Source organism: Arvicola amphibius, chromosome 3 (assembly GCF_903992535.2).
Source record: "Arvicola amphibius chromosome 3, mArvAmp1.2, whole genome shotgun sequence".
NCBI lineage: Eukaryota > Metazoa > Chordata > Mammalia > Rodentia > Cricetidae > Arvicola > Arvicola amphibius.
In genome coordinates, this window is record NC_052049.1 from 83483765 (window position 1) to 83555853 (window position 72089).

Consider the following 72089-nt stretch of genomic DNA (forward strand, 5'->3'; position numbering starts at 1 on the left):
GTATTTTCTGTAAGGCTGGGTTTGTGGCAACGTAGTGTTTAAATCTGTTTTTGTCCTGGAATATCTTATTTTCTCCATCAATATATAAAGAACTCAAGAAACTAGACTTTATTTTTATTATTTATTTATTTATTTATTATGCTTTGTTTCGAGACAAGGTTTTCCCTGTATTTCTAGAGCCTTGTCCTGGGAACTAGCTCTTGTAGACCAGGCTGGCCTAGAACTCAGAGATCCGCCTGCCTCTGCCTAGAAACTAGACTTTAAAAGGCTAATTAACCCAATTAAAAAATGGGGCATTGAACTGAACAGAGAAGAAGTTGGAATGGCCAAAAAACACTTAAGGTCATGCTCAACCTCCTTAGAGATTAGGGAAATGCAAATCAAAACAACTCTAAGATACCATCTTATACCTCTCAGAGGCTAAAATCAAAAACACCAATGAGACCCTATGCTGGAGAGGATGTGGAGTAAGGGGAACATTCATCCGTTGTTGGTGGGAATGCAAACTTGTGCAACCACTTTGGAAATCAGTGTGACAGTTTCTCAGGAAACTGGGAGTCAACCTACCTCAGGACCTAGCAATTCCACTTGTGGAAATTTACCCAAGAGATGCCCAATCATACTACAAAAGCATTTGTTCAACAATGTTCATAGCAGCACTATTTATAATAGCCAAAACCTGGAAACAACCTAGGTGCCCCTCAATAGAAGAATGGATAAAGAAGGTGTGGCACATATACTCTTTAGAGTTCTACTCAGCGGTAAAAAACAATGACATCTTGAATTTTGCATGCAAATGGATGGAAATAGAAAACACTTTACTGAGTGAGGTAACCCAAACCCAAAAAGAGGAATATGGTATGTACTCACTCATAAGTGGATTCTAGCCATAAATAAAGGACATAGAGCTTATAATTCGTGAGCCTAGAGAAGCTAAATAAGAAGGTGAACCCAAAGAAAAATATATTGTTATCATCCTGCATATTGGAAATGGACAAAATTGCAGAGCAGGGGTTGGGAGAAACTGGGGTGGGGGGTGAGGTGGAGATAAGGGGAGATGCGGGGAGAGAAGAAAGAAGGAGAGGATGGGGAGAGCTTGAGGGAATGGATTGGTTGGGATGGAGGAGGAGTGGTTGGGGGAGCAGGGAAGTATATATCTTAATTATGGGAGCCATTTATGGGTTGGCAGAGAGTCTGGACTCTGGATGGGTTTCCCAGGTGTCTAAGGAGATATCCCCAGCTTGTTTATTAAGCAGCAGTGGAAAGGGTGCCTGAACTGGCCTTGTCCCATAGCCACACTGATGATTATCTTGCATATTACCATAGAACCTTCATCTGGTGATGGATGGAGATAGAGACAGAGACCCACATTGGAGAACTGGACTGAGCTCCCAAGGTCCTGATGAGGAGCAGAAGAAGGGAGAACATGAGCAAGAAAGTCAGGACCGTGAGGAGTGTGTTCACACACTGAGACTGTGTGACAGATCTAACGGGAGATCACCAAGACCAGTTGGAATGGGACTGATGGAACATGTGATCAAACCAGACTCTTTGAATGTGTCTGATGGTGGAGGCTGATTGAGAAGCCAAGGACAATGGCGATGAGCTTTGATGCTACAGCATGGATGGACTCTGTGTGAGCCTTGTCAGTTTGGATGCTCACCTTCCTGGACCTGGGGGGAGTTGGGAGGACCTTGGACTTACCATAGTGTAGGGAACCCTGAGGGCTTTTTGGCCTGGAGAGTGAGGGAGTGGGGGTATGGGTGGAGGGGAGGGGAGGGAAGTGGGAGGAGAGGAAGAGATGGAAATTTTTAATAAAAAATAAAAATAAATAAAAAAAGAAGTTGAGGAAAAGACAAGCAAAACTTGGAAGAAATACATACATCCCTTAAAGAAAGCCAAGGAAAGACAACCAAGTGGAGGAAACAGTTCAAGACTTGAAAACTTAAATAGAGGCAATGAAGAAAACACAAACAAGGTAATTCTGGAAATGGAAAATCAGGGTAAATGAACAGGAACTACACATGTAAGCATAAACATTAGAATACAGAAGATGGAAGCAAGAACCTCTATAGGGTAAACGAGTCAACCAAAACAAACAAACAAATGAACAAAACCACTCTGACTCTAAAACCAGAGACATAATCCACACTTTGACCCTAGAACAAGTCAGTGGATGAAATATGCTTTAGCCCTGACAAATAGAGCAAAAATCCTACATAAAAGGGGCCAGTGAAAGAAACACAGTTTGGCCCTAAAAACCAGAGCCAACTCTACTCTGACCAACTGAAACAGGAAACAAAACAATCCCTTGATCAGGAAACCAATCTCTGAGCACCTTGAACATGAACCCAGAGTAAGTAAAAGAAATACATCGTGGATCTGAGACCTGAGCCAGGGGAAGAAACACTTTATCCCTGAAATCCCTGATCACTGAACCAAAGAGAAACACCCTGACTCTGAAGCTAGAGTCAAAGAAACACACCTTGGCCCTAGAACCAGAACCAGTGAAAGAAATATGTCTTAGCCCTGAAAATAAAGCAAAAACTAAAGAAAGGGCAAGTGAAAGAAACACAGTTTGATCCTGAAACCAGAGCCAACTCTACTCCTGACCAGCTAAACTAACAATCTCTGAGCAGGAAAACTAGCCAATCTCTGAGCAGAATTTTTTTCCCCTGGAGAAACTCTGCCCCTAAGAAACCCTATAGAATCTCCTCTGCCTATTCAGTCTGTGATGGTCCTTTCCCACCCTGGCAGAGGCAGCCATTCTCCTGCATTCCTTCCCAAATAAATGCCTTTCTCCAAAGAGTCTTGGGTGAAGCTCTTCCTTTGCCAGAGCAGAACAGAAGGACCTTGCTGAGACATGCCTCAGTAGACTAAGCAGAAAGTCTTTGCTGAGACCTTCCCCTAGGGAGACTGAGCAAGGCGGAGTAGAGAAAAGTAACTACTCACTAGAGCCAGAGGAGATTGCTACATTTCTGACACTGCTTCTGCTTTACCACACTGTATAGGAAGAAGTAATATCTTGAGCCACATCTGTTCCCTTAGGGGAACAGAGCAGAGCTCAGTTTAACTGCTCTATCTAGGACAGGAGCAGGATTTCTATATCCTGCGAGCAGACCTCTCCCACTGCACCCCAGCTTCAGGTATCACCTGAGTTCCTGACAAGTCAGGAAACCTTTTCCTCCAGCCTCCAGAGCTATCCAATTGCAGTTCTACCTCTCCATAGCTGTCCAATTGTGACTCTAGGTGAAGCCTGGCTTCCCCCAAAGTCAGGATATCTTTCCCACCAGAACTGAGCTGTCCCATTGTAGCTCTAGCTTCCACAGCTGTCCTGTTGCAGATCTACCCTCCAGAGATGACCTACAGTGGCTCTACCCTCCAGAGCTGTCCTGCCGTGGCTCTACCCTCAAGAGATGGCCAATAGTGGATCTACCCTCCAGAGCTGTCCTAGTGTGGCTCTACCCTCCAGAGATGTCCTATTGCAGCTCTAGGTACAGGGTGTCTGATGGAGGACTTTCATTGGCTAATAAAGAAACTGCCTTGGCTTTTTGATAGGGCAGGATTTAGATAGGTGGAGTAGACAGAACAGAATGCTGGGAAGAAGGGAAGTTAGTCAATCGCCATGCCTCTCCTCTCTAAGGCAGATGCCATGGAGCCAGCCACCAGGTCAGACATGCTGAATCTTTCCTGGTAAGCCACCACCTTGTGGTGCTACACACATTACTTAAATATGGGTTAAAGCAAGATGTGAGAATTAGCTAATAAGAGGCTGAAAATAATGGGCCAGACAGTATTTAAAAGAATACAGTTTCTGTGTAATTATTTCGGGTGTAAAGCTAGCCATTGGAAATCCAGGAGGGATGAAAAGCAGACCTGCTCGCCTCTTCACTACAGAATGGCACCCATGTGGATAACTGAATCCACAGAAAGCTTGAGAAAGCTTGGGAAAGAATAGAGTAAAGCATGTTTTCTTGGTAGCAGCAATTTTTCGGGTCTGCTCTGCTTGCTAGAGGCAAGCAAGCACTCTCATCTAAGAGAGGCTTCCTGACTCAGCTTTAGCTGCAAAACCCTGCACGAAAAGAGGTCCTGCCACGAAACACTTAAATGTTGTTGATGAAAAGCTGAATGCGTGTTTTTCAGTTTTCAGCCATAGCAGGAAAAAAAGCTGTGCCGTTTTAAAATGCTGGCTTTCTGGGCAGCATTTTGTCCTGCCAGGGCAAACTCTGACTTTTTCAGGCAGGCAGTCCGAATGAGTGTGGTCTGTGAGCAGAATGCTGCAGCTTGCTTGATGGCAAGTACCTTGAAATGCCATAGAGTTGTGGCAATAAAAATGGCTACAGCTGGTACCTCCGCCATGAGGCTGAAAAGCTAAGGAATGGGCTGGATCCAGCCACCAAAGCCACGGTTTTAGTCCTACCGATATTGCTTGGTAAATTAAAGACTCATGTGGTCACCAAAAGAGAGATATACAGTAAAAGAAAGATTCAAAGTCAACAAAAAACTCTAAATGGTTTACAGTGTGTTAAAATATATGCAGGGTGAAGGTTAAAGTTCTTAAAGTAAAAAATAAAAGGGAGAAAAGAAAAAAAAGAGAATAGTTGGGTGTGGTGGTACACACCTTTAATCCCAACACCAGGGAAGCAGAGGTAGATTGACCTCTGAGACTTCAAGATGCAGAGGTAGATTGACCTCTGTGACTTCAAGGTGTGGCAGTACACACCTTTAATCTCAATGCCTGGGAGGCAGAGACAGTTGGACCTCTGAGAGTTCAAGGACAGCCTGGTCTATAGAGTTATTCTAGGACAAAGATATACAGAGAACCTATTTCAAAAAGTAAAAGTAAAAATAAAAGGAATAGAGGTTAAAATAAAGCCCCACAAAAATGGAAAATACACAGAGAATCTTGATACTGTATGCTATTATGCTCTCTTTGAATTGTTTTAATGCTGAGGAATGAGCAACAACTGCTAAAAGATATTTGTTTATAAATGCTGCTGAACTAATCCAACATAGATATTTTGAAAATACCTTGTTTCAGAATTCGGATCTAAGGATATGATACTTTGGAAAAGATATTCTTCTTTTGTTTTCACAGAGGATGAGACCCTGTGGATTGCTTCTATCCCAATATGGTATGATAAACCACGCCCTCCTGAAAGGTTGCTGTGAACATCCTCAAAAAATTACTTCACTCAACTGCCGACTGAGATGAATCTAGCACACAGGTTACACCATGAAAGATCTGATTAATAGCACCCCCATTCAGCATGAAGCATTTTGGAGAGAAATAACTGTGTCCATATTCCAAAATATTGTTTATAAATGTTCTTTTACATTTAAAGGGGGATATGATATAGAATAATTTGCATTGGTCTGGATTTTAAGGTCAATTTTGTTATATGTATATGTATTTCTGCTCTTGATTAAGGTATTGTGATTGTGTAGTCAATTTAAAAATGTAATGAATAATTAGAAATATAGGTTGTTAATGGATAATTGTCAATGATAGTCAAGCTTGTAGTCGTGTTAGTTAGAATTTCTAGATATGTAGAGATATATTTAAGTTAGATAGTCATTCTTAATATCTTTCACAGACTGCAGAATATGACATTTAATGTTTTAATAACTTGGGCTTTTCATGACAATGAGACACGTCTGCACCTGGCAGCACCAATCTTCTTCAAGAGGAAGATAGGCATCGAAGAGGCTCCTTATGGAGTTTGTTAGCCATTTGGGCAAGAAACTGCTCTTGCCTGGACTGTTGCATAAACTGGACACAAAGAACCCGCAGAAAAAAAAAGACTGCTGAACTTGCCTAAAGGTGAGATGGTCTTTCAGGGTTCCTGATTCATGAATGAGTCTGCAAGACATTCTGCAGAACACAGCAGATAGTGACTGAATTGTCTTTCGAATTTCCTGCTTCATGGAAATGTCTGCTGGACACTATGGGCCTGTAGGCCAAAGATGGATGCCCCAACGGTACAGAGGAACTTTGGATGACTGTCCAGGCAGTGAGTTGTCTCTGTTATTTCTAGAGTTTTGTAAGTTGCTTCCTTCTCATTTACTTAGGTAATATTATATCCTTCTGGAGTCTTTGATGGAGTTGAAGAATAGATAGATAGTTATAATTGTTTTCCTTTGATATGATAAAAGATAAAATAGATATAAATATTGTAACTGTAATTCTTACTTGATAACTGTTTTGTTATATGTAATTTTACTATGTTAAAGCCTTTCTTTTTTGTTTAAACAGAAAAGGGGGAAATGATGGAGGACTAAAATTGGTTAATAAAAAACTGCCTTGTCTTTTTGAAAGGGCAGGATTTAGATAGGTGGAGTAGACAGAACAGAATGCTGGGAAGAAGGGAAGTTAGTCAATCGCCATGCCTCTCGTCTCTAAGGCAGATGCCATGGAGCCAGCCACCAGGTCAGACATGCTGAATCTTTCCCAGTAAGACACCACCTCATGGTGCTACACACATTACTAAATATGGGTTAAAGCAAGATGTGAGAATTAGCTAATAAGAGGCTGAAACTAATGGGCCAGGCAGTGTTTAAATGAATACAGTTTGTGTGTTGTTATTTTGGGTTTTAAGCTAGCCATGCGGGAGCCAGGCAGGATGAAAAGCAGGCCTGCTCGCCTCCTCACTACACTTAAGGGCTGTGAGCTTGCTACAACCCGGAGGGGATTAGGAAAGAGCACCAAAAGAGCAAACCAGGAGAGAAGACCAAGAGAGCAGAGGCTTATAGAGACCTCAGAGGTTTTCTGAGACAGACATTGACAGTACAGAACAGACCAAGAAAAACTCCAAGACACTCAGATAGCCACACTGAGGATTGGGCCAAGATACAGAGACACTTCTGGCCTCATTTAAAGGAAGAGATGGGTAGGTGCCAATGCAAGAATTCCACCAACAACCTATAAAGCAACATGGTAACACCAGAACCCAACAGTCATACAACAGGAAGACTTGATCATCCTAACCCAGAAGTAGAAGAAATGACTATAAACATGACTTTATGAAATTGATGGAGACTGTTAAAGAGGAAATGAAAAACTCCCCTAAAAATGGAGGAAAAGACAAATAAAAATTGGAAGAAATTAATAAATCCTTCAAAGAAACCCAAGAAAACCAAGAAAAAACAATCAAACAGGTGAAGCAAACAGTTCAAGACTTGAAGACTGAAATAGGGTAATGAAAAAACACAATCTGAGGGAATTCTGGATTTGAAAAATATGGGTAACCAAGCAGGAACTACAGATACAAGTATAACCAACAGAATACAAGAGATAGAAGAAAGAATCTCAGTTGCTGAAGATACTATAGAGGAAATAGACTCATTGGTCAAAGAAACCATTAAATCCAACAAATTCTTAACACAAAACAAACAGGAAATCTGGGACACCATAAAAAGACAAAACCTAAAAATAATATGGGTAGAAGAAGGAGAAGAACTCCTGCTCAAAGGCACAGAAAACATATTCAGCAAAATCATAGTAGAAAACTTTGCCAACCTAAAGAAGTATATCCCCATGAAGGTGTAAGAAGCTTACAGAACATCAAAAAGACTAGATCAAAAAGAAAATCACCTCGTCATATAAGAATCAAAGCACAAATATACAGAATAAAGAAAGAATAATAAGAGCTTCAAAGGAAAAAAGTCACATAACATATAAAGTTAAACCTATCAGAATGACACACGACTTCTCGATGGAAACCCTGAAAGCCAGAAAGACTTGGATAGATGTGCTGCAGACACTAAGAGACCACGGATGCAAGCCTAGAATACTATACCCAGCAAAGCTTTCAATTACCGTTGATGGAGAAAACAAGATATTACATTTCAAAAACAGATTTAAACAATATGTATCTAAAAACCCAGGTCTACAGAAAGTAGTAGAAGGAAATCCCAACACAAGAAAGCTAACTGCACCTACAAAACATAGACAACTGATTATCCCACAAGAGCATAACCCAAAGAAGGGAAACACACAAACACTACTACTGAAAAATAACTGGAGTTAACAAAAACTTGTCATTAATATCAGTGGAATCAAGTTAGCTATAAAAAGACAAAGATTAAGAGAATGGCTATGAAAACAGGATCCAGCCTTTTGCTGTATGCATGAAACACACCTCAACTACCTCAGAGTAAAGGGTTGGGAAAAGGTTTCCCAATCAAATGGACCTTAGAAACAAGCGGGTGTGGCTATCCTAATACACAACAAAATTGATTTCAAACTAAAATCACCAGAAGAGATGGAAATGAACACTTTATACTCATAACAGAAACTGTCCATCAAGATGTAGTTTCAGTCCTGAATATCTAATGCCCCTAATACAAGAGAACTCACATATGTAAAAGAAACATTATTAAAACTTAAATTGCACATCAAACCCCACACACTAATAGAAGACTTCAATACTCCACTCTCACCAATGGACAGGTCAACCAGACAGAAACTTAATAGAGAAATAAGAGACATAACAGATGTCATGAATCAAATGGACTTAAGAGACATCTACAAAACATTTCACCCAAACACAAAAGAATATACCTTCTTCTCAACACTTCATGGAACCTTCTCTAAAATTGATCAAATACTCGGTAACAAAGCAAAACTCCACAGATAGAAAAAAATTGGAGTAACCTCCTGTGTCTTATCAGATCACCATGGATTAAAGTTAGAATTTAACAACAATACTACTCTCAGAAAGCCTACAAACTCATGGAAATGTAATAGTGAACTACTGAACCACCCCTGGGTCAAGGAAGAAAGAAAGAACGAAATTAAAGACTTTCCTGAATTCAACAAAAATGAGGGCAAAACATATCCAAAGCTATGGGACGCTATAAAAGCAGTGCTAAGAGGAAAGTTCACAGCACTAAGTGTCCACATAAAGAAAACGGAGAAAGTTCCCATTAGTGAGTTAATAGCACACCTTAAATCTCCAGAACAAAAAGAAGCAGATTCACCCAGGAGGCATAGAAGACAGGAAATAACTAAATTGAGAGTTGACATCAACAAAAGAGAAAGAAAACAATACAAAGAATCAATGTAATAAAAAGCTGGTTCTTTGAGACAATCAACAAGATAGACAAACCCTTATCCAAACAAATCCAAAGTTAGAGAGAGAACATCCAAATTAACAAAATCAGAAATGAAAAGTGGGACAAAAGAACAGACACTGAGGAAGTTCAGAGAATCATTAGGTCATACTACAAAAACCTGTATTCCACAAATTGGAAAATGTAAAAGAAATGGACAATTTTGTTTAGATAGATACCATATACCAAAATTAAGTCAAGACCAGGTAAGCAATTTAAATAGACATATAAATACAAGGAAATAGAAGCTTTCATCAAAAACTTCCCCACAAATTAAAAAAAAAAAAAAAACCCATGGCCGGATGGCTTTAGTGCAAAATTCTACCAGAGCTTTCAAGAAGAGCTAATACCCCTACTCCTCAAAGTGTTCCACAGAATAGAAACAGAAAAAGCATTGCCAAAGTCTTTGCATGAGACTACAATTACCCTGATACCAAAACCATATGAAGACTCAAACAAGAAAGAGAATTACAGACCAATCTCACTCATGAACAAGGATACAAAAATACTCAATAAAATATTATCAAACCTAATCTAAGAACACATCAAAAAATCATCCACCATGATCAGGTTGGCTAAATCCCAGAGATGCAAGGCTGGTTAAGCATACAAAATCTATCAATGTAATGCATCATAAAAATAAACTGATAGGTAGTATCAACATTGTAAAAATGGCAGTCCTTCCAAAAGCAATCTATAGATTCAATGCAGTCCTCATCAGAATCCCAACACAATTCTTCACAGACATTGAAAGAACAATAATCAACCTCATATGGAAAAACAAAAAAAATTAGGATTGCTAAAACAGTCCTGTACAATAAAGGAACTTCCAGAGACATCACCATCCCTGACATCAAGCTCTATTACAGAGCTACAGTAATGAAAACAGTTTGATATTGGCATAAAATCTGAGAGGTTGACCAAGGAAATCGAATTGACAACATGGATATTAATTCATATACCTATGAACACCTGATTTTTGACAAAGAAGCTGAAATTATACAATGGAAAAAAGAAAATATCTTCAACAAATGGTGCTGGCATAACTGGATGTCAACATGTAGAAGAATGAAAAGAGAAACATATCTATCCCCATGTATAAAACTGAAGTCGACATGGATTAAAGACCTCAATATAAATCCAATCACACTGAATCTTAAAGAAGAGAAAGTGGAATGTAGTTTCAGTGCATGGGCACAGGAGACCACTCCCAAAGTATAACACCAATAGCACTGAGAGCAACAATAAATAATGGGACCTCCTGAAACTGAGAAGCTTCAGTAAAGCAAGGAACACAGTCAATAAGATAAAAAGGTAGCCTACTGCATGTGAAAAGATCTGCACCAACCCCAAATCAGACAAAGGACTAATCTCCAAAACATATAAAGAACTCAAGAAATTAGACATTAAAGTTCAAAATAAACCAATTAAAAATGGGGTACAGAACTAAACAGAGTAGTCTCAACAGAAAAACCACAAATGGCCAAAAGATACTTAAGGAAATGTTCAACATCCTTAGCCATCAGGGAAATGCAAATCAAAACAACTCTGAGCCACCATCTTAAACCAGTCGGAATGGCTAAGGTCAAAAACAATAATGATAGCTTTTGCTGGAGAGAATGTGGAGTAAGGGAAATATTTATCCATTGCTGGTAGAAATGCACCACTTTTAAAGAACCACTTTGGAAATCAGTATGGTAGTTTCTCAGAAAATTGGGAATCAACCTACCTCACGATACAGCATTACCACTGTTGGGCTTATACCTAAAAGGTGCTCAATCATATTACAAAATCATTTGTTCAACTATGTTCATAGCAGTATTATTTGTAATAGCCAGAACCTGGAAACAGCTTAAATGCCCCTCAACCAAAGAATGGATAAAAAAAAAAAAAAGGTGGCACATTTACACATTAGAGTACCACTCAGCGGTAAAAAACAATGACATCTTGAATTTTGCATACAAATAAATGAAACTAGAAAATATTATCCTGAGTGAGATAATCCAGATCCAAAAAGATGAATACAGTATGTATACATTCATAAGTGTATACTAGCTATAAACAAAGGACATTGAACATATAGTTCATGATCCTAGAGAAGCTAGGTGAATCCCCCAAAATGTATATACAATCATATTTTATAATCTAGTTCTCCTTTGGTATTATCAACATACTTTATCACAATCCTTTTTATGTTCTTTATGGAATAATGGTATAAATGTATATTTTATAGGTATTTGTCTATAAAATAAAATGAATTTTATGAAAAAATATATAGATCCACCTGGAAATTGGAAACAAATAAGATTGCCTGACAAAACTGGGAGCATGGTGGTGGTGGAGAAGGGAGGGTGGAAGGAGAAGAGGAGGAGAGAAGAAGAGGACTGAGGAGAACCTGAGGGAATGGGATAGTCAAGATGGAGGAAAGACAAAGATGAAAGCAAGGAAAGATATCTTGATTGAGGGAGCCATCATAGGATTAGCAGAAACATGGCTCTAGAGAAATTCCCAGGATGCCAAAGGATGACCCCCAACTAAGACCCTAAGCAATAGAGAAGAGGGGGCCTGATCTTTACTTGTGCTGTAGTCAGACTGATGATTATCTTAAATATCACCATGGAACCTTCATCCAACAACTGATTGAAACAGAGGCAGAGATCCACATTGGAGCACCTGGCTGAGCTCCCAAAGTCCAGTTGAAGAGTGGGAGGAGTGGGAATATGATCAAATAGGTCAAAACCATGATGGGTTCACCCATTGAAACAGTCTACCTGAGCTAAAGGAGCTCACCAACTCCAGCCTGCCTAGGAAGGGACAAGCATAGGGCCAAACTAGACCCTCTGAATGTGGTTGACAGTGGCATGGCTGGGGCAGATTGAGAGGCCACTGACAGTGGCAACAGAATTTATCCCTACTGCATGTACTGGCTTTTTGGGAACCTATTCTCTTTGCTCTTGCTCTTGCTCAACCTAGATATGGTAGGGAGGGCCTTGAACCTTCCACAAAGCAATGTGCCTTACCCTCTCTGATGATTATGGATGGGGGTAGAGTGAGAGGAAGTCTGGAGAGAATGGAAGGAGGGAGAGGGAACTTGGATTGGCATTTTTTAACAATCTAATAAATAAAAATAAATAATAAAAATAAAAATTCTTCCTTTCTTAAAAAAAAGAAAAAATAGTTCATTATAAATGAAAATGGGAGCTGTTAACAAACCAATACCTCAGGGGAGGGGTCCCAGAACCATATGAAAAAGAGGTCAGCATGGCAGCAAGTCTTGCTTGTGGGTCACAGACAAACACGAAGTACACCTCCTATGACATCCAGTGGGTCTGGAGGGCTGCATCAGTGTCAGCAGCAACATCAGTTGTCACGGTGGAGGAATTATTCGGTATTTGGAGATCTGAGCCTTCCTGTATGGAGCCCACGCTGTCTCTAAGCTCAGGAGAGGTGCAGCAGCCTGGTGTTCCTGGGGCTGTTGGTACAGCGTGAAAAGATGGTGGCACAGGTCCCACTCCCTGGCCTGGGAAGCTAAAATCTTCCCTTTCCCTCTTGCATGGAGATAATTTGGGGGCCACTATCAAGCTTCTGGTCATAGAAAATGACCTACTAACTCCCCTTTACAACTATACATCCAGTTTCTTGCTTCTGGCACTCCAGAGAGCCCTTTTGATGGTTGACTTCTCTTTTCCACTTGACAGAGTCTCCCAGTCAGGTATCCCAAGTTGGGCTCAAATGCGTTTCATGAGCCAGAGCCGCAACCTTGAACTACTGTTTCTACCTCATCAGACTTTGAATGGCAGGCAAGGAACACCATACCCCGTTTATGCAGCCCTAGGGTTCAAACCCAAGCTCTGTGCAACCGATGCGCATCCTCAGACCACGCTGCAGTTTATTTATTCGCAAACATCTTCGTTTCCCTGTGATACCAATCCATCCCTCTCCCTGTGCAAAGCTGCGCATCTTTATATTCAGTTCAACAAGACATTCTTCTCTTCTCTGTCTTTTCCCTTTACCTCATACTATTTTACACTCTCTGCTAATTTCACAATATTGGGATTTATTAAAACCATTTCCAATATTCTGCCTCCTGCAGTCTTGTGTTTGATTGTTTCCAAACAAAGTGCTTACACTGTTGGGTTTTAGTTGTTGTGGGGTAGCCACCAGGGAAGACCACAGGGACATGGGTTTAAGGAAATAAAAAGTTTTCTTTGGCTGCTAGGCTACTACATCGAGTGTTAAGAATCCCAGGAGAGCCACGAGCCTTTTCTTAGGGTGAGCTTTCAAGCACAAAAAGCATGTTCTGAGTTGACCTACCTCAGTTAACAAGATCTTTTAGCCAAGCACAACTACAGAATTAGTTTATTTGGACACCGTCCAGAATTTATCAAATGTGAAGACTTTGGTCTTTGTTTTCATTTTGATAGGTGGTAATGTCTACTCGCTGAGTTTACAGCCTGACTGGTTCTTCCATCCTAGAGTCAGCTGTGCTAAGATCTGGAAGTTGTTTTATTCTCCACTGCACTTAGTGAATCAAGAGGCTCAAGTCTGAGGATCACTGTGTCTTGATGAGCTGCAGTTGGCCCGAAGCACCACAATCTGTGCTAAACTGAGGCATAATTTGCCATATGGATTAAGATGAGGGCCCCAACGTTAATCCAATCAAGTGAGAATTAGAGGACCAGTTGGCGCCAATAGCACAGCAGTCAAGGGACCAAGAGAACAGAGACTGCTATCAATCACCTGGTTTATGTCTTTATTTTATTTTCTTTTTGAAGTTTTTTTCCATCCATAGCAAAGTGTTTTCTCATTATTCATGATAAATTAGCATAGAAACTACAGGTGTCTCACAATAAAGCCCATTGACCCTTTACTCAGGAGATGTAGGTTTAATTACTCTCCAATTCTGCAGGACCAGTTCAGCAAGGGAATCTAACTGCTATTTTAATTCAGAAGCAGAGACTTCTAATACCTCTCAAGCCTGATCAACCTGTCAACTGAGTTTGGAAAGCATCAGAAGAGGCACTCTTAGTCGGACCTTGTACCTGCCCACCAAGTGGTCTCAGAGGCCTGGGAATATCGCTATTGTTCAGATGAGTTAATGTGCCAGCAGATTTGGGGATTACCTGCTAATCAGGGAAGGACCTAGATTAAAGGCATTGGCTATTAGACAAGTTTCAGCCCATCGAAGCTCCCTAACATGAATTTAGACTGTCCCCACTCACCAGAAGGTTTGTCAGACAATGGGGTGACCCTCTGGTTAGCTCTCATCCATATGGAGTATGGGAGCCTGAGAGATTCAGCATGACCAGCCATCATGGCCAGTGGTTTCTTGAGAGTGTGAGATGCTTCAGACTTAACCGAAATGATACTGTATCTTAAGAAATATGTCTGCTTAAGTCTAACAAAATATAGAATAGTTGACTCATTTTTACAATGAGTCATTCTGTTGGACCCTAAAGCCCCACCAAGGAAAAGTCACCCCAAGAGACACTCTCAGCACGGTTGATGCAACAGCAAGTGGAATTTTTATTCTGCCACCACAGAGGTCGCTGAGCCTCGAGAGGAGAACAACCCCTGCTTTGTCTATTACAGGAAAATTTGAATTTTTTTCTAATTTGAATCCCATTAATCTCCTTTCATTGTCTTATTGCTATTGCCAAAACTTCAAGAACTATGTGAAAGAGATATAGAAAGAGTGGACAGCCTTGTCTTCTTGATTTTAGTGGAAGTGCTTGAGTTTCTCTCCATTTAAATTGATGTTGGCTGTTGGCTTGCTGTATATTGCTTTTATTATTTTTAGATATGTTCCTCATATCCCTGATTTCTCCAAGACCTTTTTCATGAATGGATGTTGGATTTTGTCAACTGCTTTTTTAGCATCTAATGAAAAGATCATATCGGTTTTTCTTTCATTTTATTTATATGATGGATTACATTGATAGATTTCATATGCTGAACCAGACCTGAATCTCTGGGATTTAGCCAACCCAATCATGGTGGATAATTTTTTATGTGTTCTTGAATTCAGTTTTCTAGTATTTTATTGAATATTTTTGTATCCCGGTTTATGAGTGAGATTATTCTGTAATTCTCTTTCTTGGTTGAGTCTTTGTGTAGTTTTGTTATCAGGGGAAACTGTAGCCTCATAAAAAGAGTTTGGCAATGTTCCTTCTGTTTCTATTCTGTGGAACACTTTTGGAAGTTTTGGTAGAATTCTGCACTAAAACTGTAATTATTCAGCCACCCATAAGGCTGCACTTCTGGGTCGCCCATCATCAGCCTGTGATATAGCCACACAAACAAGGTAGAATGAAATAAACCGTTCCTTAAAAAATGTTCTTGTTAGAATATCACAGGAACTTCATCTTGACTGGGTAAAACTTTTGCCTCTGGCCTTACTAAGGCTTAGGGCTCTCCCCAAAGCCCCCTTTTTATCTCGCCCTTTGAACTCATGTATGGGAGGCCAATTTTAACCCCTGGCCTCTTACCTAAATCCTCTCCCCTTCCTGATCACTTGCTTACTCCACTGTTTTCCCATCTACACTCGCTATTATGGGATTTCACTGACCACTCATTACCTCAGTCATGTGTTCATGCCTGCCTACTGCCAATTAAAATAGGGGATCAGGTATTATTTTCTCCCCCAGACCAATGTCCCTCACCCCTTTCTCTTAAATGGCAGGGCCCCTTTAAAGTAATTCTTGTAACTCCCACAGCTGCCAAGCTTGAGGGACTTCCTCATTAGATTTACCTGTTGCATCTTAAACCTTTTACTCTTCCAGCTCAAGATACCCTCTCATATACAGTAGCTCAAACAGGACCCTGTTCCCTTAAGTTCCAGAGGACAGCAGGATCAGCCACTCTTTCTCCAGTTCCAAAAAAATAAAAGTCTCATCCTTATTCACCTCTCTTGTGCCAAAAACTCCATATACTCTCCCTTTTCTTCTTTCTCCGATATGCTTTCAATGTCATACTTAAATTTCCAGTTAACCACTCAGTTGTTATTACAGGAACCATCATTAAACATAGAGCCAGAGGTACAAGGATTGTCAAATCCCAGGCGGTAAGAAACAATAATGAGTCTGTAGCCCCAAACTCCAAAAAACTCACAAAACGAACTTTAACATAACAGGTTTTATCACTCACTGCAGCAGTGTTTCATGGATGTTAAACTCCAGGGAGCCAATTAGACCCACATAAATGGACCAGACTTACCCGGAATAAGTATCATTTAATTCTTTCCTTGTCAATCCTGATCTTGGGAATCGCTGGGGGGGGGGGGGAATCCTCTTTCTTCCATCTTGGGACTCTCCTCTGTTCATCTCTAGGATCTAAACTTTTTCCAAACATAATCCAGCATTTTGCCAGGTCCAAGCTGGTTTGCCAGCCAACCGGTTCCTCAGAGCCTGGAAAATACAGCAGTAATCAGCTACCCCAGGATGTGGCCAAACATCCTAACTCCTCGAGGCCTACAAAGTCAGCATGAAACAGTCGTGAGAGACCTTACCGATGGCCCATTCCCACCCATTAAGATCTTCAACCCCCCAAATTTTCATAATAAACAAAAGGGTGGAATGTAATTATTCAGTCACCCATAAGGCTGCACTTCTGGGTCACCCATCATCAGCCTGCGATGTAGCCTGCATCCTGGCATTCGAGCTTGTGCAGCCACCATGAACGAGCGTGACCCCGCTGCCATTACAGCGCATGCCTGACCAGCTTCCTGGCTTCCTCTGCCGGTACTGAAAACTTGGTTTAGCACTCCTGCTGAGCCATTACGGCCTGCGCTGCGATCGTGGAAGTAAGGCATGAGAAACCAAGCCAGCAAACAGACCGCAGGGCACGTGGCTCGACCCGTGCAATATGGACAAAGCAATGGCCTTTAGCTGAGGAAAAGTTGCAGGCTTTAGAACAGCTGGTACAAGAGCAATTAGATGCTTGACATATAGAAGAATCTACCAGCCCTTGGAATTCTCCTCTATTTGTGGTTAAGAAAAAATCTGGTAAATGAAGAATGGTGACACATCTCAGGACTATCAACAAGGTTATTCAACCTATGGGCTCTCTGCAATCTGGAATTCCTCTGCCCTCTTTATTACCAAAAGGATGGCCTCTCATAGTTACTGATTTAAAGGATTGTTTCTTCACTATATCTTTACAAGAAAAAGACAGAGAAAAGTTTGCCTTCACAGTGTCTACTTATAATAACTCTCAACCTACAAGGAGAAACCAGTGGACCGTCCTCCCACATGACATGTTGAACAGTCCCTCCCTGTGCCAATACTTTGGAAATCAACCATTGCAAATAATACACAAGCAATTTCCCAAGTCTATAATTTATCATTACATGGACGATATTCTGTTATCTGATTCAAACATGGATACCTTAGAAAGACTGTTTGAAGAAGTAAAAATACTTTTACCTAAATGGAGATTGCAGATTGCTCCTGAAAAAATTCAGAGAGGAGATTCTGTTAATTATCTAGGTTATAAAATAGGTTTGCAAAAAATTAAAACACAAAAGGCACAAATTAGGAGAGATCAGCTATGGACTCTCAATGACTTTTAAAGGTTGTTAGGAGACATTTCCAGCTTAAGACCGGCTGTTGGGATAACACCTGATATGATAATTCATTTAAATAAAACCTTGGACGATGAAAAAGACTGAAAAAGTCCCAGAGAATTTACAGCTGAAGCAGAAAAGGAGCTGAGAATGAAGAGACACATGTGGATAGGGTGAATCCAGAGCTCAGTTGTATTCTAGTCATATTGCCTTTCAAAATTTCTCCTACAGGAATTTTAATGCAGAGAGATGATATTATCTTAGAATGGATCTTTTTACCATATAAACAAAGTAAGAAAATAAAAACTTATGTGGAAAAAGTCTCTGAATTAATTATAAAAGGCAAATTGAGACTTCGTCAACTAGCAGGCGTAGACCCAGCCAAGTCAGTTTCTGGGGTGCATGGGGTTTGCTGTGGATGGGCAGGCATATTAAAGCAAGGGCTAGCAAAAGCAACAGCATTGGGCTATTTTGACAAGTCTTAACTTCGGGGATTTTGGATGCATTGAAGCTTCCATTGGGAGGGTCCAGGGTCGCCACTGAATCACCAACCTGAAATGGATGTGAGAGTTCTGGGTGTCTGGGCTGGTAGCCAGTGGCCAGGGGTCTCTACACCTGGCCTTGGAGATCTGGAGGGCCTTCAGATGGACATATAAGTGTTTGGGAAGAACAGCATCAGGATTATGTATCTCAACTGCGTTAGTAAGCGGTGGCAGTTTTTACATAGGGTCTCATAAGGAGTGAGCATAAATCGCCCCGGGGTGTTTCAAACCTGGAACAAAACAAAGGGAGGGAGGGAGGGCTGTCTAGTCATTCCTGCCAATCTCTAAGGCCAATTTTGTCAGGGTCTCTTTTTTTAGGTTTTTTTTTTTTTTTTAGTTTTTAAAATTTATTTATTTAACATTTCTACCTCCTCCCATCATCCCTTTTCTCTCTCACTCCCCCTTCCCCTCGCTCTCCAGTTCTAAGAGAAGTCAGGGTGCCCTGCTTGTGGGAAGTCCAAGGCCCACCCTCCATCCAGGTCTAGGAAGGTGTGGATCTAAACAGACTAGGCTTCCAGAAAGGCAGTACATGCAGTAGAATCAAAATCCAGCATAGTGAAGAGCTGCGGGCAAGCCTGCTTTTTGTCCCGCCTGGCTCCCATATCAAGATTCTCTGTGTATTTTCCATCTTTGTGAGGTTTTATTTTCACCTCTATTTAGTTTATTTTTACTTTTACTTTTTCGAGACAGGTTCTCTGTATATCTTTGTCCTGAAATAACTTGGTAGACCAGACTGTCCTTGAACTCTCAGAGATCCCTGGGTCTCTGCCTCCCAGGCATAGGGATTAAAGGTGTGTGCTACCACACCTTGAAGTCACAGAGGTCAATCTACCTCTGCCTCCCAAGTGTTGGGATTAAAGGTGTGTACCATCACACCCAACTTTAGATCCCGCCCATTCCTTAGCTTTCTGTGATTCCAGTCTTGTGGCTGAGATACTGGCCAGAGCCATGTTCATGGCCACAACTCTACAGCATTTCAAGGTCCCTGCCAGCAAGCAAGCTGCAGCATTCTGCTCACAGGCCACACTCAGTTGGACTGCCTGCCTGAAAGAGTCAGAGTTTGCCCTGGCAGGACGGCCCAGAAAGCCAGCATTTTAAAACGGCACAGCTTTTTTTCCTGCTACGGCTGAAAACCGAAAAACAAGCATTCAGTTCCTCATCAATACCATTGAAGTGTTTCGTGGCAGGACCTCTTAAAAGAGCTGCAGGGTTCTGCAGCTAAAGCTGAGTCAGGAAGCCTCTCTTAGATGAGAGTGCTTGCTTGCTTGTAGCAAGCAAAGCCAAACCTGAAAAATTGCTGCTACACTACTAACTTCCCTTCTTCCCAGCATTCTGTTTTGTCTACTCCACCTACCCAAGGGGCTCGCCTAACAAATGGGCCAAGGCAGTTTCTTAAGTCCACCCTCATTGTCAGACACATTCAGATAGTCCGGTATAACACATGCTCATTCAGACCGAGTCTAGCAGGCCTAGTTTGCTATTTCTAGTTTGCTATTTCACACATTCGCATGCTCCACCTTCAAAGGGAGTTGGGCGGGGCTAGAGGAGGGGTGTGGCCAGCGATAGGTGGGACCCTTAGTGGGTGGGCAAGCACTGAGTACCTCCCATCTTCCTAGGTATAAAAGAGGGCACACTCAGGTGCCAACTTCAAAGCCAGTGGAGTCTCACTGGAGAAAGCTGCTGTCTGGTGCAGCTCTGTCTTCTGCCAAGCCTCCATTCGCTGCTGTGGGGTAAGTCGTCTGTCTCTGTTCATTAGGTTTGGGATTAATCCTCCTGAAGAGACCTCAACATCTCCTCTCTTCCAGATCATCAGAAGAGATCTCTAGGTGAAAGGTCCGGACCAAGATATCCTAGGCAGCTGGCTGAGGTAGGCCTGGGCTGGCCTTCTGCTCTCTAGAGACTCTTCTTGGGGCAAGAGCCCTGACCAGGGTGCTGGGGCCCTGGGTAATTGAGTCAGCAAAGCTTTGTCTTCTCTTCCCTTTTTTCAGCCTTTATTTGGAGGAGAAGGATTTTGCTGCATAGGTCAGAATCTCCTCAGACGTTTGATTCTCCTGAGAGTCGTATTTAATATTTAAAGTGGATCCCTGACTAAAAGGACACTAGAGAATTAAGAAAAAGGGAAGAAGAAAGATAAGAGGGAACGAAAAGACAGTCGTGAGAGTGGAGAAAACGCTCCAGGAAGACAGGGAGACAAGAGAAGACAGTCAGACAGACAGACAGACAGACAATCTGACTGATCCTTTGGCAGAAGCCCAAGATCTTGGCCAGAGTAGCCATGTCTTCTGAACACCGAGGCCCCCAGAGCACAGGCAGCACCATCATGACCTTCTGCCCAACCATGAGCGAATTTTCAGATTTCAACAAGTATATAGCCTACATGGAATCCCAGGGGGCGCACCGAGCTGGACTGGCCAAAGTCATCCCACCCAAGGAGTGGAGAGCCCGGCAATCCTATGAAGACGTCAGGGACATGGTAATAGGCACTCCCCTGCAGCAAGTGGTGTCTGGCAAGGCCGGTGTGTACACACAGTTCCATAAGAAGAAGAAAGCCATGACAGTGGGACAGTACCGTGACTTGGCCAACAGCAAAACCTACCAGACACCGCCACACTTGAATTTTGAAGATCTGGAGAGAAAATACTGGAAGAATCGGTACTTTGGGTCGCCAATTTATGGTGCGGATGTCAGCGGCTCCCTGTTTGACGAGAACACTCAACATTGGAACGTGGGACACCTGGGAAGCCTTTTGGACCTCTTGAAGCAGGAATGCGGCATTGTGACTGAGGGCGTCAACACGCCCTACCTGTACTTTGGCATGTGGAAGACCACCTTCGCGTGGCATACAGAGGACATGGATCTCTATAGTATCAACTACCTGCACTTTGGGCAGCCCAAGACATGGTATGCGGTGCCCCCCGAGCATGGCCGGCGCCTGGAGCACCTGGCCAGACAGCTGTTCCCGGGCAGCTCCCAGGGCTGCCAGGCCTTCATGAGGCACAAGGTGGCACTCATCTCCCCCACTGTGCTCAAGGAGAATGGCATCCCCTTTGGACGCATGACGCAGGAGGCTGGGGAGTTCATGGTCACCTTTCCCTACGGCTATCACGCTGGCTTTAACCACGGCTTCAACTGCGCAGAGGCCATCAATTTCGCCACCCCGAGGTGGATCGACTATGGGAAGGTGGCGACTCAGTGCAGCTGTGGGGAGGCCAGGGTGAGCTTCTCCATGGATGTCTTTATGCGCACCGTGCAGCCTGAGAGCTCTGAGCTGATGAAACAAGAGGAGTGTCATGGAACTATGGACTCCCTGGGGGTCACCTCACGCCACAGGCAGGAACTGACCCTTGGGACCTACACACAGGTTCAGGGGACATCTACTCCGGGCTGGAGGCGATCCCATCTGGGACCGCTCAAGAGTCTGGTAGGCAGAGCCCACAACAGCTGTCCTTACACCAAGGTGCACTCTGTGTACCCGTTCCGTTCAGCGCCTTAATCCATTGTGCCGGTTAGAAGATGGGCCCAACAAGCTCCTGGGGCCTCCGTGATCCCCGAGGATGCTGCTTATGCCAAAGCCGTGGAGCATTCACAGCATTCACAGGCCTGTGGGATCTTGGCTAGGAGCCCCAAATTTCGCTGTCACTCACGAAGATGGACTTGAACTAAGCAGTCCCAAGGACCTGCAAGTGACCCCCAGATGAGCGTGCTGACTGTTGACTAGATTCTGGCCTAGAAGCAGGGAGGGAGGAGAGACAGATGTAGGCTGCTCCCTCCTGGATTTTCCAGGCATTTCCTTGTAATTCTGCCGTTGTCTCATGGTCTCAGGGGCTGCTGGAGGGACTGCAGTGTGGGAGGGTAGCAGAAGGGGAGGGGCTCCATCCCGGGGCTGTGAATGATCTGTTGTCCAGATAAGGTTGACATGGCTCCTTCCTGTTAGTCATCCTTACCTGTGCTCTGTAGGCAGAACCAATAAAGATGTTGGTCCTCCCGACTGAAGTGTGCTGGTTTGTGTTTGGGATGCTATAACGGAGGGTGGAGGTTATGTCTTCCCAGGGCAGGATTTCTTCTTCCCTGCCCCCTCCAGCTCCAGGGTGCTGTGAACCAGCTCTGCCATCACTTGGACCAACACTGGGTGGAGCTGAGGCTCTGAGACTCATTCCCAAGTAACACCTGTGTTGGGGATTTGCTCCTTCTCCCTGTTGGCTCAGCTGGGGAGGGGTGAGGGAGATAGAGTCAACCAGACGAGTTTCCCTGTGAACAGAATCCAGAGACCAGCTTAGGGGTGCAGAGTTGATGGATTGCATATCTTTATTGGTTTACATGCATGTGTTACCCAATCAGCAAAGGTCATATCAGGTTCTGGCCCTGTCAGCCTGAATGACAAAAAATCTGTCTATGTGTACAGGAGAAGACAGCATTCCAGGCAGTGTGCCTGCACCAGAGGGCAGAGCTCAGGCAACACCCTGGGATTTGGCACCGAATTAGAAGGCCTCTACTTAGCTGGGACTCCATTATGAGTTCAGGATCAGACTCATACCAAGATCTATGGTCTTCTTGGACAATGTTTTGTTTTGGTTACACTACCAACCACCCCAGAAATGAATAAAGACAAGAAACTGAGCAATGCCCCCAAAGAGTGAATAACCATACAATAATAATTCTTTAAACTGAAACCACCACAAAATGAATAATTAAAATGACTTTTTGCCAGGTGGTGTGGCTCATGCCTTTCATTTCAGCACTTGGGAGGCAAAAATGGGCAGATCTCTGAGATCAAGGCTAGCATGGTTGACAGGGTGTCTTCCAGGACATCCATAGTTACACAGATAAACCTTGTCTCAAAAAATTCAGAAAAAAAGTTTTTTTCATATGTAGAAAACATTCTCAAATTTTGATCCATACCGAGGCACAACAATTTTAAATGTCAGAGGATCAATATTTAGCACAGTTTTGACCAGAATGAAAAAAGCTGAAAGGTAACATTAAGAATGGTAAAGCGAGCCGGGCGGTGGTGGCGCACGCCTTTAATCCCAGCACTCGGGAGGCAGAGGCAGGCGGATCTCTGTGAGTTCGAGGCCAGCCTGGTCTACAAGAGCTAGGTCCAGGACAGGCTCTAAAAAAGCTGCAGAGAAACCCTGTCTTGAAAAACAAAAAAAAAAAAAAAAAAAAAAAATGGTAAAGCGATCAGGGCTCTGTGTCACACACCTTTAATCCCCACACTCGGAGGCAGAGATTGACTCAGGAGGAGCTCTGTGATTTCAAGGCCACCCGGGGCTGTTACACAGAAATTCTCTTTCTCAAAAAACCAAAGAACAACCAATAATAAAAAGGAGGGGTGGGGAAGTAATCCTATATGGTAGGCCACTTGGTTTCTCTGTTGGGTCAGTTTTGGAAAATTACTTCTGGAAAATGACTGGTAGTTCATAAAATGTATTCCCAGCCTAAAACTATAGAGATCTTTATCCATTGTAGCTTTCTGGACATTGATTTAAGGCATTTTACCCTAACTATGACTTTTCCTCTCTATGCTGGTCCCTACTAGGATTCTGCTGGGATTGTTTCATTTTAATCTTTTGTGTTTTGTTTCCCTAATTTTACTTTGGTATTAATTCACCAAGTTCCTCAAGATGAATGATACTTATATGTTAGTGGTGACTCTGGACACATGTAGAGGCTAGAAGGAACTTAAACTCCTGATGCCCCAGACTCCTCCTCCCAAGTCATTAAGTTTCAACAAAATTCACATTCTTCTTTGTTTTTTATTTTTCTTTTTTGAATTCTTCAAAACAGCATTTCTCTGTGCTGGAATTCTCTCTGTAAAGCAGGTTGGCCAAGAACTCACAGAACCTCTGCCTCTGGAGTGCTTGAATTAAAGATTAAAGGTGTGTGCTACCATGCTCAGCTAAGATTCCATTATTCTCTTTGTTTTGTTTTGTTTTGTTTTTCAAGACAGGGTTTTTTTCTGTGGCTTTGGAGCCTATTCTGGATCAACTAGCTCTTGTAGACCAGGCTGGCTATGAAGTCACAGAGATCCACCTGCCTCTGCCTCTCGAGTGTTGGGATTAAAGGCTTGCACCACCACCATCCAAGATTCCATTATTCTAAAGTGTGCTTTCCCACTAAGGTTCAAATGTCTGTTTCTTTTGACCTATGTTTTGATTTGGCTTTGACTTCTGACATTGACATTGCCAGCCCAAACTTGTTTAGCTTAATTTTATTTCAGTAGTCCCTTTGGAGTTGTAAAACTTTAAGACAATTCTGAGGACAATTCTGAGCCCCATCAGCCTCAGCAGTAGTGCTCCCCTCCCCCCTGGGAACCAAGGACTTACCAGCTACACATGCATGTACTGAGATATTGGGAACTTTCTATCTCCCTGAATAGGGGCAAGATAACCCTCTTTTAGGTGTTGACTCAGTTACTGGTGTTTTGACTCAGGCACTGGGAAAGGGGCAAAGTGACCCTCAGTTGTTTCCCCTATAACTCATCTGATCTGCCAACCACTCTTCAGCCAATTATTGGTAATAGCCCTTCTGAATAAGCCAATCATAATAGTTAAAGAACTACCTCCATTTACCCCACCTTGCTTCTCTGGGTTTTTCCTTTACAAGTAGCTTGTACCAGCTCTTTGGGGTCTTACTGGCCTCTAATGCTGAAAGACCCTGTCACCGAGGAGGCATCGCCCCAAAAGACCATCTCTCACACCACAGCTGATGTAAAAGCATGAGGATTTTATTCATTCTGTCATGACAGGGTCATGTTTTTTTTTTCTTTTTTTTTTTTTGGGTTTTTCGAGACAGGGTTTCTCTGCAGCTTTTTTAGAGCCTGTCCTGGAACTAGCTCTTGTAGACCAGGCTGGCCTCGAACTCACAGAGATCCGCCTGCCTCTGCCTCCCAAGTGCTGGGATTAAAGGCGTGCGCCACCACCGCCCGGCGACAGGGTCATGTTTTAATAAATAATGCTTGTTTAAAGATCAGAAGGGCAAAGCTAAGTCAATAGCAGTCAGGCAGTGGTGGCACAGAGCTTTAATCTCAGGATTTGGGAGACACAGGTAGATCAACCTCTGAGTTTAAGGCCACCCTGGGATATACAAGATCAGTGCAGAAATCATCCAGGTGGTGGTGCCTCACACCTTAAATCCCAGTACTAGGAAGCCATAAACCTTTAAGCCCAACATTAAGGGAGTATGAAATGGGCGGAAGAGAGGCTTATTCTGCATAGTTGACTTAATCTGCATAGTTGGCTTATCCTCCTTAGGTTACAGTCATCCAGCCTTGGTAGAGAGGTAAGACCATAGTGCCTGGCTGCCTTGCTTTCAGGTTTTTGTATTGAACCCCAATTTTTCTCTAGATTTCTTTTATTAATGCATTTGATGCCAAAGTATGGGTTGTAAAATCATGAAAAAGCTTTTCAGCCTCCCACACATGGCAAGGGTTTCATGTGGGGCTTTTAACCAGAGCTCCATTTGGGGTTCCAGCTCCAGCCCACGAGGTTTTCTTTCTTTCTCTTTCTTTTTTTTTCTTTCTTACTTTCAGTTGTTGGACACTAAAAGCCCACCAAGGAGGAGGTCGCCCTAAGAGACATTCTCAGCACAGTTGATGCAATAGCAAGAGGAATTTTTATTTTCCTGCTACAGCAGAGGTCCCTCAGCCTCAAGAGGAGAAGGACTCCTGCTTTGTCTATTACAGGCTCTTTTAAATGAAAAAACCACAGAATCAAAAGGGAGAGTACATAAATCATTTGTCAACTATTTTGACTAGTTCATTTAATGGTCAGCTAACTTTAATTGGTCACTGCTATGGTGGATGCTGGGTTGGTTAAACAGGGAGGAACACTTGCAAGTTATCTGCAGGTCGTCTCACCCCAGTTCCAGGGTCTGGGTCTATTGAAGAAAGACTACAAAAATGATGGAAAGCACTCAAAGCTCCAATGCACACATGGATGGTTACCAGTGTCCTGGTTCCCAGGAGGGTGGGTGCAGTAGTGCTGAGGTGCCCCAGAGTGTTTCATAGTCTCCCTTTCTTCTTTTATCTGTCCCCCTCTCTCTCTATCTGTCTCTCTCTTTCTCGTTCTCCCTTTTTGTCTTTATCTCTCTACCATGTGTTGCAGATACTCCCTTATACCCCTCTCTCAGGCTGCTACCCAACTAGGTAGCTTCCTTGAAATCCAGGCAGGCTCTTACTGTTCTAACAACAGCAATCAAGTCTCACTTCATCACCAGTAGTCGGTGGATTTGATAAGTAAGACAACTGGTAAGTATTAAAAAGAGGAATTAGTTAAAAGAAAGGGTTTCCGACATTAAAAAAATTAGAAAAGCCATTATAATAGAAGGATTTGGGTCTCTGTATGATAATATCTTAGACTGTTTAAATTTGAAAAGAATAATTGAGAGATTATCTAATTTACATGGGAGATATATAAGGTCAGTTGTAAACATTGTCAGCATTATGATTTTTCTCTTATCACTAAAACCGCTGATTACTCTGAGTGCTAACATACAGGCCTTAAAAAATGTGATAAAACAATCCCAGAGAGAGTCGACCCCAGACAGAAGAATTTAATGGAGAGCCAGTTTCTCCTTGCATTATGAGAATAGAGAAGAACAGCCTAAGGCTTTCAGACAACCAATCTTAAAATATCGAGTAATGTTACAGGAATTGCCAAACGGCAGAGGCTTTGTTACAGATAAGTGGACTCCTGTACCATTGCTGGATTTAAAGAGATTCAAGGAAGCAATAGTCTCACATGTCATGCCTTCACTTTTTATGAACCAAATGTTAAACTGGTGGTTAGTTTCTATTAGAATTATTACTAATTCCTGGAAAGAGTTGGTTAGTGGATTTTTAGAGACTGGTACACAAAATCAATGGAGTGCCTGGTTCAGAGAACAGGCTAAGATTTTTGAACAATGGACTAAAGCTAGAAGTAGGGAAATTCCTAACATCTCACCATTGGACAAGGATACTACATATTGTAGAAAAGCAGACTGAAATGATGATCACACATGGATTTGTGCTGTACAGTTGTTTGGATTCTTATGGGAGAATTTGAGAAATAAGAAAGAAAATTGAGTTATTTACTAAAGTTATGAAGAGGCTCAAGGAAGCCTTTAGGAATTTCTTACAAAGACTGACTTCAGCAGTAAATAGAATGATACAAAATTCAGAAGTTAGATAAATAATGGAATCTCTGACTTTTGAGAATGCCAGTTCTCTGGGCAAAAACATAATTAGGCCATTAAAGGTAAGGTCAGCACCTTTGGAAAAACGGATCCGAGATACAATTACTATATAATCTCATGAACATGATGATCCATGGATAGGAGGGGTGATTTCAGAGGTTTGAGGAAAAATCAAAATGTCAAATGTTATATTTGTTGTAAGCACGGTCACTCTAAAAGGGATTATAGGCAGGGTGTTCCTACAAACAACTTTTTTCTAAGAATAATCCATTTGGAAACGCCCCTCACTTTAAGATTATATGGAAGGTGTGGCAAAGGCAGGCATTGGACTAATGAATGAAGGTCAACAGGGAATATTCATGGTAATCATTTGCCATTGGGAAACTCCCTGAGGGGCCTCTTTCAGGCCCTATGCCAAATACAGTTCAGTCATTTCCTGCCATTGTAGAGGTAACTCCTTCCCAGAGCAATTAAAGGACCTGATGCCTATGGTAAGAAACCATACTACTGTAGAGAAGAGAACAGCTACAGAAGAGAGAACAAAAAATTCAGGAGAAACCATAAATGACCAAAGACCAAAATTTAAAATATGAATGAATGACTTTGTCATTGAAGGTGTGGTATACATAGGTGCAGCTGTAACACTAATTTTATCAGAAACTTGGCATCCAAATTGGCCAATCTAGGATGTAAGTGTTCAGTTATTAAGGATTGGAACTCTTTCTCGGGTAAAGCAGATTGTTAGGTAGGTCAAACGTATAGGACCAGTAGGACAGAAAGGGATATAAAACCACATGTGGCTTATATAGCAATGAGTTTGTGGGGACATGATTTGTTACAGCAATGGAATACACAGAATAACATTCCCCCAATCTCAGAAATAAACCATAAATTAGTGTTGCTACTGGGGAAATGGTATAAGGCTTTATAAAGAAGAGTCAGGAACCATTCAGGTTGTACAATAACAGGGCACATCAGTTGCTGATATTTCAAAGACACCAATATCCCTACCTTTAAAATGTGTGACAGATAAACCTGGATGGGTTAAACAATGGGGTCTAACAATAAAGAAGCAGCAGGCTTTAGAACACCTGGCACAAGGACAACTAGTTGCTCAGTGTATCAAAGAATCAACCAACCTTTGAAATGCCTCTGTATTTATTGTTAAATAAATCTGGAAAATGGAGAATGGCAACAGATTTAAGAGCTGTTATCATGGGGATTCAATCACTGGGCTCCCTACAGTCTGGTATTCCTTTGCCTTCTTTATGCTGAAAGGATGGCCTCTTATAGTTATCAATTTAAATGATTGTTTCTTCACTATACTTTACAAGAAAAAGACAGAAAAATTTGCCTTCACAGTGCCTACAGAAAATTCTCAGCCAGCTAAATGATATCAATGGAAGATTCTTTAATGGGGAATGTTAAATAAACCATCCCCGTGTCAATATTTTTGTAATTCAGTTATTAGAAATGATGCATAAGCAATTTCCTGAATCTATACTTTACCATTACATGGTTGACATTTTGCTATCTGAATCAAATGTTGATACTTTAGAAAGAATGTTTGAAGAAGTAAAGAAAATTTTGTCTTGCTAGTGATTACAAATTGCTCTTAAAATACAAAGAAGAGATTTTATTATGTTGGTGATAAAATTGAGTTACAGAAAATGAGAACCCAAAATTATGAGAGATCGATTACAGACTCTTATTGACTTCCAAAGATTGCTAGGAGATGTTTCCTAGCTATGACCCATTGTTGTGATAAAACATGATCAACTGATTAATTTAAACAAAACCTGAGGTGGTGACAAGGGTTTAAATAGTCCCAGGGAACTACCAGCTGAACCTAAGAGAGAATTTGACTTTAATGGAAGAGAAATTACAGAAGACACATGTGGACTGTGTAGATGTGAATCTTAACTGCATTCTGGTAATATTACCCTCCAACATTCCCCTACAGGAATTTTAATGCAGAGGGATAATATGTATATATAATACTCATAAATTAAACTTTTTATAATGATATTAATGGCCATATAGAGTACTAAGTAATTCTAGGAAAAAGTTTCATCTACCTTTTCATACATCATTTCAGATTTGAATCTCTTTGAGTTCTCTGCAGTGAAGCATGAGCACCTGTAATACCAATGTTTGAAGTCTCCATAAGGAGGATGGAGCCCATAACAATGACTCATCTAGAGCTATGATAAGACCACTAACCTGAAAACACCACCTAGTGATTGGCTTTGGACTACAAACTGCACAGAAAAATTTCGAGGTGGCTAGCTGAGATGATCCAGCCTAACATACTACCCTAGTCAGGACTTGAAATGAGCCCTGCACATTCCCATTACACAGACACTAGAAAAAAGTGAAACAGCTACCTCTCCCAGGACTTGACAATTAACACAAAGTTTTCTTTCTAAGGATTCCCTAAAGATACAGTCACCTACAGTGAGCAGGAACTAAATTTAAGATTATAATGCCCACATTAATTATCAAGTGTGAGATGGGTGATTTTTGTTTCTTAAATAGATTATGGATGTGTGTAATTGTTTAGATTCTTGGATGCAAGTTGTAATGGATAATGGCTTGGGAAAAAAAGGGATAATATAGATATGATAATAGAAGATGTAGATTATTGAATCTACTTTTAAAAATTAACTGCTAGTTTTAAATGTTTGACATTGGATTGGATTTTTGTAATATTATATACTAATTTTGTATATTGATTAATTTTTAAATCTATTAATACTCTCATTCAAGGTATTGTACCTATATAACTCATTAAACAGCGTAATGCAAATTTCTAGTCCTTGAAGATTATTATTACCAACTTTTTAGAATAATAAGGAAATACAGGTTAATAGTAAATAACCTAGTATAATTGAACTTGTAGTCACATTAGGTATGTTTTCAAGGTCAAACAAAAATACATTTTAGATAGACATGTCATCTTCAAACATTTCAGAGATCTACAGAATATGGCCTTTTAAGATGTTTTACTACCCTAGGTTCTTCTATTTTTTGAAAATGAGACATGCCTACTCCTGGCAAGACCACTCTATTCAAGAAGATAATGAGCCGGGCGGTGGTGGCGCACGCCTTTAATCCCAGCACTCGGGAGGCAGAGGCAGGCGGATCTCTGTGAGTTTGAGAGCAGCCTGGTCTACAAGAGCTAGTTCCAGAACAGGCTCTAAAGCTGCAGAGAAACCCTGTCTCGAAAAAACAAACAAAAAAACAAAAACAAAAAAAAGAAGATAATGGGCTTCGAAGAAACACAACATGGAGTTTTTCTTTGTAGCAAATGTAAGCTAATGCACAAGTAAACGTTCTTGTCTTGGCTGTTGACAGTATGCTGTCCAAATTGAACAAACAGGACACAAAAGAAAGTGACTGCCAATCATTGCCAAGACAAAGAGGGACAGTGCTTCAGAATGTGCTGCTTCACAGAAAGGTCTATCAGATATGTTAGGCCTGTAGGCCAAAGATGGAGATGCCCCAATGTTGCAGAGGAACTTTGGGTGACTTCTAGCCAGCCAACTGTTTCTGTCATTTCTCACATTTTATAGAAGTTGCTTGCTGGCACTTCCTGTTTTCCACTACTTCCTTTTTGGTTCTCTGAGAGAGTTGAACACTGGATATTTATAGTTTCCCTTGTTTACCAGATGAAGAAAGAAAATTATGATAGAAAGTAAATTAACTACAAGACTACTACCACCAAGAGAGTCTAGATATAGAGTAATTTTTCTGAATTTGTTAAATGCAAATGGGCTAGACATTGTTGACATACTTATTGCCTGTATATATTGTAAATAGTTATTGGACTTACTGTACATAGTTTTCATATATTAGTTATAGCCTTCTTTTTATTTTAGATAAAATAGGAAAAATGTAGTGATATTTATATGTTTTAATAAGTAAAGCTTGCTAAAAGATCAGAAGGGCAAAGCTAAACCACTAGAGGTTGGGCCTTGGTGGCACACACCTTTAATCTCTGGATTTGGGAGACAGAGACAGATGGAGTTCTTTGAGTTCAAGGCCATCCTGGGCTCCATAAGGTCTATGCAGAAACAAATCCAGGTGGTGGTGCCTCACACCTTTAATCCCAGCACTATGGAGCCATAAACCTTTAATCTCAGCACTAATGAGCCATAAACCTTTAATCTCAGAACTAGAGAAAATGTAAAATGAGAGGAGAGAGAGAGTTTTAGTCTGTTTAGTTTTCAGTCACGCAGCCTTGGTAGAGGTAAGACTTCTCTAGTAGTTTGTTTGGTTTCTTATCTGGTTTTCAATTTCTCTCTCTGGGTTTTTATTATTCATGCTGCAGCGATTTGGACCACCATTGGTTGATGTTGAGGTCTATGCTCGTTTCATTCCCAATTTCCAGGGCAGCCTTGAGACCAAGCCACATTCCCTGAGTGAGCCCAGGAGTTACTCCCAGGGCTAGCCTCCACCCTGGCCCACCTCACAGACCCTGAACATCACTGCCCATCTGAACTTTTCATTTGTTGAGGCAGTTGTGACTCAGGGAGAATTTGTGATTACTGTTCTTTTTTTAACTTTTTTTTAAAAAAAGATTTGTTTTTTATTTCTTATGTATACAACGTTCTGCCTCCATGTATGCCCGCATGGTATACATGGCTGATCTAGAAGATCAGCCAGTGCTCTTAACCACTGAGCCATCACTCCAGCCCCCATAATGACTGTTCTTTAATCAACTTTTGCTTTAATATATGTATGTAAAGCAATGAATTGGAATATTGAAGCATGTTTTGAAATTTAAAGTTTGGGGCTGGATATCTGTCCAATATTTAAGAACATTTACTAACTAAACTTTTGTACTTGTTGATGACTCATTTTTAAAATGGAATGTTAAATTTATTTTACCCACCAAGCACAATATCCCCTCCCTTCTCTCCTCTCCTCACTTCCCTCACCATCTCCTTCTGTCTGACCCCCCCCCCCAGCCACTCCTCTTCCATCTCCATTTAGAAGGGTAAGGCATTTAGTAGCATGGCATATGAAGTTGAGGCAGGACCAAGGTCCTCTCCCTTACATCAAGGCCAACCATGGCATCCCAACATAGGGAATGGTTCCAAAAACCAACTCATGTATCAGGGACAAGTCCTGGTCAACCTCCAAGGGGTTGTACAAAGAAACCAAGCTATACAACTGTCACCCACATGCACAGGGTCTAGCTGGTCCCATGCAGGCTCCCTAGCTGTTGGTCTAGAATTTGTGAGCTCCCAGTGTCTGTGGGTTTCTCCATCATCATCTTGACCCCTCTTGTTCATATAAGTCATCCTCCCGCTCTTCAACTGGACTCCTAGAGCCCAACCAGTGCTTAGCTGTGGATCTACGCATTGGCTTTGATCAGTTACTGGATGAAGGTTCTATGATGACAATTAGTGTAGTCACCAATCTGATTACAAGGGAAGGCCAAGGCCAGTTCAGGCACCCTCTCCACTATGGCTAGGAGTCTTAGTTGGGGTCATCCTTGTGGATTCCTAGAAGTTTGCCTGGTACCAGTTTTCTGCCTGACCTCATAATGGGCCCGTCTATCAATATATCTCTTTCATTGCTCTCACTCTTCATCCCTCCCCAAACTCAACCATCCTGATTCTTCATATTCCTATTCCCAATCCCTTATCCTTTACCCCCTCTTTAACCCCTAGTTTCCCTTGATATCTCATCTATTTCCCCTCCCAGGGTGACCCACGCATCCCTCTTAGGGTCCTCCTTCTTTCCTAACTACCCTGGGCCTGTGGACTGTTACCTGGTTATCTTCTGCTTTCTGTCTAATATCCACTTATGAGTACACACCATGTTTGTCTTTCTCAGCCTGGGTTCCCGCACTCAGGATGATTTACTTCTAGTTCTATCCATTTCTCTGCAAATTTCTTGATGCCATTGTCCTTTTGTTTTTTACTGATGTGTAATTCTCCATTGTGTAAATGTACCACATTTTCTTTATCCATTCTTCAACTGAAGGGCATCTAGGTTGTTTCCAGGTTCTCAGTATTATGGAAAATGCTGTCATGAACATAGTTGAGCAAGTGTCCTTGTGGTGTGATTGAGCATCCTCTGGGTATATACCCAAGAGCAGTATCACTGGGTCTTGAGGCAGATTGATTCTGAATTTTCTAAAAAGTTGCCAACTGATTTCCAATGTGGCTGTACAAGTTTGCAGTCCCACCAGCAGTGGAGGAGTGTTCCCCTTACTCTGCATCCTCTCCAACATAGGCTGTCAATAACCTTTTTTATCTTGGCCATCTGACAGGTGCAAGATGGTGTCTCAGAGTCAGTTTGATTTTCATTTCCAGAGAGCTATGATCTTGAACAGTTCTTTAAGTGTATCCGACTTGTCAGGAACTCTGGTGATACCTGAAGTTGTAGTGCAGTGGGAGGGTCTCCCAACAGGATATAGCAATCCTGCCCCTCTCCTAGAGAGAGCAATTACATCTGAGCTCTGCTCTGTTCCCCTAAGGGAACGTCCTAGCAGAGCTATCCCCTTCTGCTGTGGCCCAAGATGTTACTTCTTTCTATACACTCTGGTATAGGGGAAGCAGAGACAGAAATGTAGCAGTCTTCTCTGGTTCTAGTGAATAGATACTCTTTTCTACTCTGCCTTGCTCAGTCCCCCTAAGGGAAGGTCTCAGCAAGGTTTTCCTGCTCAGTCTGCTGAGGCACATATAAGCAAGGATCATATACTCTGCTCTGGCAAAGGAAGAGCTTCACCCAGGGCCCTTTTGAGAAAGAGATTTATTTGGGAAGGAATGCAGGAGATGGCTGCCTCTGCCAGGGTGGGAAAGGACTGTCACAGACTGAACAGGCAGAGGGGATTCTATAGGGTTTCTTAGGGGCAGAGTTTTTCCAAGGGAAAAAAAATTCTGCTCAGAGATTGGCTAGTTTTCCTGCTCAGGGATTGCTTAGTTTAGCTGGTCAGGAGTAGAGTTGGCTCTAATTTCAGAGCCAAACTGTGTTTCTTTCACTTGTCCTTTTTAGTTTTTGCTTTATTTTTAGGGCTAAGACGTATTTCTTTCACTGGTTCTGGTTCTGGTTCTAGGGCCAAGGTGTGTTTCTTTGACTCTGGTTTCAGAATCAGGGTGTTTCTCTTTGGTTCAGTGATCAGGGATTTCAGGGATAAAGTGTTTCTTTCCCTGGCTCAGGTCTCAGATTCACAGTGTGTTTCTTTTACTGGCTCTGGGTTCCAGGACAGAGTGTTCAGAGATTGATTGGTTTCCTGATCAGGAATTGGTTGGACTGCCTGCTCAGGAATTGGTTGGTTTCGTGTCTCAGTAGGTCAGAGTAAAGTTGGCTCTGGTTTTCAGGGCCAAACTGTGTTTCTTTCACTGGCCCCTTTTATTTAGTTTTTTTTTTTCTCTATTTTTCAGGTCTGAGGCATATTTCTTCCATTGACTCTGGTCCTAAAGTCAAAGTGTGGATTATGGTTCTGGTTTGAGAGTCAGGGTGTTTCTCTTTGACTGACTCTTTTACCCTACAGAGTTTCTCTCTTTTATCTCTTGTATTCTGTTGTTTATGCTTGCATCTGTAGTTTCTCTTCATTTACCCAGATTTTCCATTTCCAGAATTCCCTCGTTTGTGTTTCCTTCATTGCCTCTATTTCAGTTTTCAAGTCTTGAACTGTTTCCTTCACTTCTTTGTCTTTCCTTTGATAGAGGAGGATCATCTGTCTATGTGTTACTTTCATTGGTTAATTAGAATTAGTAAAGAAACTGCTTGGCCTGATATGTCAGAAGATAGGTGGGTGGAGTAGACTGAACGGAATTATGGGAAGAAAGCAGTGAGGTCAGTCACCATGACTCTCCTCCCCGAGACAGATGCAGGCTAGAATCTTTCCTGGTAAGCCACCACTCGTGGTGCTACACAGATTATTAGAAATGGGTTAATCAAGATATGAGAATTAGCCAATAAGAGGCTGAAACTAATGGGCCAGGCAGTGTTTAAATGAATACAGTTTCCGTGTAATTATTTTGGGTAAAGCTAGCCGGGTGGTGGGACCCGGCCCGCCATTCCTTCTATATTCCTTGGCTTTCTTTAAGGGATGTGTGGATTTCTCCCATGTTTTGTATTTTTCTCAATTTCTTTAAGGAAACTTTTCCCTTTAAGGACCTCTAACATCTTCATAAAGTTATTTTTAAGATCATTTCTTCTGCATCACCTGTGTTGAGATGTTCTGGTCTTGCTGCTGTAGAACCACTAGTTTCTGATGGTGCCATATTGTTCTTTATGTTGTTGAATATATTCTTACACTGCCATTTACCCATCTGAATTTGGGATAATTATAGGTACAAGTGTTGATTCTTGTGATGTCTTCACTGGATGGGTCTTGGTTCCTTTATTGTTTCCTTTACTGTCTTTTGACCTGAATTGTCAAGGGTTCTGGTGATTGGATGGCTGTTTGGTCAAGTGTGGTGTCTCAGCTGATATTTCCTTGGGTCCCTAGATCCCGTGTATTATTCAGTTCTTCTGGCTGGTGTGGGCTTTACTTTTGTCTATGGAGTCTGTTCTTCCGACTGGTATAGGTTTTGCCTGAGCCTGCTCTTCTGACTGGTGTGGGTTGTGCTTATGCTTATAGGGTCTCCTGATACTGCTAGAGAGGGCTGATCACAGGGAGGAGGATGAGGTGGGCAAGTGGGAATGGGCAGCACAGTGGAACTGTTCTTCCAACTGGGTTAGATGTTACTTGTGCCTAAAGGCTAAAGGAGCTGCTGTTCTTCCAACTGGCATAGGTGCTGTGCCTCTAGGGGCTGTTACATTGCAGGGAAGTTTAGCCAAGGATGGGAGGATGATGGGTTCTGTGGGTTTGGGTGGCCGAGTAGGTCTTGTGGGTTACAGGGTCCAATGGGAGGCAATGGTGGTGGAGAGGCCTACCTGCAGGAGTCTTCCTGTTGGCTGGCTGCTTACTAACTCATCCTTCAGAGAATACAGCCTGGAATCCCATGATCCCAGCACCGACTATGGAAGTTCCACAATGAACACACGCACATAAACCACACACACAATGTTAGGTGTGGTGTTGCACAAGTCTCAGGTTTCAAGGCCAGCATGAAGCCTGGTCTACAGAGGGAGTTTCAGGACAGTCTAAGCACGTACACAGAGAAACCCTGTCTTTAGAAACAAACAAATAAATAAAATCACAATAGACTGTAGCTCCATCTTCTGGGGCATACTCACATGCATATACCCATATCATTATAAAAATAAATATATGATAACTGTAAGGTATATTTATATGCTCCTCTGAAATGTTTTCTTCTAGTAAATGTAAATATAAGCAAATCATAACAATAACACTCAACAAATAAGTAAACAAAGAAATAAATGAAACCTGGATCCAGTGGTTTTTGTTGCATTCGTTACTTGTGTGTGTGTATATATGTCTTTCTGTGTATGTGTAGGTGTGTGTGTGTGTGTGTGTGTAGGTATATCTGTGTGTAGGTGTGTCTGTGTGTGTAGGTGTGTTAGTGTGTGTATCTGTGTGTAGGTGTGTCTGTATGTGTAGGTGTGCATGTGTATGTGTCTGTGTGTAGGTGTGCATGTATAGGTGTATGAGTGTGTATGTGTCTGTGTGTAGGTGTATCTGTGTGTGTAGGTGTGTCTGTGTAGGTGTGTGTGTATGTGTCTCTGTGTGTAGGGGTGTGTGTGTGTGTGTTTTCTGTGGGTCCAAGTTTGGGGAGTCACTTCTGCCTCCACCAGTGTTTCTGAGGATTGATAGTTCTTCAGGCTTGTGAGCAGCTGCTTTTAATGATGGTCCAATTTGTTGACTTCCACAGATGTTCATATCAGACATATGAATGAGAACAAACCTGGACCACATTACCCTGGAAGGCTGCACAGCGCAGGGGCCCTTCTTAGGCCCAACTGTAGAGAAGGACAGGGTGAGAGCACCTAATTCTATCTGCAGAACCAGCGAGGGCCAAAGACCGACATGGACCTTGACCAGTGGTTTCAACCTTCCTCATGCTGTGACCCTTTAATACACTTCCCCAGGTTGTGGAGACCCCAGCCATGAAACCATTTTCTTTGCTACTTCATAACTATAATGAATGCTACTGTTATGATCCAGATTGTAAATATCTGATATGTGACCCCTCTGATAGGGTCATCTGACCCAAAGTTGAGAAACACTGGCTTGGAGATTGTTCTTCTGGGAATAGAGCAAAGCTCATTTGTGCTCAGGCCTAGGAGAAAGAAGCAGAGCACACGGTGGTGTCTTGTGAAATCCACGTGAATTTGCCTCACAATGAAATGAGATGGCACTGGACCAATGAGATGGTTGAGTGGGCAAGGATACTTGCCACCAAGATTTTTTCAACTGAGTGAAATCCCTAGGACCCAGGTGGGACATGGGGAGAACCAACACCAACAACTATCTTCTGACATCCACACTTTTACCCTGGCTCACACACTCCCAGACACACAACACACACTGAACACACAAGCATATGAAAATGTGGATAGCCTTAGGTACAAATGGGAAGTGTGCTGTGTGAGAAACACACAGAACATGTGAACTGCAGAATGACTTATTCTTCCTGACTAGACATGACCATGGCTGTCTGGAAACAGAAAAAGTGTCCTCGTCCCAAAGATCCCACTGCCTGAACTACAATGTTAGAAATCAAGTCTAATTTCAACATTTTAGCTGCTTTGCCTTTATTTGTGAACACTGGGTAAGATACATTCTTAATACACCAACTTTGAGAAGTCATCTGTGACTCTCTAATGGCAGTTGTGTGTGTGTGTGTGTGTGTGTGTGTGTGTGTGAGTGAGTCAGAGAGAGAGAGAGAAAGAGAGAGAGAGAGAGAGAGAGAGAGAGAGAGAGAGAGAGAGACAGGGAGAGAGAGAGAGACTACTACTAATATAGTGGTCAAATGTCTGACATTTTTCAAGAAATGGAAGAGACGGAGGGTAACTTGAATTTTCAGCTTCCTCTACACTTGGCCAAGTGGATGGGAGGTCAATGTTGAGCAGCCTGAGCTGCACTTAGCTCTCAGAAACCGGAAGTGACTGGCTAATGAAACCTCACTGGAAGCCCAGGAGTTACCAGCATCCAGAGGCTTGCTAAGTTCTGGAAAGAGGAAGGTGCACATGAGTTTAGTGTTTAGAACTGACAAACAGCTCTCTCCAGTGTAGCCAGTGTCCTACCAACTCTGTCAGAACTCTGAGGCGTTGGCGTTGGCCAGCTCCCTGAGTGCAGGGCAGTAAGCTGTAAGGCAGGACATCCGTTTAGGGGTCAGAGGTCAATCCACCTTCAGAAGCTGTCACAGGATACGGTGTGGCTGACCTCACAGGTACACGTCAGGCTATCAAAGCTCCATTCTTAGACTGTGTCAGAAGCTCTGTGTCTGCTCTGCCTGCTGGCTGGCGCCTCTTGACTGGAGCCTCATTGGTGGACTCCTGCACTCCTAGTTCCCAATGGCGTCGACCAAGACCACGTCTTCCAGTTGACGTGTAGTGATGAGAAGATGGATACGGGGTAGGTGGTGGAACAGGGGCTCGATCAGGCTTCTGGGCCTCACCAACTGCGGCATCTGACAGTTGCCTGTAGCTGCAAGCAATCTTACTGCCAGTGGCTATAGGCAGAAGAGAGTGTGAGACCTGGCGAAGCCGGAGGTGCCTCTGTCCCTGAGGTTTTCTTGGTGCTTGGGTCACCCGCCTGGTGGTAAGCTCCTGACTGGCAGAACCAGTCTCTGTATGGTCCACAACTGCCTGATCTTGGCCACGTTTCCACAGCTCATATCGGTCAGGCTGCAGGATCCGCACAAAGACATCCATGGAGAAGCTCACCCTGGCCTCCCCACAGCTGCACTGCGTCGCCACCTTCCCATAGTCGATCCACCTCGGGGTGGCAAAATTGATAGCCTCTGCGCAGTTGAAGCCATGGTTGAAGCCAGCGTGATAGCCGTAGGGAAAGGTGACCATGAACTCCCCAGCCTCCTGCGTCATGCGTCCAAAGGGGATGCCATTCTCCTTGAGCACAGTGGGGGAGATGAGTGCCACCTTGTGTCTCATGAAGGCCTGGCAGCCCTGGGAGCTGCCCGGGAACAGCTGTCTGGCCAGGTGCTCCAGGCGCCGGCCATGCTCGGGGGGCACCGCGTACCACGTCTTGGGCTGCCCAAAGTGCAGGTAGTTGATACTATAGAGATCCATGTCCTCTGTATGCCACGCGAAGGTGGTCTTCCACATGCCAAAGTACAGGTAGGGCGTGTTGACGCCCTCAATCACAATGCCACATTCTTGTTCTAACAGGTCCTGAATTGTTCCCAGGTGTCCCACGTTCCAGTTTTGGGTTTTCCCATCAAACAGGGAGCCGCTGACATCTGCACCGTAAATTGGTGACTCATAGAGGCGATTCTTCCAGTATTTTCTCTCCAAATCTTCAAAATTCAGGTGTGGTGGGGTCCGGTATTTTTTGCTGTTAGCCAGGTCACGGTACTGTCCCACTGTCATGGCTTTCTTCTTCTTGTGATATTGGGTGAACACACCTGCCCGGCCAGACACCACTTGCTGCAGGGGAGTGCCGATTACCATGTCACTGACGTCCTCATAGGACTGCCGGGCTCTCCATTCTTTGGGCGGAATGACTTTGGCCAGTCCAGCTCGATGCGCCCCTTGGGACTCCATGTAAGCAATGTATTTGTCAAAATCATTAAACTCTTCTTTGCTTGGACGAAATATCATTATGCTGCAGCTCGGATTCTGAGCACAGTTGGACTTAGACTTCATAGCTTCAATTTAAACACCAAATTCTAATATATGCACAGGATTGAGGGAGCAAACTTCTTTTAAACAATGAATTACTGTGGGTGTGCTGCAGCAGAAACTCCAGCCAGCTTCTGGGACTGTACCTGCCGTCCTTAGGCGTGCTGACACCCTAAGAGCCAGCACTACGGATGGGCGTCAGCTTACTCAAGCCTCTGAGGGGTCGCAACCTCTGCCATGTTCCTCTTGTTATCTATGGGATTGCTGGTGCAGCAGAATGTTGTCTTCGTGGAAGTGACTAAAAGAAACTCTGCAAGAATAAAGTTTGAGATGTTTAGTAAAGGCCCCGGGAAACTGAAAGGAAGCACTCAATTGCCCAGCCATTCAGAAGCTGGCCCTTTGAGCAATGTCAGTACAGTGCAAAAGAAGGTGTGGCTGGGAAGCAGAACATTGGTGATTCTTGTCCCCACCCAGGGAAAGTGATGCAGTCAGTCTAGACATCTGTGACAGTGTTTCTAGAACTGAACATGGGCGTGTGCTATGATCCAATCATACAGTTGCAGAAAATGCTCATGCCTAGACAGTGAGTGCTGGTAATACTGTTTCTGAAGAGCACGTTCTGCAAACAGCAAACTCCCACTAACAGTGGAGTGGAGAGGACATTGTTAGAAGTTTATACAACAGAAGTCACCAAGCGGGAAGATGAGTGTTTTATATGGAACCAATGTTCTAAAGCTGATTTCAGGATGTTCTAATCGAAGAGGATGCCTATTGCATGATCCATCTATGTAAGATTGGGATGAAACAAAGAAATTTATGTTCAAAGTCAGTGTGCATAGTCCACAGAGTGAGAAATAAAGATGGTATTGGATGAGAGCCTAAGATGGGATCTGTGGTTGCCAGTCTGCTCTGACCCCACATGCTGCCTACTGCCTACCAGAATAGCTCATTGTGACCAGTTATACACCTTTGAGATCTTACAAATGTCTCTCTACTCACTAAAATAGTTCAGGAAATAAACACTAAAGCCAAGGAAACAGGGATAATTGGATTAGAAGGAAGAGTGATTTAAAATGAACCAAACATTGAATTGAAAATCTATGGAATTAGAATTTGAAGAGCTTGTTAAGAAAAAGGTAAACTGGACAGTGGTGGCGCACGCCTTTAATCCCAGCACTTGGAAGGCAGAGGCAGGTGGAGCTCTTTGAGTTCAAAACCAGCTTGGTCTGCAAGAACTAGTCCCAAGACAAGCTCCAAAGCTACAGAGAAACCCTGCCTTGAAAAAACAAAAACCAAAAAAGGAAAGAAAAAAAGAAAAAGGAAAAGAAAAGAAAAAAGTAAATACAGGTTATGAATTTCCTTAACTAACATTGTTTGATTTGATGGTCACAAAAATGTTTTGTACACCTGGTTTTCCACAGACCAATGCAGGATGCCAGAGCTATGAGTAAGAGCTGTCCAAATGTCTGAGAAAAGCAAGTGGTGGCGCTCAGGCCAGAGTTTCTCCGTGGTTGATACCAGAGAGAGGGCCAGAGTGTTGGTGTCCACACGGAAGACGAAGCACATCGTAATGACAGATCAGTTCATCTCTTCCATATAAGGAGAAAGTGAGAACATGGGGGCACTCCAGGAGCAGGAGACACTATTTCATTCTCGGGCTACTGCCCCATCAGGTCAAGCATTTCTGCAACAGTCCTGGGAAAGGAGAGGTGCAGAGCATGAGATTCTGAAAATGGTTTCTAAACTAACCCCATTTTAAACCACATCCTTGTTTTGTATCTGTCTTGGGGTCTCCCCTAGTTTTTACTTTGCATTGTTACTGTTTCTTTCCTCTCCCACTCTCACCCCCAAACCCTTCTTCGCTCTTCTCTTCTACCCCTTCCTAACCCCATCTTCCTTCTTTCTCAACAGAATACTCTTCTCCTCTCCTGCAGCTCTCTTTAGGAATTATCACCTTGACCTAAATTGACTGTGACCACTGTTGTAAAAGTTTCATATCCTTCCAGCTCATCGCTGCTCCACAGAGCTGGCTCTGTCAGCATTCCCGCTTTCTGAAAATTGTGATGTGGAGATGCTAAGAAACCCATTAGCTCGTGTCCTCAGTCTCAAGTTCCTTCCATTCCTGTTGTCTTCCACACAGTATACTAGGAGCTTCCCCGTGTGTCGTGCCATTTCCCATGGATCTTAGGAATTTATTGTAGGCCCTTGGAACACTTTTATTAGAGATAGAATTAAACAAGGCCCCTTGGCCCACAGCATCCCACTCCTTCCTCTTGGTTGCAGCCTGTCTCTCCTGCTATCCTCTCAGAAGCGGCTACTCCTTTCCTGAGCTGGTCTCTGCACCTCAACTCCATACCTCAGTAACTCCGGTTCTCAGAACTTCAATCAGTTAAGCAAACACTAACACCTTTCTCCATACTACAATGTTTCAAAACTTCAAAGTTTGCATTCAAGAGTCTGGTTACCAGATGGCGCTCCAGGGGCTACACCTTCTTCAAGTGGGCGTTTTGTGGACTACCTCCCCTTTCTCCTAGTCCTTGACCTCTCGGGCACTATCCCTCTTCTCTGGATTTCCTTTTGCTCCTCGGATTTTCTTTCTCTCCTCTGACCCCTCTCCACACACACACTCGACCACCACGCACCACAAAAGGGCAATCTTCTCTCAAAGCTCAACTCTCATTCTTCTCAACTTTCTGTCGTGCTGTTGGCATTGGCGCTGGTCTGTCTGTCCCTTTTGTGTAACTCATTGCCACAGGCCCTTTACTAGTCACGCTCTCACCTTGCTTCTCCATGTTGAACCTTCCACTGAGGCCCTGAGAGTCAACTGCACAGGACAGGCGAGTCACTTCCCCTGATACTCATTCTGGTGGACGTTTACACCAGAGGTAACACGGCTGTGCTGTCACCACTGACTATTCCATCTCATTTTCCAGATGTCAAAGACATCAACAGAGTCTACTGTGAGACCGAGGCCAGCTTCACCCTCAAGAAGTCTTTTGTGCTCTTACCCTGCCCACAAGGACGCTCAGGATGCCGCCTACTTTGCTCTCCTGCTGACAGCACTCCGCAAGTCAGTTCAACCAGCCTTGACGGTTAACTACCACCCATACTCCATGCATGCATCATGTGACAACATGTGACAATCTCCCTCCTACTACCCCTACTCCATGCATGCATCATGTGACAACATGTGACAATCTCCCACCTACTACCCATACTCCAGGCATCATGTGACGATCTCCCACCTACTACCAATACTCCATGCATGCATCTACCACCCATACTTCAGGCATCATGTGACAACATGTGACAATCTCCCATCTACTACCCATACTCCATGCATGCATCTACCACCCATACTCCATGCATGCATCATGTGACATGTGATAATCTCCCATCTACTACCCATACTCCATGCATGCATCATATGACATGTGACAATCTCCCATCTTACTCCAAAGATTTCATCTTAAAAGTCATCTATGGGACTAGAGATTGTTCCGTGGGTAAAGTCCTTGCAGTACAAACATAAGGACCAGAGTCCTGATCCTCCATACCCATGCACAAGTCAGATATGGTGCTTTGTCTGCAACCCTAGAGCTAAGGAGGGGCAGAGACACACAGGTGGGGGGAGGGCTAGTCTAATCTAAACGACCAACTCTGGGTCAGTGAAAGACTCTCTCTCAAAAAACAAGATGGAGAGATGCTTGAGATGAACTTCTGACCTTCCACATAGGCACATAAGAACAAGTGCACACTCATATGCGTGTGCTCACATGTGTCACACCCAGACATTCAACAGACACACTTGCACGTGCACACACACAATTCAAAGATTTTATAAATAACTTTGCTATATATATATATATATATACACACATATATATATACATATATATATACACACACACAATCAGTTTTAAATTTATAGGCAAATATTTCATTAGTCTGAAAACATGATCTGAAAAGGTGAGGTAATTTGAAAGGAGACTTAAATACCACACTGAGGATCTTTTCTCTAAGATATAATAAAAATGCTTGCTAGTAACATGAGTACCAATTTCTAACTGAATTTTGAATTGAATATGCTTTAAGCTAGGCTTGTAGAGTTTTCTAAACTACATTTGTAAGGGTTCTAGAAAGAGTAAGGCAATGTGTCCCTGTACATAGTCTTAAAATTCTTAAAATTGCAATAATCTGTTTTTGCAAGTTTAGTCTATGCTCACGAAAGAATTGCCTAGAATCTGCCAACGATAGTTACAGCAATCCTTCAGTACCAAATCTAAAGTGATCCCCTTTACAGTGAGTCTGGCCTCTGGCTTCTCAGAAGTAGAGCCCCTAGGACCAGGAGAGAACACCTGTCACAGCAGACCGTCTGGTCCATGCAGTCACGGTTACACAGTCTTCCCCAAAGAGACGGGACGGTTCTGACACCTGAGGGAAAGTATTTGATCTCACCCGTGTTAAAAACATAATTGATGTCTTAACTTTAGGGTTTCTGGAAATTAGAAAGTCATTGCTCCACATCTTTTAAAACAATGCCTGCAGTCAGCCAGATTGCTCAGAGGGCAAGGCACCTGTTGCACAGACCTGGGCTCCATCTCCAGGACCCACCTGGAAAAGGAGAAAGCCCAAAGTTGTCCCCTAGTCTCCACACATGCACTATGGCACATCTTCCCTGGAACAGAATAAGCTTAAGTAAAAAACAATGATGTGTGTGTGTGTGTGTGTGTGTGTGTGTGTGTGTGTGTGTTAAAGGAGAGAAGATAGAAAATGAAGTATTGATAACCTGTTCTGCTACAGTCATAGCACAGATTGTAGGAGGAAAACCTTTGTCTTTCATGTTCTTTACATGTTCCACATCCATTCCTTTAAATGGGATTACTGGATTGCTGGTACTATGCCTCAGATATTAGTCACCGTTTCTTTAGACAGCATCACCTTTCTTGACCATTTACTTATTCCATAGCTGAAAACGTTCTGTAGAAATGAATGACTCCTCTCTTCTCTCCCTGGAGAGTTATTTGTCCACAAGTACACAGCTATTACCCAGCTATTACCAATCACATGCAAACATTTACCTCAGTTCCAAGCACCTGAAACAGCACATCCAGTAAAATACCGAAGTTCCTCAGAGCACATACTTGTCAATGAAACGACATCCTTGTAGCATTATTTTGAAGATTTTTAGCACATAGTACCAAAGCTTTCTGTAACAAATCATCATTCCCCAATGTTGCAAATTTATTTTTTAAGTCTTTTACTACTTGGTGAAATGTAACAAGTTCCAATTGACATTTCTTGGATCACCCTGGAGATAAAAGCTTTTCACTAATGTAGACCTTTGGATCTCATCTTATTACCTCATTCTTTTGTCCATTTTTTGCTAACAGTGATATTAGCAGACCTATTTATATGAACATTTTACATATAACTTAAACATGGTCACTTTACAGCCTTTGTTAGATGTATTAACAGTTCTGCCTATTTGGCATATTTCTTATATTTCTTTAATTTCAATGAAGTTAAAATAATTAGTGTATATTTAATATTTTATATTGTATATACTGCCCCATGTAAACACATGGACACATTGCCTTATTTTTTTCTTTTTATCTGATAATACTTTCTATACTGGGGCTTAATCTTTAAGACTGTTGTGTGGGTCCTGTTATAGCTGACTCCGTGTTCTTTATGGATGAGCTATCTGTGCTGCTGTGGTGGTTTCATTTAGTCTGGCTCTCCCCTTTGCCCCAGAGGAGATTCTCTCCCAATGTCCTTAAACTTGAATAGCCTGACAACCCAGGTTATTTTAATGAAGTTTTCGAGTTTCTTCTCTGATGACTTCGCCTGCTTTCCTCTTCTGGGCATCGTCTGTTAACTGTCGCCAGAATGCTTGTGTTATGAGCCCTGAGATATCTTTTTATTTCTCCCAGTTCTCTAGTTTTCTTTAATTGCTATACTGCATCTTCTGAGATTTTTTTCTTATCTTCTTATAGTTTTCTTTTGTTGAACTTTTGATTTGCAATAGGTTATTCCTATTGTCTTGGTTTTTAATGCTCCTGTGGATTCCCCCCCCCCTTTTTTTTTTTTCGAGACAGGGTTTCCCTGTAGTTTCTATGTAGTTTCTAGAGCCTGTCCTGGAACTAGCTCTTGTAGACCAGGCTGGCCTCGAACTCAGAGATCCGCCTGCCTCTGCCTCCCGAGTACTGGGATTAAAGGCGTGCGCCACCACCGCCCGGCCTGGATTCCCCTTTTCATATTGATCTTGCTTTGCAGACACATTTATCTCTTTAAAAATGCTAAAATATCATGGTTTTTAGAGTTTTGTTCCTTGATACAGTCTCTTTGAAGAGGGTGCTTGTATCTTGGTTTTGTATCTTGTATCTTGGTTTACATGCATATTTAAATCGTTCTCAAGGCTGATCTCCAAAATATACAAAGAACAAAATAACAAAGAAACTAGATATCCAAATAGCAAATAATCCAATTTAAAAATGGGGTACAGATCTAAAAAGAGAATTCTCAACAGAGGAATCTCTAATGGACGAAAGGCACTTAAGAAACTGCTCAACATCCTTAGCCATCAGGGAAATGCAAATCAAAATGACTTTGAGATACCCTCTTACACCAGTCAGAATGGCTAAGATCAAAAACACTAATAATAGCTTATGCTGGAGAGGATGCAGAGTAAGGGGAACACTCCTCCATTGCTGGTGGGAGTGCAAACTTTTACAGCCACTTTGGAAATCAGTATGGCAGTTTCTCAAAAAACTGGGAGTTAATCTACATCAAGACCCAGCAATACCACTCTTGAGCATACACACAAAGGATGCAGATTCATACCACAAGGACATTTGCTCAACTATGTTCATAGCAGCATTATTCGTAATAGCCAGAACCTGGAAACAACCTAGATGCCCCACAACCAAAGAATGGATAAAGAAAATGTGGTACATTGGTACAATGGAGTACTACTCAGCAATTAAAAAAAAAAACCAATGACATCTTGAAACTTGCAGGCAAATGGATGCTAGAAAAAAAGCATCCTGAGTGAGGTAACCCAGATACAGAATGACAAACATGATATGTTCTCACTCATAAGTGGATATTAGACATAAAACAAATGAAACCCAGCCTATAGTTCACAGCCCCAGAGAAGTTAGGTAACAAAGAGAACCCTAAGGGAGACATACATGGCTTCCCCCCTGCAAGGAAAAGTAAACAAGATCTCCTTAGTAAATTGACAGTATGAAGGAGAGGGAGGGGGTAGAAGGTGGGGGGAGGTGAAGGGGAGTGGGAGGAGAACATTTAGGTTTTAGAAGACCAAGTTGGGAAAAGGACAGAGAGGGAGAGCAAAGGAAGAGATACCTTGAAAGAGAACCATGGTGGGGTTAGCGAGAAACCAGGCACTAGGAAAACTCCCAGGAAACCACAAGGATGACCCAGCTAAGAATCTCAGCAATAGTGGAGAAGGCACCTTAACTGCCCTTCCCCTGCAATCAGATTGATGACTACCTTATCACCATAGAACATTCAACAAGCAGATGCAGATGGAAGCAGACTGAGAGATTCATAGCTAAGCACTGGCCAAACTTCTGGAATCCAGTTATAGAGGGAGGAACGATATGAGCAAAGGGGCCAAAACCATGATGGGGATAGCCACAGAAACAGCTGACTTGAGCTAGTGGAAGCTCACTGACCCCGACTGACATCAGGGAAACCAGTATAAGACCAAACTAGGCCCTCTGAATGTGGGTGACAGTTGTGTGGCATGGGTAGTTTTGGGGGCCACTAGCAATGGAACCAGTATTTACCCTATGTGCATGATATGGCTCTTTGGTGCCTATTTTCTATGGAAGGCTACCTTGCTCAGTCTAGATATAGGGAAGAGGGCCTTGGTACTGCCTCAAGTGATGTGACAGACTTTGTTGACTCCCCATGGGAGGCCTCATTCTCTCTGAGAAGTGGATGGGGGTGGGGTGAGGAGAATGTGGGTGAAGCAGGAGGACTGGAGGGAGAGGGAACTGGGATTGGTATGGAAAATAAGATTGTTTTAAACAAAGTATTATGAAAAAAATCATCCTCAAACACCTCACAGTTAGTCTTTGGTTAGTTCCAGAGCAGGAAAGCTGCCTGGAAACTTGGGGCACGTGGGCTCATTCCCAACAGTTCTTGCCTGCTTGTTTCCTCTAGGCTGGCCATATTCAGCAATGAAGGGTCTCCCAACTTCTCTCCTGGAGGCAACAGGTCTAGCAGAGGGAAAAGAGCAGTTCAAACTTCCATTATCTGACTTGTAGAAACTCCCCTAACTTTGCACAATTCAACTAGCTATTCTCCTGCTGTAGAACATAAGCTGTAGCCTTCTGCTCTATCTGACTGACATTGTCCTAGATCTCAGAGAAAAAGTCTCATTTCTAGAGGTGCCTTCTACAATGGCATAGTAATGCCCTCGGGTCCTGTAGAGAAAGATGTGTTGCTTGGTTTTCCTGATAATCGAGGTGAGGACTCTTCTGTAGGATTTTACAAATCGGCATGTATTTCTCCATCTCATTTCAAATTTCCGCATGGTGTCACTATCTGCTATCTCAGTTCCTTTGTAAGTCTGTCGAAATACAAACCCTGTTATTGTCACTTCAAGGCAGTTTGGGAAAATAAAAAAAATAAATAAATGATGGCACTTAAATTCCTGTCTTCATGGCTCCCTCACCCAGATGCACGGATATATGTGTCTCTGTCTGAGTCACTGGTTCATGTCAAATACTCCTGGCTATCATCCCTGACTCCATGGTCTCTTCCTCTCACACTTCACTTCTTTCTCCCTTCCCCAAAGTCTCAAGTCCTGCATTCCAAGCCAAACTAATACTCTGCTGCATGAAATATTTTTCTGCTAGTCCAAGGTCTGGGTGAAGTTCTGTCCTCCATAATCCATGGTTACTACTTAGCAGGTGCCTACTAATCACTGAAATGGAAACTCCCAGAAGGCAGTCTGCTTGGCAGGCAGCGTTCACCTCCAGTGGTGACAGAAGGCAAGTAATGCATCAATTCTAGAGATGTGATTGTTTGTTGAAGGCACAGGGCCTGTCTCGGTCCATAAACCTTGGTGATCCGTCCCTCATAAGCTGCCAGGGAAAGGGAAAGAGAAAAGGTGGCTGGCTCTTCCTGTGTGCTTGTGCCCATGAACGCCACTATTCTCTGTGGTCATTCAAGTCAAGAGTGTACAGGAAGTATGGGTATAAAGACATATACATAGTGGGAAGAATCAGTAGATGTTATATCCTGAAGACAAGGAATTGGCCTTAACTTCAGCGATGTGTCACATTATGACTTCAGTGCAGCCTATGATAAGCTGGGCATGGTATTAATAACTTCATCTTAGTTACTTTCTGGGGCATGCAAACTGGGGTGGTAACAGTTGTACCAACTACAAAGATCCCTCCTTACAAAGATACACCACTCAATGAAGAAATTACTTTGAATTATAAATTTTAGATACATTCCCCGAATGAGTCTGCAAATCTTATACATGACTCAACACTGTAACACAATCTCCCTTTACCTTAAACTACAGTGAATTTCACAGCATCCAACTGAGATAACCCTCATCCACACATATCCTCTCCTTCATTCCTGTTCCCTGAAGCCAGTTTCTGTGTAGTTTAGCTATTTCTTCTGTTTTTCATGTGCTTTTCGACTTTTCAATTTTAGTTATCATGAATACATACAATAAAAGCTGTAAGATCTATTTTGTGATGTCTCTTCCCAACTCAGATTATTCCTGCCCCCTCTTAGCTCTATCAAATTTTCAGGTTAAAGCACTGAATCTTCAGCACATAAAATTAGCCACAGCTGATTTGTGCATTGAACAATGACATCATCTCTGCTTGTTTATAAAACTTTAATGTTTTCTCTTTTCTTTGTTTTATACACACTCATTCTGATTCACTTCTAGAAATTTAAATCAAAATGCACAACGAAAACTGGTTATTGAAGCAAATTTCTCTTTTCCTGGAGGCCCATGTTTGCTTGAAGCTGACACTTCCATCCTCTGCATCCAGGAATTACCACTCCATTATGACAGATCCCTCAGGCTCCTTGTGTGCACACTTGCTTCAGCAGGGATCATCCACTGGGGCATGGCCTGAGAGACTCATTAGAGATAAAGGATCTCCATAAGGGGTTTGAAACCTGCATCCGGGAAGAATACCCAACAATCTGTACTGGGTATTTATAAATTCTTTTCTTACCAAAGGCACTAAAGATGCTGAGCAAAAGTCATTTCCCACTAGAATTCATGTCGTCATTGCCTCTGCAAACTTATCCCATCTATCACAAAGATACATGGCAAAATGCATCTAGACGGTCTTGCTAAGTCAATATCTACCATCTTTGCTGCAAGAGATGCCATGTAAAGAATTCCAGATTCAGCTCTAGTAAGGCAGGGATCATGTCAAAAGTTTCTTAACTATTAAACAAGAACTTTAAAGTTATTGGGTGGCTATAAATAACACACCTGTTTGCTAGAGTTTGGATATGTAAAAATATCTTTGCTCTATGCTCTTGCTTTCCTTTCAGAATCCTGAAGGCATTTTATTGACTTCTCAAAATACAAAACCAACCGGTTTGCTAATCCTTTTATAAATTCTGTTCCAATCCTGTGCTCACTTTTAGAATATTCCTCTGGTCATTTTCTGCAGTTTTGTTAAGATATGCATGATAAGTCTGATCAGCCATTGCTCTAGGCATGCCTTACACAAATTATGTAATTATTATTATGTTCTGCTTTGCCGTGAAACAAAAGCCTTGTCATTTCTTTCATGTGTTCTCTTCCACTCCATTTCTCCTTTCCATCTTCGCCTAAGCCATCATTTGAACCACACCTCATGACCGAGCCCCTAATTTTACTACCTGTCTCTCTTCAACATCTTGTTCTTTTGTTATTAGCCAATCTCCTATCATTTTCCAGTTCCGGAAACCACTGTTGTTGTGTGAATGCTCACTGTAGATAATTGCTGCAGACTTTCTCTTTCTCTTCTCTTTGAGAGGATTGGTTTGCTTTTGGGTTTCATTTGTTCTCTGCACTGAATTTTTTCTCTGGTTTCCCTGTATCAAGTTAAACATATTTAAGAAGCAGGCACCAACTAAGTAACTGCTGTGTTTGCTCTGAGTGCTCTAGTAAAACCTAGTCATTTCCTTTAGAGATGGGGACACTGGAAATATCTAAAGGTGAGTCTAATTAAAAAGACTTGAAATTTATACTTTTTTTAAGACAGGGCAGGGTCTGTTTACATAGCCCTGGCTGACCTAGAACTCAGAGATCCACACACCTCTGCCTCCTAAGTACTGGGATTAAAGGTGTGCCACCATGCCCAGCTATACATTCTTAAATTAGTAACTGGAGCCAGGAATTTGTGGTATCCAAGAGTTTTTTTGTTTGGAGTTTTTGTTTTGTTTTCTTTCAAAACAAGGTTTCTCTGGATGTCCTGGAACTTGCTCTGTAGATGAGGTTGGTCTCTAACTCAAGAGATCCACCTGCTTCTGCCTCCCAAGTGTTGGGAATAAAAGCATGTGCCACCATGTCCAGCTACACATAACTGGAGCACAGGAGTTTGAGGTGTCTGAGGGCCTTTTTGTTTGTCTTGTTTTGTTTTGGAGACAGGATTTCTCTGTGTAGCCCTGGCTGTCCTGGAATTTTCTCTGTACACAAGGCTGGCTTCAAACCCAGAGATCCACCTGCCTCTGCCTCCTGAGTGCTGGGTTTAGAGGCATGCACCATCATACACAGATTTTTTAATGGAGATACACACACACACACACACATACACATACACACACGTAGTAGTTGAGGTTATAATCTTAACATTCCAAAAGAGGCAAGAGGACCATGATATTGAGGGTAGCTCAGGCTAAGTGGTGAGTTCCAGGACAGGCAGGGCTACACTGTGGAGCCTTCTCTGAAACAAACAAATAGAAATCAGATAATCTATTACAAAATCCTACAATCCAGCTTGTAAGAATTGATAACTTCACCTTTTGCATTTGCTTCAGGCATTTTTTTATATTGAGATAGAATTTACACATTTAAAATACACCGACGTGGGCAGCCGACGTATTTTTACATGTAGTGCTGTACAATAACCCCTGTAAATTAATTGTAAGGCATGTCTATCTCCCAAAAAAGTACCTGTTTCCATCTTCAGTAATTGCCCATTCCCACCCACACCAAAGCAACTCTTCTCAATTTGCCTCCTCCTGATACTTAATGTAAGCAAAATCTAGAATATGTGGTCTTTTGTGCCTGGCTTCTCCCACACAGAAAATTCTTGAATTTGTGTTGCATTACATACCAATATTTTGCTTCTTTTTATGACCAAATAATGTTTTGCAGTGTACAGATAGTTATCCATTTACAGTTGACATAAATCTGGGTTGTTCTCACTCTGAGGCTATTAACAATGCTGTTATGAACATTCATGGACAATTCTGTCCTGAGACCTAAAATTGTTGGACGAATCAACAGCTCTATTTAACATTTTGAAAAGTTGTTACACTGTTTTCCAGAAACTGTATTTTTTCTTCCACCAATTATGAGGGTGTCAATTGTGCAGACAGCCTCTCCAAGAGTTACTGTCTTCTCTTTCAGAGAAATTCCAGGAATGATCATCCTGGTTTTAACAGTCACTCAATAGTGACTACTGAGGATCTTATCAAAAGCTTACAGACCATTCTGCATGCTTTTGGAGAAATATCTGTTCAAACCTTTTGCTTTATTTTATTCCTGAACTGAAAGAGGTCTATTGTGAGATTTTTCTTGAAGTACACACGTTTGGGTATTTTCATTTGAGTTGGTGTTTTGAGACAGGGCCTGGCAATGTGGCTCAGTCTGCCAGTTGCTGGGAATACAGGAATGTGCTACAATGACCAGCACAATCTGACAATTTGACCAAGTCCAATCTACCAATGTTCTGTATTGTGGCCTGCCGTTGGTGCTGTGTCTGAGGCACTCATTACTGCCCAGTATGCGGTTATGAAGCATCTGCTGTACTGTCTACTAAGGTTTTGTTTTGGTTGATCTTTTAAAGTCTATGGTCTCAATTGAAATTGATTTCTGTTCAGAGAGACTGCTCCTTGGACTGGAGAGGGAGGGGGAGGGAAAGTGGGGGGAAGAAAAGGGAAATGGGAGGCGGTGAGGTGAAAATTTGTAAAAATTTTATAATTTAATAAAAAAAGAAATTGATTTCTGTGTAGGAATCCAAATTCATTCTTTTGTACTTGGATATCCGGTTGTTCTGGCACCATTTTGTTTTTTTAAGATTATTGGTTTTTCTCCTTGAATTGTCCTGACAGTTTTGTTGGCAGTCTGAGTGTAAGGGCTTTTTGGGACCTGTGTTCCACTACATCTCTGCACACCTGTGTCACTGTCGTCTATTGGTGGCCATCCTAAAAACACACCAACAGAACAGGTCATTTTGCTTTCTCCTTTCCTCCAGGTGCACTTGCTAGGCAGCTTCTTGGATTGTTGACAATTAGATTGATTCACCTCATTATTGTTGACTTACTAATATTTCCAAGTTTCAGTTCTGTGAATTATGACAGCTTTTTTTAAGTCAGTTGTCCAGTAGCAAACACCTTACTTCTAAGCCACAAACTCCATTTAAATTATAAGCAACACATATTTTGAAAACAATTAAATGCAATTAAATTTCTTTTCCATTATTACTCCCTTTTATGTCTTGTTTAAGAGGTCTGTCTTCTTGAGACCACAAAAGTAGCTTTTTATTTATTTATTTTTCCCAGTGAAAATCAGAAAAGAAAATACAGCTAGAAGTAAATTTGGACAGCAATAGCAAATAGAAGAAAATCCAGAATTTGAAATTCTCTATACATGGTCAGATGCTAATACAATTAATTGTAACTTTAAGGTTTTAAATATAGCATAAATGACTGAGAGTTCATTAAAAAACACTTTTCTGCTGTAAAAAATTGTTGCTTCTTTCATGAGCTTCTTTCTAGTTTTCTGATGTCTCTATTCTTCAGCTCCTATGTAGATATACAGAAATAAAAAATCTGAAGCTAATATCCACAAATGAGAACATGTAGTGTTTGCCTTTCTGAACCTGGGACTCTTCACTTCTTATTTTTCAGTTCTAATCATTTTCCTGCCGATTACTTAACTTCATTTTTCTTTATGGTTGAAATTCCATTGTACATATGTCCCACATTCTTATTCATTCATCTATTGATGAACATGTAGACTGATTTATTTTCCTAGCAATTCCTTTTACTAGCAGTCATGAACAAGATGAGCAATTATCTTTTTAGTAGGATATTAAATCTTTTTGGTGTCTAGAAATGGAATAGCTGTCATGTGGAAGCTCTATTTTTACGTATCTGAGGGAAAAATCATGCTGATTTCCAGAGTAACTGTATCAGTTTGTCCTCCCATCAATAGTGAATGAGGCCCCTCTTTCTCCAAATGCTCTCCAGCATCTGTTGTCATTTTCTTGAGAGCGACCGTGACAGGGGTAAAATGAAATCCGAGTGGCTTTAATTTGCATTTCCCAGATGACTAAGTACTTCTGTTGTGTGCTCTGGCAAAAATTTGCTCCCATTCTGGATGCTGTTCACTAATTTTGCTGTACAGGGAACCCTTTCAGTTTCTCAAGTCCCATTTGCTGCTAATTGCCCCTATTTCCTGAGCTACTGTTTCCTATTCAGAAACTCGTTACCTATTATTACTGATTTTTTTCTAGTCTCCTTAGATTCTGGGGTCTTACACTATGGATTGAAATCCACTTACAGTTGATTTCTATGGAAGATGAGATATAAGGGTTTATTTCACTCTTCTGCGTGTGGAAACCAGTTTTCCCAGCACTTTGTTAAAGATACTGCCTTTTCTCTAATGACTAGTTCAGCACTTTAGTCAAAAAATCAGGGGGCTTAGCAGTATGGATTTAGGTCAAAAGTTTTTGTTTTGTTTTTTTCCTGGATCCACTGATCTATGTTTCCATTTTTGTGTTGGCATTTTCTTTTCCTTTCTCCTTCCCCCATCCACGTAACACACTGTGTTTAGGGAGAACAAATCTGCATTTTGGGTTGTAATATTTTCTTTTGCTTTGTTTTTATAGGTACCATTTCTAAATTTTCCACCCACTCCTTCATTTGTACATACCTATGTGACTACCCTGTTTTAACTTCTATACCACTCAACATTGATAGTTGGCATGCAAAAATCTCACCTTCCATACTTATCCACTTCGTAGAATTTGACTCCATTTATAGTTACACTTGAGCATTCTTTCCAGAGTAAATTCCTATTCATGCAAACTAGGATTACACCAAAATAATCAAATAAACTGCAGCCAGACTTCATATTCTTTAACTGAGCATTCTTGCCTATTACACAATCTTGACGTACAGCAATCCTATTTTAAGCATGAAGATAATATATCTGTTTCCTTACATTCTATAATGCCTTGTGTGTGTGTGTGTGTGTGTGTGTGTGTGTGTGTGTAATAGAAACTTTTCTCATTATTTCTTGATTTTACCTTCCTTCTTAAATATATTTATTAGTTGTTTTGATTGTTCACTGAGTCTGGAATATTTCATATAGATCACCATATTTATATTGCTCATAGTTATTATTCTCCTTTGCTTTGGAACTTGACACAAACCAAATTTTTGACAACTAGACACATCCTTTAGTAAAATGCTGTGTTGCCTGACTTATTAAAAATTCTATACTCATTGCAGATTATAATAAGAGTTGCTTTAGACTTTAATACTATTGTATCCCATCATTTATCACCTAATCTAAGGCCCTTTTAAATACAAAGGGACCCAGAGATGACAGTATAAGCCAGAATCTTCCTGATATATCAAGTTAAAAAGCAACAGAAACACAGAACTGTACTTTCCCAAACTGCAAACTACATTTTTCAAGTACTAAAAATACTTTAAAAAAACTGACCATAGAGTATGGCTGTAAGTTTTTACAAGTGGCAAAAATTAAAAATATCCAAAATACATTCTATAAGCACAAAATAATGAAGTCAGATATTAATGACAAAAACACTGGAAATTCTCAAATTCATAAAATTGAAAATATTTTTAAATTAACCCTTAATAAGAATGAACTAAAAAGTTAAATAAGGAAATCCATTTTACATAAATGAGAATAAAAATACCACCTTTCAAATCTGTGGTATGCTAACAAGTAATATCCAAGAACATGTGAAAATCTTAAATAGTTAAAGCAGGAGGCTGGAAAATTATATGAACTACATAGGCAACTATCTGGAAATAAATTTTCCAAAAAAATTTTTAAGGAACTAAAAATAATACCAGGAATTGATGAAATACAAAACCAATAAATAACAGAGTACAGAGAAACTCAAGCTTTTGAGAATTTTTATATACTTAAAAAAAATCTCCAGTGAGAATGATGAAGAACAAAAATAAAAGACACAGACCACTAGCTCTAGTAAGATGGAGGCCAGCACTGTGAGAGACGTGACAGCAAAACAAAGAAGAAGCAAAATAAAACAAGAGTATGGACAATTTCACACTAATACAGTTTTCAAATTAAGGGGACAGATTGCTAGAAAAATATTAACAGATACAAGAAAAGAGAAAATTAACTATATTCATAACCATCAAAGAAATTGAAGTATCAGCCAAACTCTTAGAAACTTCCAAACTCAAGACAGCTTTTGGGGAATTTTACCAACCATTTAAAAAATGCAATTCCAATCTTGAGCAAATTTTTCCAGAGAACAGAAAGTATGCTTCCTAATTTGTATTATGATACAAATTCTGAGGACATTAGGAGGAAGGAAAACAGTTAATATTCCTTTTGGACACTGACACAAAAATCCTAAATAAAGTATGAACTCGCTGACCCTAAGACTATGTGCACTGTGGTCCAGATGGCTTAGTCCATAAATAAATGATTAGGTAAAACCTAAAATAAATATGTTGAACACAGTAACATATTAAAAGGATATCTCAAACGCAGAAGTATTTAGTAAAACTCATCATTCTAAACACGGTGTTTACACTTATAGACTAGTGTCGCTGTCAGGCTTTCACAAGAGGAGCTTCTTTCTGAAGCATCCAGTGGTAACTGTAGAGACTTGTGACTAGTCAAAGTGTTGAGATTAAATGTCTGTTCAACACTCAGCCCTAACTGGGACACCTCTATCACCCCCTTAAGGTTCAGAGAACATGGTGGAAGTAGCAGGGAGAACAGAAATGCCTAAAGAAGGGGCAGTGTTGGAGAATAATCTTCAGGCATGACCATGGCCTTTGTATTCTTGATCTCAAAAGCTCTGGCCTTGCCTGTGCTTGACCTACACAAGGCTGGGTTTGTCAACATCCTGCTGGAGAAGAGGGAGGAACTAATAAGACCCCACCATTTTCTGAAGATCTGTAGTAATTAATGACTTCCAGGGTGAGGAAGAACTTTCTTCAGTGGTACAGCCACTGGTAAGATGCCCATACTCCTGTAAGCAACCCTATGGAAACTCACTGGATCACAAAATAAAACAAGGAAATAAGTAGATGTAAAAGTAGAAAAGGGATTAGTTGGGAAGAGGAAGTGGGATCAGTAGGAGGGAAAGAGATATGAATATGATCAAAATATATGCACATATGAAAATGTCATAATAAAAAATCAGGTGTAATATATAAGACATTTTTAAATGTATTATTTTTTCAGCAATCTCAAATAGTAAGAAAATCCCATAAAAATATATCATTGCAAACCTTCAGCAAAACTGTACATAATAGTAGTAAGTTAAAAGTCTTATCTTGCAGATCAAGAATAAAACAGGGACACCTGGGATCAGAATCTTTATTCAACATTGTCCTGGAAGTTCTAACCAACACAAGGCAAGGGAAAAGAGAAGGCAGAATGGAAAGAGACTGTAAAAGAAGAAACACATTATCATTATTGGCAGATGGTATGTGTGTAAAAATATTCAGAGTAAACCACTTGAATTAACAGAAGAATTTGACAAGTTCTCTAAATTTCAAATAGATATATGCAAAAATCAACTATATTTACATATACCAGTTACAAATGATCCAAATTTAAGAATGATATCATTGACAATAACATTAGATATTAATGACACCTAAAGCCAGCAAGAGCTTATGAGATTTCTGAAGCAGTAATATGAATATACACAGAGAAGCAGTATACTGACATACTCTAGAAAACAAAGATGATCTAAAGAAATGTGAAGATATACTTCGTGCCTAAATCTAAAGACTGAATCATTATAAACACCACATTTTAAATTTGCAAATGCAATGTTATTTCAGTTAAAACTCCAAGTGTATAGAACTTGACATTTGGCCCCTGAATATACAAAGGGCAAAGAGATCTTGGAAGAGAGGAAGAGGTAACAGGAATTGTTCAACTAGATGCCAAGACACCATTATTACATTACAGGCAAAATGAATGCCTGGCTGTCTAAGAAAGGTCTATGAAGCCTTTAGAAGATACTCACAAAGAGTACCAATATGATTTCAAAGCAAAATCATTCTCAACTAAAATATAGCATGCACTTACCAAAAAAAAAATTGATAAGTTGAACTCCCCCCAATGGAAGATTTCCATCTACAAAAGTCAGTATCAAATATTTCCAAATGAGATGTGGGAAGTTATATGTGCAGCTTAAGTAGCAGGAGTTACTACCTCAAGTGTTAAGAACACAGAAATCTGTAAGGAAAAGACAATTCAGTAGAAGAATCCCTCACAAAGAAATCAAAGTAGATAATAAACATGAATTAGACATCAAGGAAACATGGTCAAGATGTCAATGACAGGTCACCACCCGCACTGCCAGGTCTGATGAAATTGAGATGCTGTACAGTATCAGGCATGATGAGATTCCACAAGGAGAGCTCTCCCCCTGCTGATGTGGTTCATAGGAAATGCACATGTGTACTCCTCTGCATGCTTGCAAAAATAGCTGTAGTACTTTTATTTGTAAAGATCACTGTAACAGAAACATAACTGTTAGATTTATAGAGTACATTTTTACAGTCAAATTCCACACAGCTACATACCACATACATTAAGTGGAAGGGCAAAAGAAAAACACAAAAGAAAAGATTTGTTTATATAAACATTTAAATTATACATAAAGTTCAAAGCTGACAAGATTGAATTTCATTTAGAAATTCATGGGCATTTAGTAAAATATATTTGGAGGCTGGAGAGCTGATTCAGTAAGACTGCTTGTTGTACAAACACAGAGACCTAAACCCTAATCCTTGGCTCACTTATAAAAAGGTGGTCACATGCATGAATTTTCTTTCTTACAAAAAAATTTCACCTTTTTTTGAGCTATCAGGTTCATAGATGATGGGTTTCTTAGATGTAAGGGAATGATTCAACTGGTCAAAATAGAGAGATATTTGATAACAATTATAACTGGATTAGGGAGGCTGGCCTAACTAGAATTTTGATGGTATATATAGAGGAGACTGACCATCACGTGAGTTTACATTAAGAGACTATCTCTTGAAAGGAATTGTTTTCTCTGGGTCGTATAAGTCCTAAAATCAAGACTTGGTAAACAGATGAGAAGTGGCCTTTGTCTAGGGATTAGTGCACTAGTAGACTGTCCAATTGTTCCTGTCACATATGCCACAAAAAGACAGACACATATGAAACAGACAACTTTTACACCAGACAGAATTTCTTCCTGGTAAGGTTTATTCATTCATCTGTCCACTCATTTCATTTGGAAAAGTCTCAATGGGAAAACAATAGTGTTAGTCCTTGTTTTAAATGGCTGGTCTATACCACTGAGCATGACCTCATGGAACTTACATTCTACATGTTCTGCATGGAGGTGGAGCAGCAGTTATTTTAACATAACACAGGACCACACACATGCTCTGTAAAAAGAAAAGAAGAGCAGACTATGGGAGACAAGAGTGCAGGACGTTAGAGGAAAGAAAGAACAGCTGCCATCTTAACTGGGATGTCATAGCTGGCTAGTCTCACTTGAGTGAGGAAGACCCTTCACGGATACTAAGAAAAGGCCCTACAGCAGAAGTAACTGCTACTAAGCAAGAAGGTATACAAGCTGGAAAGGCATAAGCAAGAAACTTTGAAGCCCACTGTAGGAATATTTTGGCTTCTCCAGGGAGGGTATTGGGAAGGAAGCCAATGTCCCTCTACTGTCTGTGTGTTCTTTTTCTTCTCAATCTCATTCAAATATTTTTTTAATAAATTGCTGGGATCACGGTATTGTAATGTTATCATTGAAAAATGAGTATTTTGTGTTTCTTTTAAAAAAAGATTTTATTATGTTTTTAATTGTGTACATCTATGTGTGAGTGTGCAAGTGTATGTATGTGTGTGCATGTGTGTGTGTATGCCCACTGAAGCCAGAAAAAGGTGATGAAAGCCCTGGAGCTGGAGGCCCTGCCAGACACTGATGCTGGGAACTGGACTTGGGTACTCTACAAGAGCAGTAACTGCTCTTAACCCCAGAACCACCTCTCCAGCTTTACTTTCTATAGTGACTGGAATCTCTTCTGCAGTTTTTATTCAGTTATTTGTATTTCTTTTTTATATTATGTTTATCAGTCATAGTAGAGCTAAGTATATGTTAAAGACTTTACAAAACTTACTTTCTAATCTGACATTCAGTTACTGACTTCATTTACATCTCCTAATTACTTATGTAGTCCTGGCTCTCCTGGAACTAACTATGTAGACCAGACTGACCTCAAATTTCAAGATCCTTCAGCCTCTGCTTCCACGGTGCTGGAATTAAAACACATGTGTTATCCAGGCCTAGCTCATGACAAAAAAAAATGTTTAGACAGGGTTCTTGACTCAGCCTCAGATGTACTACGATCACAGGTATGGGTCACCATACCCAGCTTAAATTTAAAATCAAAGTGATTTTTAAATTGTTTATTCTAAAGCCATGCAATGTTCTGCCTTCATCAAACTGCCCTCCTAAGCAGCAGGTACTAGACACTCTGAAATGTCCTTCTGAGGTTTGAAAGGTTTCTTTTATCCCTTTGGACACCGTTTTCTGTAACCTTTGAAGCTGGAATTCATACACTGTCTCCTCCATGAAAAGTTAATTTTGTAATCACAAGTATTGCATATAACATGTTACCACACTAAAGCAATACCTTTGTTCTATTAAAAGTGAAGGTGCATATAAACCTGGTGTGATCTAAGAGAGGTGAGATGGGACATGTGTCTCTAAGGTTTGGGAATAGGACTGAGTTCCAGGAACTAGATAGGATCACCTCATCTCTAGTGACACACGAGAAAGTAACCTGTTAGATAAGCCAAGCAAGTAATCTTTCTAGAGAGAATCCTATCTTTCCAAATTCAAAGATCTTCTGTTAGAGGACCTGGAAGATGGTTCTGTTGGTAAAGCGCTTGTTGTACAAGTATGAGGACCCGAGTTTTGATTCGCAACAAAAGCTAGGTGTGGCAGAAAACACCTGTCAGCCCAGGGATGGAAAGGCAAAGACAAGAGGATCTCCAGGGCTTTTGGCTAGTCAGTCTAACCAATCCAACAGCGTGAGGTTAGTGAGAAGCTATTTCAAAAGCAAAGGTGAAGAGCAATAGAGGAAGACACTGACATGAACCTCTTGCCTTCAGACGCACACACATGAACTGCACACTCATAGGATCTTCTACTCTAAACAAAGAGGATGCAGAAGGAGAAGGGAATGTGAAAAATATTGCCAAGGAACAAAGTGAGCAAGCAGGGGATGATAACATGATTGTAGGCAGAATAGGGGGGGATTACTTTTCTGTGGTAATCAATTTGAAATAAAAGCACAGAAGTGGCTGAGGCGGAGAACTGCCATGAGGTTACTAAGCTAAACTGGGCTACACAGTAAGACCCTGCTTGTAAACTAGAGCAGACAAAAAGAGCTTAATAAGTTTATGATCAAATGTGAGGTAAGCTGGCAGGGCCACCTGTAAGGGACTTCCTTGATCATATTGTTTGAAGTAGGATGGAACCGTCTAGTGGTAGTCAGACAAAAGAAGGCCCAGAGGAAAAGTCTTAGGTTTTGCCTGTTTGTCTTCCATCATGGTATCCAGTTATCTCCCTGTTCTCGGGTTGCTGTCCAGTTATCTCCCTGTTCTAGGCTGTTGTCTAGTTAAGCTCCCCTGCTGCTACCATTGCTTGTTGACATCAGAATCCAGCTTCTTCAGTCTTCCAATGTGGACTGAAGACCAGCGGCTCTCAAGGAATGCTTCAGGCATTCAGAACCAGAGTGGGACTGTTTGAGACTGCATGTAGCCTTATGGACTGTACAGCTACTCAGTGTGGATACCTATATTGCATCACGTAAGCCAATCTAGCAAACTCCCTTATCATCCATGTTCATTCACTCTGTTAGCGCTGTTCCTCTGGAGAACCCTGGCTCACACAGACATCTTTCCAACTTCATTTCCTTTTCCTAAGTGTTTTCACTGTTGAATTTAAAAGCTTTATGCTATCATTCATTTTCATAGTATCAGGACCTATAAGTTAATATTTTTTTGGTTTTACCTTTCTTACTAATACTTCCAGACTATTTAAATCAAATGCTTTTAATTTTGTGAACTAATTTTTCTTGTGCTAAACTATAATAAAATCATCAAATGTTTAATTAGCAAATCAAAATTTAAATAGACTTATTGAGAGGTTGATAAAGGCAGCTGAAATATAAAAACTGGGCATTTTCCTCTGTCACCATCTTGTCATTGAAATTTCATTCCTCTAGTTTATAACATGCATGCCATCCATTCATTCAGTCAGTGCTCACTTAGCACCTACTATGTACCTCACATGTTCCATATGCTGAGGCCACCAGTGAATAAGCAGGAGTCCTGCTCTCCTGAAATTTAGATTCTAATACTGTTAGACAGACAATATTGATTTGGCCATATACTTGCTGAGATAGTACTAAGCACTTTACAAACAGTTATGCAATCACCATAGCAAGAGAAAGAATGACCCCTACTTTTGCACAAGGGATGGAGGGCATGAAAGGGAAAATAATTTGCCCAACTGTACACAGCTAGTCTGGGCAGAACTGGAGTTGAAGCCAGAAGAGTCACATAGATAGTTGGTCTCAATATTGTGGCTCAGACCAAAAAGATGAAGGTGTATAGGTAATGAAACAAACAGGAAACCTGCTGGTGTTCAGTATTGCAGAAGTACAGAACTGGGTGCTATAAATTTATGCATGGGAGGAGCGGGGGGCACAGTATGCATGCCAAGGGAAACCCGGCTGAGAAAGCAGCGGTCAGCTAAGACCTGGAAAAATGGCATTACAGCTGTCATGGGTCAGAGGTGAAGAACACAGTGCAAGACTTTAACAAACACAAGGATGCAGACCTGAACTCAGGAGGCTGAGGCAAGAGGACAATCAGTGCAGAACACATAGAACTTAAGTTCAAAGTCAGCCTGGCCTACATAGCAAGACCTTACCTCAAAACTCAAAATTAACACTGGGACCCTGCCTTGCTCTGAGAAACAGAAATGTCCAGTTGAGTGTATCTAGAGCGTGGTGTACCCATGACTGCCTGAAGCCAGGAAGGTAGGCAGGAGATAGACCTGCTCAAAGCAGCCTCAAAATCAAGTAAAGACAAGTGGCTGTTTTATCCTAAGTGCCCAAAACATGATCGTTCTGTGCAAGACTACAGGAAAGTTCATTTGGAGGTAATTACAGTCCAAGAGGAAAATGACAGAGGCCTGAATGAGTGTGGCTACAGGGAAATGAACTTCAGGATAATTTTCACACTACTGGATAAGAATGGCAAGTGGACAGGATGTAAAGAGTCAAGGAAGTGGATGCTGGACTTCGGGTTTGATGTCCGCTAATATGATGGCAGTGTGCTTAGGCTGTGTGAGGCTGAGGAAGGTATATGCCTTCTCTAAGAAAAAAGAAGCCTTTCACCTTCTGCTTCACAGGGGAGGAGGGAGGCTGTCTTGTCTAATTCTATTTCTTTATTTAAAAGTTCCAAAGGAAAGATTGGAGGGCACCGAAATGTCCAGTTTTGGGAGAGTCTTCCACTTGGGACAAACTGAAGAACTGAATCCGAATTTATTTATTGAGCGTCTACTGTCTCCCAAGATCTCAATGATGGGACACGAAGACAAGGCTGGGCAGACATCCATCTCATGCTCCTCCTGGCCGTTAGGCCCACTGTTCTCTAAATGCCTACTGTCGTCAACGCTCATGGCATCTCCCGTTACAGTACACCAATTAATGCATCTCTCTCTCTCTCTCTCTCTCTCTCTCTCTCTCTCTCTCTCTCTCTCTCTGTCTGTCTATCTATATCTATGTGCTTAACAGCAATGCGACTATAAGCCCTGCCTATCTATCATCTATCTATCATCTATCTATTTATCTATCTATCTATCTATCTATCTATCATCTATCTATCATCTTAATCTTAAAAAGCGATGCGACTATAAGCCTGCCTATCTATCTATCTATCTATCTATCTATCATCTTAATCTTAAAAAGCGATGCGACTATAAGCCTGCCTCCAAGGGTAATGGTTTCGCAGGGCGGTACCTTTGGAAAGCTCGTGGCTGCCCCCGTACTTATTTGCGCCTTCTTCATGTCCACTTAAGTGACAACTCTAGTCCCTAGGCTGCGGGGTCTACTGAGGCAGGAGCCGTTGGGCCAGCTGGCGCGCTCTCCTCAGCTCTCACGCCTGCGAGACGCGAACCGATCCCCGGCGCCTTCCGTCCTCGCAGCACCGCGGCGAAGGAGTCTGGGAGGGGGTCGGGGAAGGAAAAGACGCGAGAGAGATTAAGTAATTGGCTCTCAAAGAGACAAGACTTTTACGCTCGGCTCCGAAGCTCAGCTTTCAAACGCCCGCCCCCTGAGCCACCTTGACTCCGCCCCTCAACAAACTTCCTCCCGGGTCTCCGCAGATTGGTCGCGGCCTCAGCCTTTGATAAACAGTTTAAAAAAAAAAAACAAAAACCCACTCGACATTTGCTTCCGGGTGTGAAGTGCGAGCTTCCGACGCAGCCGTTGGAGGCGCGAAGATTTTGCTTCCGGGTCTTACTGAGCCCCCCGCGTAGAGCCGGAAGCCTCGCATTCTGCTTCCGGTCTTGGGCTGGCGTCCCAGGCGCGGAGGTTTCTGGGAGCCTGGAGCTGCGATGGTTCGTGGGTGAGCCTCGGAGGGTACTGCGTCGGTCCCCACCTGGGTAAGCCGCTGGGGCAGGGCGGTCTGTGGTCCTTGTGCGGGTGGCGCCGGGATCGCCGTGACGACGGCCGCGTTGCCACCCGCGCTGCCGGGGTGGCGGGTGGAAGCTGCGGCCGAGCCCGGAGCGGTCACCGGCCGGAGGGCGGGATGGGGCTGTCTGAGCGTGCTGCTTAAGCTCACGGAGACCCAGTAGCCCCGAAGTTATGCTGGAATTCTTAGTTGACAGCTCAAAGCTGAAAGTGCCACAGGGTTCTCTTGCTGCTGCCGCGACACAGTCTCATATACCCCAGACTAACTTCGAACTCCTGGTTCTGCTTTCACCTCCTAAGCGCCTGGGTCGTACCCATCACACCCAGTTCAGGATGGGTTCTTGGTGTTTCTCGGGGTGGAGTTCCGATTTTCTGAGCATTGCTTAAGTTACAGCGTACCAAATGTCTTACTGTTGTAGAAGAAAATTGGATTGGCAACATTGTTGGGTAGTGTTACCTATGTAAATGTAATTGGGTTTTAAACAAACTCTGAGACACTCAAGTTTATCAGTGACTTTAAAAGAAATATGTTTTGTTTTGGATTTTCTTTCTTTTGGTCTGTTTACTATTTTCTGAGGCTTCTCACAATACAAATCTTGGCTAGGTGTGGTGGTACACACATTTAATTCCAGCACTCCAGAGGCAGAGTTGGGTAGATCTCTGGAGGGCTCTAGGGCAGCCTAATGTACATAGTTAGTTCCAGGTCAGCCAGAGCTACATAGAGAGATCCCATCTCAAAACAAACAACTACAAAACCTCAAGAACCTAGTGCTAGTAGGAAAACAAGAATTTTTAAGTCATTTATTTTAAAAGCCACATTACAAGATTGTACAAGATCTGCCATGTGTCAGAATTCTCATAATAATACTATAGAAATGTCAGTTTTCCAGAGATGACAGAAACAAGGTAGGAGCCTTGCCCAAGGCTACCCAGCTAGAACAGAAACAAACTCAGCTCTCACATGAGTTGTTTATACTGAATAACAGCTGCCTGGCAGGACGTGACTAGTTACACCTCGAGTTTCCTAATTCTGCATTTGTAGAGATTTGTGTTGAAGCAAACTGCTTAAGCAATTTGGGGGAGAGTTTTGAGAATTTTCTCAAGGATAGTAATTTATGAATGATCTCTAAAAATGAGAGTTCTACAGAATATAACATAAACTCTCTTTTGTCATAGAATAAAAGATGACAACAGCAGCCAGACCGACTTTTGAACCTGCCAGAGGTGGAAGAGGAAAAGGAGAAGGGGATTTGAGCCAGCTCTCAAAGCAATATTCAAGCAGAGACCTTCCCTCCCATACAAAGATAAAATACAGGTAATAAGACTGCCATTTGTCTTGTTCACGGAATGACTTATGATTACGTCTAGATTATTGTATTTAAATTACCTATCTTTAAAGAAATGGAATTCAAAGGAGTTTGCAATAAAATTATACAGTGTAGTTTTCAAGTGTTAGCAGATGAAGCGGTCATTCATGACAAGCACCTCAGAAGACTGGGCTGTACTGAATATGGGCATGTTCTGTGACAGCCCCTGAGCTGATCAGTGTTTTAAAAAGTCAAAGACATTTCAATTAGTCTCCAGCCATATTGTCAGGAAATGTGTGCTTCAGTTTGTTCTTTTGTTGGTACTGACAACATCACAAGTGTCTCCGAGTAACCTTCAGATTAAAGTATTATTTAGTCCTCTTCCATTTTGTGCTTGAGAGACAGTTGCATTCTGAATTGTCTTAAATTGCTGTGGCCCTATAGGTTCTTTTCCTTGACAAGTGAGAATAACGTTTTTAACTGAGTTTTCTTTCCACTTAAGACAAACTACACAAGATGCTCCTGAAGAGGTTCGCAACCGTGACTTTAGGAGAGAATTGGAAGAGAGAGAGAGAGCTGCTGCAAGGGAAAAAAATAGGGACCGTCCGACCCGAGGTACCTACACTGTCACAAGTGTTGTTTTCAAAATTATGTGGTGGAGATGGTTTGTTACATCTTAGTAATTGGAAATAATAGTTTTGTGTACTATACCTCTTTGATACATGATTAGAGATGACAGCCGGGCAGTGGTAGCTCACACCTTTAATCCCAGCACTCAGGAGGCAGAGGCAGGCAGATCTCTATGAGTTCGAGGCCAGCCTGGGCTACAAGAGCCAGGGCAGGTTCCAAAGCTACAGAGAAACCCTGTCTCGAAAAAACAGGAAAAAAAAAGATTAGCAATGATAATGAGGTTCATTCCAGTCACATCTTCTCATGCTTGGTACTAGAAGAAATGTTTAAAAGCTGTCATCTCAGTTCCTGTCAATAGACTTTGGCTTGGACCTTCTAGCAGCTGAAACCCAGGCCTTCTGTCTAGAGCTGTCCTGGTTTATTTGCTCCCCCATGTAATCGAAGAGTAATGAGAGAAGCGTCAGTTACCCTTCTTGTGTTTTTAGTGTGTGTGAACATTGGCTAAATTTCCTGAGATGCCATGATCCTCATAACTCACTAATTCATTTAATGTTTACTAGCAAGTATTTATCCAAGGCTTATTTGCCAGTCACTGGGTGATTCCCTGCTGTCACTGTGCTTTGTGTGCATCCTTTTCCCCAGAAGTTTCTAAAATATTGTTTTAAAATAGAGTACTAGTTTCATTAACTAAATGTTTGTTGTCCTCAGAACATACAACTTCCTCTTCCGTGTCCAAGAAGCCCCGCTTAGACCAGATCCCCGCTGCCAACCTTGATGCCGATGACCCTCTCACGGATGTATGTGGTGGAACTTTGGGGTTTGGTTTGGTTTTTGTGTTTTTGTTTTGTTTTGTTTGTTTGTTTTTGCCTCCTAAGTGCCATTGGGCCTAGTTCTTGAGATTTTTTTTTTTTAAATATTTTGACTTTGTGAAGTGATCTATATTTGTTTTTACCTACTGTTACCGAAATATATTGTTGACCTCAACTTTAAACTTAGTAATTGTTTTTAAAAAGTATTCTGTGTCAAAGACTTTTACTACAGGTCTAGTTTGGAGGGTTGCATGAAAGCAGTCTGTGAGAAAGGACGTGCCCACCTGTGACTGAATTGAGTTGTGGCGAAGGTTAAGCTGCCTTGCTGTAACGCACAGGACTCCCAGAGACTGAGTGCCCTAGGAGCAGCACCTTTGACCTTTCTACTCAGCCGATATGATGCCCTTTTCAGAGACATAATGCATGTGGGTCCCTTAGTGAATAGGGAGCATGAACATTCAATGGGACCCTGAAGCCTGTTTATGTTGTATGTAGCTCAGGCTGGCATGGTAATCACAGCCTTCCAGTCTCATGCTTCAACCTCCTGGGCTTACAAATGTCATCTACTACACCTAACTCCCAACTTCACTTGGCCATTTTCTATATAACTGAACAGAATGTGAGTGACCTTAGTATCTAATTGCATACATATGTCAGCAATCATATTATAATTTATGAGTTATTCTGATAAATAGGAAGCCTTACAGTAAGTGAAATTCTGTTACTCATTCAAAATATTTTCTTTTGGAATTTGAGCACCCTTATTTGCTGGCTTAGTCATTTTTCACTGTGTGAACTCTTTTAAGGTGAGACACTGTACACTGTACTGTGTTTCATTCTGAAGCATTTCTTGTTGTGGAATGTTTCCATATGAAAATCCTTTTTTGCCTCATGGTGGTGGCGCACACCTTTAATCCTAGCACTCAGGAGGCAGAGGCAGGCAGATCTCTATGAGTTTAAGGCCAGCCTGGTCTACAAAGCAAGTTCCAAGACGGCTGTCGCACAGAGAAACCCTGTCTTGACACCACCCCCCCAAAAAATTCTTTTTGACCATCTAAATATGAAAGGTATTTTATCAAAGGTTGCCATTTTAGTTAGTATTTATAATTTTTTGTCGGGTTTTATTTATTATATTTTTTATTGGTTGTTGGTTTTACTATGATATTTCGGTGCGCCCACTTTCTGTGTTTCCTTCTGTGTCCCGGGCCTTGCTCTGTCGCAGGAGGACGATGAGGACTTTGAAGAGGAGAGCGACGATGATGACACCGCGGCTCTTCTGGCAGAGCTGGAGAAAATCAAGAAGGAAAGAGCTGAGGAGCAGGCCAGGAAGGTAGTGCTTGACACTCAGTCTCTCCGCCATGCATCCTAAACCAGAACCCTTAACTCTGCTGCTATCGTTTATTAGAAAGCAGTGTGTCTAAATATCGTAACACCTATGGATCTATTTAAAATGACATTCTAAGTCCCCTAATTATGTTGACAGTTCCTTTCAGATAGTTCACCAATGAGTAGTGTTCAACTTAAGAACAAACAAGTGAGCTTTAGTCTTCTAATTAGAGGTAAGATTGTCTGTAGCACTTGTTCTCAGCCTTCCTAATGCTGCCACCCTTTAATACAGTTCCTCGTGTTACAGTGACCCCAACCATAACATTCTTTCATTGTTACTTCATAACTGTAATGTTGCTGCTGTTAGGAATCGTAATGTAAGCATCCTTGTGTGGCTGATCACCCAGCTACATAGCAGCAGCTCTACTGCGATCACAGCCCAGACGTGGCCACAGTGCCATGTTCCAAAAAATCTAACCTCAAGCCCGTGGGAGGGAGCATGGATTTGATGCGCAGGCTATCTGACCATTAAGCTCCAAATCTGGCGTAGGAGTAGGGAAGGGGTTGCCTTTTCTTCTCAGTGCTCTGTGTTAACTGTAAGTTTGTGTACATTATATGCTTACTCCTGGTTTTGTGACATCTTTGGAAAACATCTGTTTTTACCTGTGATTTATTTTGCTAGATTTGAGGACAACTTTCAAGAGTCAGGTTTATCCTTCCCTGGTATGGGAACTGAGGGTTGAGCTCTGGTTACCAGGCTTATGACAAGTACCTTTACTGCTGAGTCATCTCAGTGGGTCCCTCCCACCCCAATAAGCATGTGATTTTTAGAAAGCTTTCTGGTCTTAATTGTAGTAAATCTTGACTTTAAGGTGTCTGCACTGACCTAAAAGATTTCCCCTACAAGTAACATTCTCTCACCTGGCAATTGCTTGTCCTGGTACAAGTGAACCTGTCATTCACATTTGCATATTAAAGTGGAGTTCCAGGAAGCTGTGTGGAAAACTAGGTTCACTTTAGAGTGATTTGTGGAGAGTCTCGCTGTTATCAGTTAGGTCATCTGTTTCTGTCGTCCCCAAAGCACAGCAAAGGAGGTTTAAATTATCTTAACAGATAGCTACAAAAATTACAGGTAAGAATTTTAGAAATTTTGCATTTCTGTTTCATAAAATAGGGTGATCTGAATCTGAAGAAATTAATGCTAAAATAAAAGTGCGAAAAATAATCTAGATATAGTGACTCATACCTGTAATCCCGACACTCTGGTGGCTAAGGCAGGAAAATCACAAGTTGAAGACCAAACTCAGCGAGTAATGAAAGCTTGTGTCTTTAAAACAAAATGGAACGTGGGTGAGATAGCTCAGCAGGAACCCACGTGCTGAGAAAACAGATTCCTGCAAATTTTTTCTGACCACTATTGCACTATGGTGCCCATATACATGCATGCACATTAAATAAATATAAAAATGCTTTCTAAAAATACAGTTGTAACCATGAAGAAAATATATAAAGGTATAATAGACCACTAACAGTAAAGCATAAGAACAAAAGGTGTTTTATGTAAACTAATAGATGTACATGTTATGTTTTGTATGATACTTTGTCTTAGGAATTACTCCTTAATAATAATATTAATTAATAATAATCTCAATTCTAGAGATGAAAGCTTATACTGTTAGTAATGTAAAATTAAATTCAAACTTAAATTAACATTAAGTTTGTTGTCTATAGCCCTTTAAAAAGGGAGGTGATAGCCTTGCTAAACTTCTTTGATAATATGTTCTTAAATTATAAATATTTATTAATATTCTCTTAAACTTAATCTGATTGTAACTAAATAAAACATTTACATCTGCATCTCAGCTTCTCACAATTTAGAGAGACTGATGACTATGTTGGCAAGATTGAGATTTATAATAAAAATTGCAAAGTATTTACTTTTTATAAATAAGATTTTTCTGGTGTTTATCAAGAATCAAAGAGGAGTGAGTCAGTTGGTAAAGTACTTTCCTACCATGTACCAAGCCCTGGGTCCCATCCCTAGCACCAAGAAGCTGGGCATGGGGTGTGCACACCTGTCGTGCACTCAGGAGGTAGATCACAGGGTCAAGGTTGTCCTCTGCTACCTAGGAAGTTCCATGCCAGCTTGGGCTACAGGATGAGTAACCTGTCTCCAAAAAGAGAAAGGAAGGAAGGAGAACGAAACCTGTCTTCTCTCCCTGTGCAGTCGACAGATGTTCATCTGTGAACTAACCTAAGACAGCTGACCTGGAGTTAGTAACTGTCTTCCCCATCATTGACAGGAACAAGAACAAAAAGCAGAAGAAGAGAGAATTCGCATGGAAAATATTCTGAGTGGAAACCCTCTCCTTAATCTCACTGGCCCATCCCAGCCTCAGGCCAACTTCAAGGTTAAAAGAAGGTACTAAAAGTAATGGGTTGGCCAGGTGGTTGGGACGCATGCGTTTAATCCAAGCAGGAGGCAGAGGGAGGCGGATTTCTGTGAATTTGAGGCTAGCTTGGTCTACAGAGTGAGTTCCAACACAACCAGGGCTGCACAAACTCTGCTTTAAAAAACCCATGGGAGACTGGGGGATGACGGGAGGATAATGGGTTGAGCTACATGCATGGTCCATGATTT

At 41.7% G+C, this 72089-nt stretch overlaps 3 protein-coding genes and 1 long non-coding RNA gene across 4 annotated transcripts in view; 2 read left to right on the forward strand and 2 right to left on the reverse strand.

The window, feature by feature from the left end:
- Positions 1-20494: 20494 nt before the first annotated feature.
- Positions 20495-21712, forward strand: LOC119809265 (lysine-specific demethylase 4D-like). Its single transcript, XM_038322121.1, has one exon. The coding sequence runs from the start codon at positions 20495-20497 to the stop codon at positions 21710-21712; it is 1218 nt and encodes a 405-aa protein (XP_038178049.1).
- A 17015-nt stretch (positions 21713-38727) lies between these two features.
- Kdm4d (lysine demethylase 4D) lies at positions 38728-40158 on the reverse strand. Its single transcript, XM_038322122.1, has one exon. The coding sequence runs from the start codon at positions 40153-40155 to the stop codon at positions 38728-38730; it is 1428 nt and encodes a 475-aa protein (XP_038178050.1). The 5' UTR covers positions 40156-40158.
- A 17813-nt stretch (positions 40159-57971) lies between these two features.
- On the reverse strand, positions 57972-65193 carry LOC119810349. The gene is made up of 3 exons (XR_005284738.1): positions 65127-65193; positions 64705-64906; positions 57972-59138 (listed from the first exon to the last, which is right to left on the reverse strand). It is a non-coding gene; the product is annotated as an uncharacterized LOC119810349 (long non-coding RNA).
- An 11-nt stretch (positions 65194-65204) lies between these two features.
- Positions 65205-72089, forward strand: part of Cwc15 (CWC15 spliceosome associated protein homolog) — a 9484-nt gene continuing 2599 nt past the window's right edge. The window contains exons 1-6 of the mRNA XM_038323789.2: positions 65205-65348; positions 66553-66691; positions 67186-67298; positions 68022-68110; positions 69345-69452; positions 71752-71870. Coding sequence (XP_038179717.1) covers positions 66561-66691; positions 67186-67298; positions 68022-68110; positions 69345-69452; positions 71752-71870 — 560 coding nt within the window. The 5' untranslated portion in view covers positions 65205-65348; positions 66553-66560. The remainder of the gene's footprint in view (positions 65349-66552; positions 66692-67185; positions 67299-68021; positions 68111-69344; positions 69453-71751; positions 71871-72089) is intronic.

Bases quoted from the DNA above. Each gene is read 5' to 3' on its own strand.
- LOC119809265 (XM_038322121.1), top strand. From the start codon at position 20,495: ATGTCTTCTGAACACCGAGGCCCCCAGAGCACAGGCAGCACCATCATG.
- Kdm4d (XM_038322122.1), bottom strand. From the start codon at position 40,155: ATGAAGTCTAAGTCCAACTGTGCTCAGAATCCGAGCTGCAGCATAATG.